Source organism: Triticum aestivum, chromosome 5B (genome assembly GCF_018294505.1).
Source record: "Triticum aestivum cultivar Chinese Spring chromosome 5B, IWGSC CS RefSeq v2.1, whole genome shotgun sequence".
Taxonomy (NCBI): Eukaryota; Viridiplantae; Streptophyta; class Magnoliopsida; order Poales; family Poaceae; genus Triticum; species Triticum aestivum.
The window spans coordinates 490,650,319-490,722,407 of NC_057807.1; the positions used below are offsets into that span (position 1 = coordinate 490,650,319).

The window sequence follows — 72,089 nt, forward strand, 5'->3', positions numbered from 1 at the left end:
GTTTGAGGATCCCGAGTTCCCCAATCATGTGTACCAACTCGATAAGGCACTCTATGGCCTTAAACAAGCCCCACGTGCATGGTATGAGCACCTTACCGAGTTGTTGCAAGATCGTGAGTTTGAAATTGGGAAAATCGACCCCACTCTTTTTACCAAGAAGGTCAAAGGGGAGTTGTTTATATGCCAACTATGTTGATGATATTATCTTTGGTTCCCCTAACAAAGCTTTCAATGAGGAATTTGCCGCTCTCATGACCTCGAAGTTCAAGATGTCCATGATGGGAGAGTTGAAATTCTTTCACAGGTTCAAAATCAAGCAAAGAAAAGAGGAAACCTTCATCAACCAAGCCAAATAACTCAAGACATGCTCAAGAGATTCAAGCTAAGTGATGTCAAGCCGGCTTCCACTCCAATGGCCGTCAAATGCCAACTTGACATAGATCCCAATGGTAAAGCGGTGGATCAAAAGGTATATTGTTCCATGATTGGCTCCTTGCTTTACCTTCGTGCATCTAGACCGGATATCATGTTGAGTGTGGGAATTTTTGCATGATTCCAAGCCGCACCTAAGGAAAGCTACCATGTGGCGGTCAAGCAAATCTTTTGATATTTGGCTCATACCCCAAACTTTTGCTTATGGTACCCAAGAGGAGCCAACTTCAACCTTTTGGGCTATTCAGACTCAGATTGGGCGGAAGACAAAGTGGATAGGAAGTCAATCTCCGGAGGGTGCCAATTTCTTGGTTGCTCTTTGGTGAGTTGGTCTTCTAAGAAGAAAGTTGTGTGTCTCTCTCATCCACCGAAGCGGAGTATGTGGCTGCTGGTAGTTGTTGTGCTCAACTTCTATGGATGAGGCAAACTTTAAAGGATTACGGTGTCATTTGTGACGAAGTGCCTCTTTGGTGTGACAATGAAAGTGCCATCAAGAGCTCTCTCAACCCGGTGCAACACTTCAAGACGAAGCATATTGAGATTCGGTATCACTTCATCCGGGATCACATTAGGCGAGGGTAGATCAAGCTCAAATATGTCAACACTCATGATAACCTTGCAGATATTTTCACGAAGCCCTTGGATGAAACAAGATTTCGCGAGTTAAGGCATGAGCTAAATATCATTGATTCAAGCAATGTGTCTTGAACCCGTGTACACCCCACCATACTCATCTTGATCTCTTGTTTAGGTGTAGGCATGGACATAGGGGGAGTGTTGTTCTCTCAATGAACTCTCCCTCCCCCATTATGCATAAATTGATCAACTCTTTCACATTAGCCTTTTTATGGTACTTGTGCTTTAAAGAGGAGTTTTGGTCATGGGCCCAAGGTTAAAATCTTCGCGGTGCCATACCTTTACACTCAAACATAGGTGGCCTCGGCTACCGCCCTTCTTTTAGAAGGGGAGTTGGTTTCCTTGGGTCTTTTTCGCTCTTGCTTAGTCCTTTGTTAGGTCCTAGCTGTTGTGATCTCCAAGTTGGGGGTTTTCTTGTTGGTTGCTTCATGCTCTCTTGGAGATCATCACACCATATTCCAGTGTCTTGCTCCATCCCAAGTCTTCTCTACCTCTAAATCATCTAATCCAATTGCACACATCTTGTTCTTGGTATGAGAAATGGTGACTGGGCGGTACAACCGGTGTCCCTGGCAGTTCAACCACTGGTACACTCAGTTGTACCGTCCTAAGAGGACTCTCAGGGTGTCTGAGCGGTTCCACCGCTCGACCCCAGGTCGTGCTTCTGGCCGGTACTACCGCTGCCTTCCAGGCCAGGGAAGTACCCCCCGCAACCATTGGTGCGTATCAGGAAGTGGTACAATCACTCCTAGGAGCGATGCAACCGCTTCGCATCTGCGGGCATATATATAAGGGTCGGGGCCGAAGGGGTTTTATTTTCCCCTTATCCCCTTTTCCCTTGCCCTAGCCGCCGGTTGCCATTTTTCCTGCCCCGGAGTGCTCGTCATGCTCCGGATCCATGGGCTCTCCGTGGAGGCCCCCCTCCTTCCCGGTCTCTTCCCATGGATGCCGATAATGCCCCATTTCTTTTCTCTCTAGGGTTTCCTTCCCTTCTTCTAGGGCATTGTTTGTCATTCCGTGTTTGTTCAAACTGTTGGGTGGAAGAGATCTATTTGCCTCCTGCTTTGTTTGCATTGTCTTAGAAGTTAGAATATTGTTAGTTTGATTCAAATCTCGTGGGTACTCATTCTACTACTGGTAGTGCTGCTCTCCCAGCGGTTCTACCACCTCTAGGGGCGGTACAACCACTGGAGCGGTACTACCGGTTGTAGAACCGGTACAACCGCGATGTCTGAACCACATAGCATTGTTCCATCTTCTCTATTTCGCAAGCAATCTATTCCTCTGCTCTTGTGTGCAATCCTCTCATCTCTGATGGGTTTCTTGTGTTCTTCATGTTTGTGTGTGTACATGAGGCTCTGGTTCTCGCTCTGCTCCTTGTAGCAAGACCAAGAAGATGCAAGCGCCCCGTTGAGTCTAATGAAGAAGAAGAAGTTGTGATTCCCACCAAGCCTACTCGCCGTGAGAAGTCTGCCGCTGCCAAGCAACGTGTGGTCATGCCTCTGCACAAACGGAAAGCCAAAGATTGCGAAGCCTTCCAGAAAATGAATCCTTACTTGGTTTATCTTGTGCCTCGATGGACCAAAATGTTCAGTACCGGAATGAGATGCAAGTAAGGATTGTTCATGAGTTGTTTGAACACAACAAGAACCGGTATGCCAAGCAGTGGACCATTGATCTTAATCACTGGAGGAGCAACTTGGAGTACTTTGGGGAGGCATTGGCTCTTTGTGAAGAGTTTGACTTGATCAAGCTCATGTCTATCAACTGTGACTTTGATGTCCAGCTTATCCATCAGTTTTATGCCACTATTCATTTTGGAGAAGATGATGATACGTTATAATTTTTTATTATTCCATGCTATTATATTACCCGTTTTGGATGTTTATGGGCTTTACTTTACACTTCTATATCATTTTTGGGACTAACCTACTAACCAGAGGCCCAGCCCGAATTGCTGTTTTTTGCCTATTTCAGTGTTTCGAAGAAAAGGAATATCAAGCGGAGTCCAAACAGAATGAAACCTTCGGGAGCGATCTTTTTGGAACAAACGTGATCCAGGGGACTTGGAGTGGACGTTAAGCAACAAAGGAGGCGGCCACGAGGGTGCCCGACACGCCCCCTACAGGTGGGCGCGCCCCCCACCCTCGTGTGCCCCCCGAGCGTCCACTGACCTACTTCTTCCTCCCATATATACCCACGTACCATGAAACCATAGAGGAGCACCACGAAAAACTATTTCCACCGCCGTAACCTTCTGTATCCGCGAGATCCCATCAAGGAATTTAAATAAAGCTTTTACCAAACATATTGTTGATGCCTTGATGCAATCTTATGAGGAAAAACTTAATTTGGAAGTTTCTATACCTAGAAAACTTTATGATGAATGGGAACCTACTATAAAAATTAAAATTAAAGATCACGAGTGCTATGCTTTGTGTGATTTGGGTGCTAGTGTTTCCACGATTCCGAAAACTTTATGTGATATTCTAGGTTTCCATGATCTTGATGATTGCTCTTTAAATTTGCACCTTGCGGATTCCACTATTAAGAAGCCTATGGGAAGGATCAATGATGTTCTTATTGTTGCAGATAGGAATTATGTGCCCGTAGATTTTATCGTTCTTGACATAGATTGCAATCTTTCTTGTCCTATTATTCTTGGTAGACCTTTCCTTAGAACGATTGGTGCAATTATTGATATGAAGGAAGGGAATTTTAGATTCCAATTTCCATTAAGGAAGGACATGGAACACTTTTCAAGAAAGAAAATTAAATTATCTTATGAATCTATCATGCGAGCTACTTATGAATTTAGTGCCAAAGATGGCACTACTTAGATCTATCCTCGCTTTTATGCCTAGCTTGGGGTGTTAAACAATAGCGCTTGTTGGGAGGCAACCAAATTTTATCTTTGTTTTTTTGTTTTTGCTTCTATTTAGTAATAAATATTTTATCTAGCTTCTGTTTAGATGTGTTTTCATGTTTTAATTAGTGTTTGTGCCAAGTAGAACCTATAGGATAACCAACGGTGATAGCTAATTTGATTGTGCTGAAAAAGAGAAACTTTTGCACGCATGAAAATAATTTTAGTAATTCACAGAAATACGATTTTTCATTGATTCTTTTTTATGTAGATCAATAGACAAATTTCCCAGGACTTCCTATTTTGGTAGGATTTTTAGAGTTCCAGAAGTATTCGAGAGTTACAGATTTCTACAGACTGTTCTGTTTTTGACAGATTCTGTTTTTCGTGTGTTGTTTGCTTATTTTGATGCATCTATGGCTAGTATTAAGTGGTATGAACTACAGAGAAGTTGGAATAAAGTAGGTTTAACACCAATATATATAAAGAATGAGTTCATTACAATACCTTATGTGGTGGTTTTTCTTTCTTGCACTAACGGGGCTTATGAGATTTCCTGTTGAGTTTTGTGTTGTGAAGTTTTCAAGTTTTGGGTAAAGATTTGATGGACTATGGAATAAGGAGTGGCAAGAACCTAAGCTTGGGGATGCCCATGGCACCCCAAGATATTCAAGGATAACCAAAATCCTAAGCTTGGGGATGCCCCGGAAGGCATCCCCTCTTTCGTCTTCGTCTATTTGTAACTTTACTTGGAGCTATATTTTTATTCGCCACATGATATGTGTTTTGCTTGGAGTGTCTTGTATGATATTAGTCTTTGCTTTTTAGTTTACCACAATCATCTTTGCTGTACACACCTTTTTGGACAAACCCACTTGATTGGAATTTATTAGAATACTCTATGTGCTTCACTTATATCTTTTGAGCTAGATAGTTTTGCTCTAGCACTACACTTAAATCTTTTAGAGCATGGCGGTGGCTTAATTTTGTAGAAATTGTTAACCTCTCATGATTCACTTATATTATTTTGAGAGTCTCTTAGAACAGCATGGTATTTGCTATGGTTATAAAATTGGTCCTAGAATGATGGACATCCAAGTTGGGTATAATAAAAACTATCATAGGTAGTGAATTGGATGTTATGATCAATTTGATACTTGATAATTGTTTTGAGATATGGAGGTGGTGATATTAGAGTCATGCTAGTTGGGTAATTGTGAATTTAAAGAATGCTTGTGTTGAAGTTGGCAAGTACCGTAGCATGCACGTATGGTAAAAGTTGTGTAACAAATTTGAAACATGAGGTGTTCTTAGATTGTCATCCTTATGAGTGGCGGTCGGGGACGGGCGATGGTCTTTTCCTACCAATCTATCAACCTAGGAGCATGCGCGTAGTCCTTGGGTTTTGATGACTTGCAGATTTTTGCAATAAGTATATGAGTTCTTTATGACTAATGTTGAGTCCATGCATTATACGCGCTCTTACCCTTCCATCATTGCTAGCCTCTTCGGTACCATGCATTGCCCTTTCTCACCTTGAGAGTTGGTGCAAACTTCACCGGTGCATCCAAACCCCGTGATACGATACGCTCTATCACACATAAACCTCCTTATATCTTCCTCAAAACAGCCACCATACCTACCTATTATGGTATTTCCATAGCCATTCCGAGATATATTGCCATGCAACTTTCCACCGTTCCGTTCATCATCATGACACACATCATCATTGTCATATTGCCTTGCATGATCATGTAGTTGACATCGTATTTGTGGCAAAGCCACCATGCATAAATTTCATACATGTCACTCTTGATTCATTGCCCATCCCGGTACATTGTCGGAGGCATTCATATAGAGTCATATCTTGTTCTAGTTTTGAGTTGTAATTCATGAGTTGTAAATAAATAGAAGTGTGATGATCATCATTATTAGAGCATTGTCCCCAAATAAAAAAAGGCCAAAAAAAGAAAGGCCAAAGAAAAAAAGAAAAAAAAAGAAAGGCCAAAAGAAAAAAAAGGAAAAAAAGGGGGCAATGTTACTATCCTTTTCCACACGTGTGCTTCAAAGTAGCACCATGTTCTTCATATAGAAAGTCTTTTATGTTGTCACTTTCATATACTAGTGGGAATTTTTCATTATATAACTTGGCTTGTATATTCCTACGATGGGCTTCCTCAAAATGCCCTAGGTCTTCGTGAGAAAGCAAGTTGGATGCACACCCACTAGTTTCTTTTGTTGAGCTTTCATACATTTATAGCTCTAGTGCATCCGTTGCATGGCAATCCCTACTCCTCATGTTGACATCAATTGATGGGCATCTCCATAGCCCGTTGATTATCCTCGTCAATGTGAGACTTTCTCCTTTTTTTGTCTTCTCCACACAACCTCCATCATCATATTCTATTCCACCCATAGTGCTATATCCATGGCTCACGCTCATGTATTGCGAGAAAGTTGAAAAGTTTGAGATTACTAAAGTATGAAACAATTGCTTTGCTTGTCATCGGGGGTGTGCAAGATGAGAGAATTTTTGTGTGACAAAAATGAAGCATGACCAAACTATATGATTTTGTAGGGATGGACTTTCTTTAGCCATGTTATTTTGAGAAGACATGATTACTTTGATTAGTATGCTTGAAGTATTACTATTTCTTATGTCAATATGAACTTTTATTTGAATCATTTGGATCTGAACATTCATGCCACAATAAATAAAATTACATTGAGAATTATGCTAGGTAGCATTCCACATCAAAAATTCTCTTTTTATCATTTACCTACTCGAGGACGAGCAGGAATTAAGCTTGGGGATGCTTGATACGTCTCCAACGTATCTATAATTTTTGATTATTCCATGCTATTATATTACCCGTTTTGGATGTTTATGGCATTTACTTTACACTTTTATATCATTTTTTGGACTAACCTACTAACCGGAGGCCCAGCCCGAATTGTTGTTTTTTTGCCTATTTCAGTGCTTCGAAGAAAAGGAATATCAAACGGAGTCCAAATAAAATGAAACCTTCGGGATCGATCTTTTTGGAACAAACGTGATCCAGGGGACTTGGAGTGGACGTCAAGCAACAGAGGAGACGGCCACGAGGGTGCCCGGCACGCCCCCTACAGGTGGGTGCACCCCCACCCTCGTGGGCCCCTCGAGCGTCCACCGACCTACTTCTTCCTCCTATATACACCCACATACCCTGAAACCATCGAGGAGCACCACGAAAAATTATTTCCACCGCCATAACCTTCTGTATCCGCGAGATCCCATCTTGGAGCCTTCGCTGGCGCTCTGCCGGAGGGGGAATCGACTGAGGGAGTCCAGGATTAGGGGGTCCTCGGATAGCCGAACTATATGCTTATGCCGGACTGTTGGACTATGAAGACACAAGATTGAAGACTTCGTCTCGTGTCCGGGTGGGACTCTCCTTTGCTTGGAAGGCAAGCTTGGCAATTCGGATATGTAGATTTCCTTCTCTGTAACCAACTTTGTGTAACCCTAGCCCCCTCTGGTGTCTATATAAACCAAAGGGTTTAGTCCGTAGGACAAGAACCAATCATAATCATAGGCTAGCTTCTAGGGTTTAGCCTCTACGATCTCGTGGTAGATCAACTCTTGTAATACTCATATCATCAAGATCAAATCAAGCAGGAAGTAGGGTATTACCTCCATAGAGAGGGCCCAAACCTGGGTAAACATTGTGTCCCCCGCCTCCTGTTACCATTAGCCTTAGACGCACAGTTCGGGACCCCCTACCCGAGATCCGCCGGTTTTGACACCGACATTGGTGCTTTCATTGAGAGTTCCACTTTGTCGTCACCATAAGGCTTGATGGCTCCTTCACTCATCTGCAACGATGCGGTCCAGGGTGAGGTTTTCCTCCCCGGACAGATCTTCGTATTCGGCGGCTTCGCACTGCAGGTCAATTAGCTTGGCCATCTGGAGCAGATCGATAGCTATGCCCCTGGCCATCAGGTCAGGTTTGGAAGCCTGAACTACATTGCCGATATCCGCGGAGACTTGATCTTCGACGGATTCGAGCCCATGACAGGTGCGCTCTATAGTCGCGATGAGCATGACTTAGATCTGCCATCAGACGGTGTTTAGGAGATCACACCTGCAGCTGCCCCGACTTTAAATCCAGAGCAGATCGTGCCATCCGAGGACGGGTGGATGGACCCCGCCATGGAGTCCGCACACTCAGCGGCGATAGAGCCGAACACGGATCTCACTTCCAAGGAGGTCTGTGTCATCGGACCCTCGGACTCGTCTCCGGCCATAGGCTCCGAACCGCGTGCATCCATGCCCATCGTACCTAACTGGGCACCGATCATGGAGTTTAGCTCTGCGGATATCTTTCAGCACTCGCCCTTGGGCAACGTGCTAAGCTCACTAAAATCTCTCACCCTGTCAGGAGACTCTTGGCCAAACTATGTCCGGCTTGAGTGAGAAGCGAACGAAGAAGGAATCCGTTACCCACCCACCACCCACTTAATATCCACTGTCCACGACTTAACCGACATGCTTGATTTTGATTCCGAAGACATCGACGGTATGGACGACGATGTCGGAGAAGAACAGGAACCACCGCCCACAGGGCGCTGGACAGCCACATCATCATATGATGTATATATATGGTGGACACACCCAAAGAAAATAATGGCGAGGATCAAAAGGAAGCAACGGAGGGTGATCCTCTTGAGAAGCAACCCAAGCACCGACGTCAGCGACGCCGCTCTAAATCCCTCCATAGCAAAAAGAGCGATACCGGCACCAGAACAATAGCACTCCGGATGATGCCGAAGACGAAAACAATCCCACCCAGCAAAGCCTCGAGCAGGCCGAACGGGAGGACGGGTAAGCTAGCCCTGATGAACAGGCAATGGATAAAGACTCGGAGGATGACAATTACATGCCCCTCTCCGAAGACGAGGTGAGCCTCAGTGACGAAGAATTTATCGTGCCTGAGGATCCCGTCGAGCAGGAGCACTTCAAGCGCTGGCTTATAGCCACTGCAAAAAGGCTGAAGAAAAAACAGCAGCAGCTTCAAGCTGATCAAGATCTGGTCACTGACAGATGGACTAAGGTCCTGGCGGCCGAGAAATACGGACTCGAGCGCCCAACCAAAAGCTACCCGAGGTGCAGGTTGTTACCTCAATTCGAGGACGAGGCACTAGAGCCTACACTACCAGTGGAGGATGTGGCTGACCGACCACCTCGTGGCCGAGACAAAGCGGCATATCAGCCCGAATACCAGCCCGCACCCCATCACCAAACAAACAAAAACACGAAGGCTCGGGGCTACACGCATGACCTGCGAGACGAATTGAAAAACAAAGCAGGATAGTCAAGATCGATCTACGGATCACTAGGGCGCGCCCCGACGCGTGACGATGACCGCCACGCCGGATATACTAAATACAAATCCGTCCGGGCTGAATACATCAGACCAGTCTCATCCGAACTGCGTCGCGACGTAGCCCGGCATAGAGGCGCCGCACACCCCCTATGCTTCACCGACGAAGTAATGGAGCATGAATTCCCAGAAGGGTTTAAGCCCGTGAACATCGAACCATATGATGGGACAACAGACCCCGTGGTATGGATTGAAGATTTCCTTCTCCACATTCACACGGCCCGCGGCGATGATCTACATGCCATCAAGTACCTCCCACTAAAACTCAAGGGACCAGCTCGGCACTGGCTGAATAGTCTGCCGGCAAACTCCATCGGCAGTTGGGAGAACCTGGAAGACGCATTCCTCGACAACTTCCAGGGCACTTATGTGCGACCACCGGACGCTGATGACTTAAGTCACATAACCCAACAGCCTGGAGGGTCAGCCAGGAAATTCTGTACTCGGTTCTTAACTAAAAAGAACCAAATTGTTGAATGTCCGGATGCCGAAGCCCTAGCGGCCTTTAAGCATAACATCCGCGACGAGTGGCTTGCCCGACACCTCGGCCAAGAGAAGCCGAAATCCATGGCAGCCCTTACGACACTCATGACCCGCTTTTGTGTAGGCGAGGACAACTGGTTGGCTCGTAGCAACAGCACATCAAGAAATCATGGCACTTCGAACGCTAGAGATAGCAATGGCAAGCCTCGGCGGAACAGACACAAGCATCGCAATAATAGCGACAACGCCGAAGACACGACTGTCAATGCCGGATTCAGTGGCTCTAAGCCCGGTCAACGGAAGAAGCCATTTAAAAGATACAATCCGGGCATGTCCAGTCTGGACCGCATACTCGATCGCTCATGTCAAATCCACGGCACCCCCGATAAACCAGCCAACCACACCAACAGATAATGTTGGGTATTTAAACAGGCCGGCAAGCTAAATGCCGAAAGCAAGGAAAAGGGCTCGCATAGTGATGACGACGAGGAGCCCCGGCCGTGGAACACAGGAGGACAGAAGAAATTTCCTCCCCAAGTGAAAACGGTAAACATGATATACGCCACCCACATTCCCAAGCGGGAGCGGAAGCGTGCACTAAGAGACGTCTACGCGATGGAGCCAGTCGCCCCAAAGTTCAACCCATGGTCTTCCTGTTCGATCACCTTTGATCACAGGGACCATCCGACCAGTATCCGTCATGGCGGCTCAGCCGCACTGGTCCTTGACCCTATCATTGACAGATTCCACCTCACACGAGTCCTTATGGACGGCGGCAGTAGCCTGAACCTACTCTATCAGGATACAGTGTGCAAAATGGGTATCGATCCCTCAAGGATCAAACCCACCAAAACCACCTTCAAGGGTGTCATACCAGGTGTAGAGGCCTGTTGTACAGGCTCAATCACACTGGAAGTGGTCTTCGGATCCCCGCACAACTTCCAAAGCGAGGAGTTAATCTTCGATATCGTCCCCTTCTCAGTTGTTATCACACACTGCTAGGACGGACCGCATTTGCTAGATTCAATGCGGTGCCACACTACGCCTACCTTAAGCTCAAGATGCCCGGACCTCGCGGTGTTATAACAGTCAGTGGAAAAACAGAGCGCTCCCTCCGTACGGAGGAGCACACTACGGCCCTTGCAGCAGAAGTACAGAGCAGCCTCCTTAGGCAAACCTTCAATTCGGCAATAAAGCCTCCGGACACCGTCAAGTGAGTCCGGAGTACTCTGCAACAGGATCGTCCGGCCCATCCAGAGCTCGCCTAGCAATTCGGCCTCCGTCCTTGTCCCAGTCAAACATTTGTGTCGCGCGTACATAATTACGCACTCAAAATACCATGGGCATAGACGGAGGCACAACCAGACCGCGGTCCACAATGCGGCTCAACTACCCCGGAATCCGCATACCTTCATCTTTTTCTTTCTTTCAGGTCCCTATCTTCTTGAGGCCCTTTCGATAACCTAATTATCGGACTCATCACGGGACGGAAACGCCAAGGAGGCAAGGAGCTTTGACGTACAAGGGAATCCCGAGGTGGTCTCTGATAACGATCGATATACCTGTTTTACATACCTGCATGCAGCTCGCCCTTGGTTAGGGCATGTCAAATAAGCCCTATTTTGCTTACCGCATTACTTGTATACATACGCCTTGACGTATCATTCAAATAACAAGGGAAATAATTTATAGCGTCATCTTATTACTTCATTTCCTTTTTTCCCTGACTGTTTATTTATTACAAGTCGCACTCGTATACTCTGGTACGTTCAGTTCGCCAGGGGCTTCAGTGTACCCCATAACACACAAGAAAGTCCGAACACCTTCGACAGTGCGGCACCCCGAACTTATATCATTATATGCATCAGCCCCGAATCATGTCTTGGGTCAATAGTTGGGTTGCCCGGCTCCTGTGCTTGCTACCCTATGTTTCGCTATATCGGCTAGGGTAGTAAAGGGAGAACTACTACGATTGTGTCCCGGTTCTTCCGGACGAGCACCTCAGTAGAGAAAGCCGAAAACTGATTGTCATGATGCGGCGAGAGCTGGTCGCTGTTCGAGAGGTTTCAAATCCTTAAAGATTTTTTCCACTTCAGGCGAGGAATCGGTCTTTGTCCGATTTAGGCGTGTATAGCGCCCCAAGTTCGACCTTCCGAATACCAGGGGCTACGTCAAAATTTAAAATTATAAAACTTCTATGGCTAAGTGAGGGTGATAAAGTTGTATAGTCCGATTGCCTTGTTCGTTGCGCTAAACACCTCCTTAAAGGACCAAAAATTTGGATAAAGAGTGTTTAGATTTATCCCGAACACCCCTGTACTAGTTACATGGGGGCAGAAGCCGACGACTGGCCAACTCTCAGATTTTATAAATGGTCGCACAGGAGGTAAAATTTTAAATTAGCAAGCGTTATATTGCGCAAATGAACTTGTTTCATATTACAGAATAAAATGAGTGCATTCACTCAAAGATTACATCCTTCGTGCATTGCTCCGCCACAAGGCGGGAGCCCTTCAGGACACTGTCATGGTAATTTTCGGGCCGGCGGTGCTCCTTGCCCTTTGGTGGCCCTTCGGTCATCAACTTTTTGGCATCCATCTTCGCCCAGTGCACTTTTGCGCGGGCGAAGGCCATGCGCGCACCTTCAATGCAAACTGACCGCTTTATGACTTCAAGCCACGGGCAGGCGCTCACAAGCCGCTTCACGAGACCGAAGTAGCTGCTGGGCATAGGCTCGGCAGGCCACAGCCGGACTATGGGGTCCTTCATGGCCAGTTCGACTGCCTTGTGCAGTTCGACCAGTTGCTTCAGCTGGACGCTCAAGGGCATCGAATGTTCTGTCCCAAGATACTGAGACTAGAACAACTTCTCTATCGAGCTCCCTTCTTCGGCTCGGTAAAACTCTACGGCATCAGATATGCTGCGCGGTAGATCTGCGAATGCTCCTAGAGAGCTCCAAATTCGGGTAAGTAAAAGGAACTCTCCTTCACATGCTTGCTTTGCATAATTAATGCCTTACCCGCCGCAATCTTCTTGGCCACCTGAATCTCCTGGAGGGCCTTCTGGGCTTTGGCTCTAGCGTCTTGCGTGCTTTGGAGGGCCTTAGTAAGCTCGGACTCTTGAGTCTTAGAGTCACACTCCAAGGACTCGTATTTCTGGACGAAATCCTGGAGTTCTTGCTGGACCTCATTGACCCGGGCCTCTTGCTTCTCACGCTCGGCGCGTTCCTTGTCCGCTTTGTCTTTGGCCTGGGTCAGCGCCTCCTTAAGGGCCGCCACTTCGGTCGTGGCCCCTAATAAAGTCCATGATGCTTCTATTAGCAGAAGCCATTTATCCTTTATCAATATATAGATGGGGTATTGCATACCTCGACTTTCCTCGAGCTGCCTCTTCACGAGGCCGAGCTCTCCCTCGGTCCGCTCTAGGTCCTGCTTTAGTCCAGAGACTACGAGCGGCAGCGGCCAGTAGCGACGCCTCCTTATTCACATAAGACATCTTCTGTTAGACTCCTGCGAACATTAATTGATCCTCACAATTTTATTACTTACCTCAAAGCCTGTTAGGAGGCTGGCGCAAGCTTCGGTCAATCCGCTTTTGGCAGACCGGACCTTCTCAATCGCCGTACTCATAATGGTACGGTTCTTCATCGATGGAAGCGCTGCGAAGCGCTTCCAACAAGTTGTCCAGTGCCTCTGGATGGATAGAGGTCATCGGTACAGGCGGCTCGCCCTAGTTAGAAAGAGGCTGCCTGCTTGAGTTTGGAACCACTTGGGGTTCCGGAGCCGTATTCGGCTGGAGGCCAAACTGGCTGTGGCCCCCATTATCAGAGTCCATGGGGGTCTTCCCCCATGTGCCCGGCGACTGGGATTTCGCTTGGGGGTGTCTCCGGAACTGTCTCCCCTGGGCCCGGTATCCTTTGAGACAACACCTTGGTGTCGTCCGCGGGCTTAGGGGAGGAGGTTGTCGGAAGCGAATCACTGTTCATCGCCGACGGGCCCAGAGACCCCTCCAACGAGGAGGATACCTTGATGTGGGATTTGGCCGGACTGCAGGTGCACATTCGGCATAATAAGAAGCGATAAAGCAAACATACTGGAAGTTCTATTGTGTCCGGATACTTACGACTTAGCCAGGGGCTTGTCCCTTGGCTCCCACTCCTCGCCGTTGTTGGTGGCTGTTGTGGAGTGGTCCGGAAGGAAGGTTTTTCCCTTCTTAGACACCTCGACCTCCCCATGCAGGGCGGCTTTTGATACGTCTCCAACGTATCTATAAGTTTTGATTGTTCCATGCTATTATATTACCCCTTTTGGATGTTTATGGGCTTTATTTTACACTTTTATATCATTTTTGGGACTAACCTACTAACCGGAGGCCCAGCCCGTATTGCTGTTTTTTGCCTATTTTAGTATTTTGAAGAAAAGGAATATCAAACGGAGTCCAAACGGAATGAAACCCTCGGGAGCGTGATTTTTTGAACGAACGTGATCCAGAGGACTTGGAGTGCAAGCCAAGAAGCAGCCGAGGCGGCCACGAGATAGGAGGGCGCCCCCCCCCTTGTAGGGCGCGCCCCCCTGTCTCGTGGGCCCCTCGGGCGGCCACCGACGTACTTCTTCCTCCTATATATACCTACGTACCCCGAAAACATCCAGGGAGCAATTGAAACACAATTTCCACCGCCGTAACCTTCTGTATCCGCGAGATCCCATCTTGGAGCCTTCACCGGTGTTCTACCGGAGGGGGAATGGACCACGGAGGGCCTCTACATCAACATCCTTGCCCCTCCGATGAGTTGTGAGTAGTTTACCATAGACCTACAGGTCCATAGTTATTAGCTAGATGGCTTCTTCTCTCTTTTTGGATCTCAATACAATGTTCTCCCCCTCTCTTGTGGAGATCTATTCATGTAATCTCTTTTTGCGGTGTGTTTGTCGAGATCCGATGAATTGTGGGTTTATGATCAAGTTTATCTATGGATAATAATTGAATCTTCTCTGAATTCTTTTATATGATTGAGTTATCTTTGCAAGTCTCTTCGAATTATCGGTTTGGTTTGGCCTACTAGATTGATCTTTTTGCCATGGGAGAAGTGCTTAGCTTTGGGTTCAATCTTGCGGTGTTCTTACCCTGTGACAGAAAAGGTTGCAAGACATGTATTGTATTGTTGCCATCGAGGATAAAAAGATGGGGTTTATATCATATTGCATGAGTTTATCCCTCTACATCATGTCATCTTGTTTAAGGCGTTACTCTGTTCTTTGTGAACTTAATACTCTAGATGCAGGCAGGAGTCGGTCGATGTGTGGAGTAATAGTAGTAGATGCAGGCAGGAGTTGGTCTACTTGTTATGGACGTCATGCCTATATACATGATCATGCCTAGATAATCTCATAATTATTCGCTTTTCTATCAATTGCTCGAGAGTAATTTGTTCACCCACCGTAATACTTATGCTATCTCGAGAGAAGCCTCTAGTGAAACCTATGGCCCCCGGGTCTATCTCTTATCATATTTGCTTCTAATTTACTTTTATTTGCATCTTTACTTTTTGCATCTATATTATAAAATACCAAAAATATATTTATCTTATCATACTATCTCTATCAGATCTCACTTTCGCAAGTGGCCGTGAAGGGATTGACAACCCCTTTATCGCGTTGGTTGCGAGTTCTCAGTTTGTTTGTGTAGGTGCGTGGGACTTTTGAGGAGCCTCCTACTGGATTGATACCTTGGTTCTCAAAACTGAGGGAAATACTTACGCTACACTTGCTGCATCACCCTCTCCTCTTCGGGGAAAACCAACGCAAGCTCAAGACGTAGCAGCTTTCCTCTTCTCCCCCCCCCCCCCCGCTGGGGAGGTGGATTTCCTCCTCCTCCTCGCCTTCGGTGGAGGAGTGCGTCTCGGTGTCTTCGGACGTCATGTCCGATGCAACCTTGCGCCGGAGACCTTTCCTGGTCCCCGTGGCCGTCTTCTTGGCCTTCTTCTTCGGCACCTCATAGGGCGCCAGAAACAACATCTTCGTTAGAAGAGACGATTCTGGATCTTCAGGTAGCGGAGCCGGATAGTCAATCCACTCCTTTGTCGCTACCCAGTCCTGTTAAATCGTCATGGAAGCTTAGACTCCTCCCGTGAATGTGCTGGTAAAAGGCACATCTCGCAAAATATAAAAACTCATCGGATTGGCTGGGTGTTTCGTGCTGAGTCCGCAATCTTCGGTTATGGGAGGTGGTACCTCGTTGGCCTTGAACAACACCTTCCAGATGTCTTCGTGCGTCATGCCGAAGAGCTCTCGCAGTGTCTAGTGTTCGGCCGGGTCGAACTCCCACAGATTGCAAACCCATCTCTCACACGGAAGGATCCGACGAAGGAGCATAACCTGGACCACGTTAACAAGCTTGATTTTCTTGCCTATCATATTTTGGACGCAGGTCTGAAGTCCTGTCAGCTCCACTGTTGAGCCCCAGGCTAAGACCTTCTCTTTCCAGGAGGTGAGCTGCATGGGGACGCCAGATAGAAATGTCGGGTGCGCCGCCTAGTTAGCGTCGCGCGACTCGGTGATGTAGAACCACCCCGATTGCCACCCCTTCACAGTCTCCACGAAGGAGCCTTCGGGCCAAGTGACATTGGGCATCTTGCCCACCATGGCGCCCCGCACTCCGCTTGTTGGCCGCCCACCACCTTTGGCTTCACGTTGAAGGTCTTCATCCATAGGCCTAAGTGGGGCGTGATGCGGAGGAAGGCCTCGCAGACGACGATGAATGCCGAGATGTTGAGGATGAAGTTGGGGGGGCAGATCATGGAAGTCCAGCCCGTAGTAGAACATTAGTCCGCGGACGAACGGGTGGAGGGGAAATCCTAGCCCACGGATGAAGTGAGAGAGGAATACTACCCTTTCTTGGGGTTTTGGGGTATGGATGATCTGCCTTCGGCCGGAAGCCGATGCGCGACATCTGCAGACAGGTATCCGGCCTCCCGAAGCTTCTTGATGTCCTCCTTCGTGACGGAGGAGGCCATCCACTTGCCTCCCGCTCCGGACATGTTCGGAATGGCTTTGCGGAGAAGGCGAATGCTTGGGCGCTGGAGCTCGAGCAAGAGAGAATGGATGAGCAGAGGAAGAAGAAGGCGTGGGTGAAAAAGGGGAATCCTTATCTCCTTATAAAGGCAACAGGGATCATGCGCCTCCCCACTTGCCCCGGAAACTCGCTTATTCCCCAAGCATCGTGTTGATGGCGCAGTTGGGTTACCCACACCGGTATTGATGAGAATCCCGTGATAAGGGGACACGATCTTTGCTTCGACAAGACGTGCCAATAAAACCGCCTCGCAAGATGTGCAATAGCAGGTTGAGAAAAACGGTTTGTATAATGACCAGGCCACGGCGTGATGTCACGCTATGGGAAGGTTGTCAGCAGATTAGATTTGTGGAATATTGTGCTCTCTACGGTGGTATGTGGAATTTGTTTTGCAGAGCCGGACACGATTCTTGTGTTCAAGATCTTCTTTGGAGTTGACGGAGAAGGAATCCGCCTTGCAATGCCGAAGACAATTTGTGCGCCGGACTCATCGTCATTGAAGCCTGGTTCAGGGGCTACTGAGGGAGTCCAGGATTAGGGGGTCCTCGAACAGCCGGACTATATGCTTATGTCAGACTGTTGGACTATGAAGATACAAGATTGAAGACTTCGTCCCGTGTCCGGGTGGGACTCTCCTTTGCGTGGAAGGCAAGCTTGGCAATTTGGATATGTAGATTTCCTTCTCTGTAATCGACTCTATGTAACCCTAGCCCCCTCCGTTGTCTATATAAACTGGAGGGTTTAGTCCGTAGGACAAGAACCAATCATAATCATAGGCTAGCTTCTAGGGTTTAGCCTCTATGATCTCGTGGTAGATCAACTCTTGTAATACTCATATCATCAAGATCAATCAAGCAGGAAGTAGGGTATTACCTCCATAGAGAGGGCCTGAACCTGGGTAAACATTGTGTCCCCCGCCTCCTGTTACCATTAGCCTTAGACGCACAGTTTGGGACCCCCTACCCGAGATCCGCCGGTTTTGACACCTACGTCGACCACGGAGGGCCTATACATCATCTCCAAGGCCCTTCCGATGAGTTGTGAGTAGTTTACCACAGACCTTCAGGTCCATAGTTATTAGCTAGATGGCTTCTTCTCTCTCTTTGAATCTCAATACAAAGTTCTCCTCGATCTTCTTGGAGATCTATTCGATGTAACTCTTTTTGCGGTGTGTTTGTCGAGATCCGATGAATTGTAGGTTTATGATCAAGTTTATCTATGAGAAATATTTGAATCTCCTATGAATTCTTTTATGTGTGATTAAGTTATCTTTGCAAGTCTCTTCGAATTATCAGTTTGGTTTGGCCTACTAGATTGATCTTTCTTGCAATGGGAGAAGTGCTTAGCTTTGGGTTCAATCTTACGGTGTCCTTTCCCAGTGACAGCAGGGGCAGCAAGGCATGTATTGTATTGTTGCCATCGAGGATAAAAAGATGGGGTTTATATCATATTGCATGAGTTTATCCCTCTACATCATGTCATTTTTCTTAATGCATTACTCTGTTCTTTATGAACTTAATACTCTAGATGTATGCTGGATAGCAGTCGATGTGTGGAGTAATAGTAGTAGATGCAGGCAGGAGTCGGTCTACTTGTCACGGACGTGATGCCTATATACATGATCATGCCTAGATAATCTCATAACTATTCACTTTTCTATCAATTGCTCGACAGTAATTTGTTCACCCATCGTAATACTTATGCTATCTTGAGAGAAGCCACTAGTGAAACCTATGGCCCTCGGGTCTATCTTTTATCATATAAGTTTACCATCTACTTTTATTTGCATCTTTACTTTTCCAATCTATATCATAAAAATACCAAAAATATTTATCTTATCATATTATCTCTATCAGATCTCACTTTCGCAAGTGGTCGTGAAGGGATTGACAACCCCTTTATCACGTTGGTTGCGAGATTCTTGTTTGTTTGTGTAGGTGCGTGGGACTTCTGAGGAGCCTCCTACTAGATTGATACCTTGGTTCTCAAAAACTGAGGGAAAACTTATGCTACTTTGCTGCATCACCCTTTCCTCTTCAAGGAAAACCAACGCAAGCTCAAGACATAGCAGATGACGCTCGCACTCTCTCGTTCATGTGCCGTGATGAGTTCTTTCAGATTCCCTGGAGGGCTTTCTGCAATGCCATTGGATATGAGGATACCGATCTTGAAGGGATGGTGGCATTCGTCCTCACGACCATCCCCATTCTATGCCCAAGTAAAACCTTGCTCCTCTATACATTCAGGGACGAGGCATTATTGGAGAATCCAGGGATCTAAATAAGGTCTATGATATCATGCATCGTGTGTTTCGCAATGTGCTTCTGCCCAAGGTTGGAAATCAGGATGAGGTCTATGGGTACCTGGTTGACTTGCTTGTTGCTATGAAGACCAAGGTGGGTTCTGGTGCTACCTTTGATCTGTCCAACTAGCTGTGGCACGAGATGTACAACATGATCATCTACAGAAAGGTCCCCATTTATGCTCCATTGTCATGTGCTTTCCGAACTCTGTTTGGGATGTTTGCCTCCTAGGAGAGCTTCTCACTTCTCCATATAACCTCACCGTGCATGAGGTCAAGCAACTCAAGAAGAAGAAGCATACCGAGCCTCGCTTTCCTGCTAACGATCCCAAGGATGTCTATGCCACCTCAGATGATGAGGACTTTGAGATGGAACCAGGGGCCAAGCCGTCATGGGTGACCAAGCTCACTGCTAAAGTGAAGAAGACTTTCTGCCTTCAGGCTGACATTCAAAAGAAGATGTATGAGGCCCATGTCAATGAGAAGCTTGCCCGGCATCGTCTGATTGCTATGATGAAGCACCTCAACATGCCTGTAAAAGAGTGGATCTGAGAAGAGCATCACCCCTGAGGACCAGTGGATCTCTCGCATAGCACTTGGTCAGATGACGAGGCTCCTGGACAACCTTCTACCTCTTTTGCTGCTGATGATGATATCATGGAGGACGCTAATAAGGACGATGATGAGGAGTCTGATGATGAGGATACATATGCGATCGAGGAGTCAGAGGAGGACTACTGAGCTCTAGGGCGCTAGCTTCACTCTTTTCCTTTTTGGTGTCTTGATGCCAAAGGGGGAGAGAGTTCTATTAGGTTTCGGGATTTGCATGCGATTTGCTTGGGTTTGTGTTCTTTTGTTGTTCCTTTGTGCTTAGTGCTAGACTTTAGTTTGTGGACCTTGTTACTTATCTCGTCTTGCATGGTGTGATAACATGCGCTCCTCTATCTATCTTTAATGTCGGTTATCTATCATTAATGTTGTTATTCTTTAAATCTTTACTTTCTTATTATGCGCTTACTGCTTTTCTTCGCATGTCTAGTAGGAGTGATGGGTCTATAAAATCTAGGGGAGTCTTGCTCCATGTGTGTACCTTTGCATTCCTTTAGCAAATTCAAAATAGTGCACACAGGGGGAGTCCCGTCTACATTTTCTAGACCTCTTATGCAAATTGTGTTGTCGTCACCATCCACTAAAAAGGGGGGATTGTTAGGTCATTTCCCATCTTTGTGTTTTGGATGATGATGATAACTATTTGTTGGTCTAATTGTGTGATATGTACTTTAGGTTCTCGGTATTTAGGTATGCATCAATTAGTCATTCTCTCTGGAAGGAAAAGATCGAACGGTGTTTTTCTACGTGTTTATCCTGTTGGTCGTAGGAAACCCGTACTATTAAGAGGGAATCCACATCGGAAGGCTTTGGGTGAATCTTGTCACGTACACACTTCTCGAACCTACCCTCACCTTCCGTTTCTTGTTTGAGAGAGAGTTCTCCCTCTATTTTCAACTGTTGTTGTGAACTCTCAGCGGTTGTACCGCTCACTCGAGCGGTTGTATTGCTGACCTGTGGTACCGGCCTAACCACCGCCCCAGGGGTGATACCCAACGGTTGGACTGCCCAGTGTCGCCAGAGCGGTTGTACGCTGCCCTAGGGCGGTGGTACCGCCACCATACTCAACTGCACTAGGTGTTGCATCCCTGGCGGTTGTACTGGCCAGGTACCGCCCAACAACCGGACTAATTTCTATTTTGGTGCGATACTTGGGCGGTAGTAGCCCGGTTGGTCCGGTTATGCCTTGCACGCTGGTACTACCGGTGTCCTATGCGGTTCTACCGCCTAGGACTTGCCCGCTGCTGGTTCCAGGGGCAGGCTGTAGTTCCGTCCCACTACCGCTCAACCACCGCTCTCTAGGGTGTCTCCCTTCTGCTTTGTAGCGGTTGTTGGGCGGTATACTAGCAGTTTTTCCGGTTAATCTTGTTAACCGGAACAACCGCTTGGTTGTTCGGTTGTACCGCCTATTAGGGCTTCTGTAGTATACCCGTGAGTCCCGGTTGTACCGGGACAAGGAGCGGTTGTACCGCTGCAGTGTTGTTTTCGCAGTAACGGCTGGAATTTAGGGTTTCCTATATAAAGGAAATTATTCCACCTACCTCATTTACCTCTTGCCTTTCTCTCACCACCATTAATGCCCTTCAAGCTTTCTTGCCCGATCTCTCTCTCTAGGCACTCAAACTTGTTGATTTGGTAGGTATTGAAGGAGGAGACCTAGATCTACACTTCCACCAAAGGATATTTGATTCCCCCATACTTTCTTGTGTGGATTTTGTTACTCCTGGGTGTTTAAGCACCCTAGACGGTTGAGGTCACCTCGGAGCCACATTCCATTGTGGTGAAGCTCTGTGGTTTCGTTGGGAGCCTCTAATTTGGTTGTGGAGAGAGCCCCAACCTTGTTTGTAAAGGTTCAGCTGCCGCCTTCAAGGGCACCAACAGTGGAATCACGGCATCTCGCATTGTGTGCGGGCATGAGGAGAATACGGTGGCCCTAGTGGCTTCTTGGGTAGCATTGCGCCTCCACACTGCTCCAACGGATACGTACTTCCTCTCAAAGGGAAGGAACTTTCGTAACACATCCTCGTCTCCACCGACTCCACTCTTGGTTATCTCTCACCTTTACTTGTGCAAGCTTATTGTGTTGTATCCCTTGCTTGCTTGTGTGCTTATTGTTGTTGCATCATATAGGTTGCTCACCTAGTTGCATATCTAGACAACCTACTTTGATGTAAAGTTTAATTTGGTAAAGAAAAGCTAAAAATTGTTAGTTGCCTATTCACACCCCCCCCCCTCTAGTCAACTATATCGATCATTTCAAAGAGAGACACAAGCAATCAAGCAATCCAAAGATACCAATTGAAACAAGCAATCAAAAGATACCAATTGAGCTAACTAAACCAGCGATCCTACGAGCCACAAGGAAAAAGATATTATATAAGAGCAAAGGAGTGTTCTATAGAAACTGGAGAAGCTCCCTATGATTTGTGCATTATTTAGTTTTGTATTTGGATACAATGAGCGCAAAATAGGATCGTCACTCCCCCAAAATCAATAGAAACTCACAACAAGTGCAAGTGGGCTAAGATAAGAGACAAGGCATAGCTCTTGCAACAAGCACATGTTTGAGCAACATGTAAAAGAGGCAACTTACGAATGGGCTCAACCAAAAGAATGTGTGTGGGTCATGGCAAAGCACTCAATAAGACTAATGGATGAGCATTAAGCATCAACATAGTCTTAAAGAATGAGATACAAGGTGCAAGACAAGTCCTTCCCACACACACTCTCAACAAGCAAATGGGTTCACAAGCTCACTAATAAGCAAATTAAAATATCGATGCTTGTGACAACCCATGGTGAAGATAGACAATTATAGCCTCGTCAAGAGGAGGGATACCAAACGAATGGCGAAAGCCTCGTCAAGACAAGCATGAGGAAAACAATCTTCACCACACATGAGTGCATCAACATGCAATGAGAAACGACCCGCACTCAAGATAAATCCTTTCACGAAACCACCAAGGGAAAAGGTGGACGTGAAAGAATAAGGATTCAACTAGAGATGTAACTTCTCTCAAGCGTATAAGATTCTAGGTAGATGAAAGATATCAATCCACAAAGAAGGATGCACACACGGAATAGTTACACAAAGGAAAGAACAAGATATCCACAGGGAAGTCATAAATATATCAATAAGATATTTGCTTGAAAGCATAGCACATGGCTAGATATGGTCTTATTGTATATAAATGAACTCCTACCACACTACCATCAAAGACATCACAACTAGCAACAAGAGATCATCGTTGGGATGCTTTGAGAAAGGAAACAAGTATCACAAGATGGAATGAATATCATGCCAAGATGCAACCTCCACAAGGTTGAATGCAAGAGAGGAATGCATGAGTAGATACTTGTTACCGAGATAGCATTGGAAGGATGTAGAAGATACCAATTGAAGGTATTAGATAGTAGTTCATTGAACATCCTAGCTTGACTCCAATAAGCACATGGTGCGCTTTTTGGCTTCAGCCTCAGCTTGCTTGGTCTTCTTCCTTTCGGAAGCAGTTGATGGAACATTTTGCTTTGAGCCAGTCATGCTTGGCGGGAAGAGAATGCTTGGCCGCTCTTGCCTTTCAGCTTCGGCTTTTGCTTCAGCTGGCTTCTTCTTCTTGGCAGCCATTCTTGGGTCAATGCCTGGGCGCCCAAGTGCCTTTCTCTTCAAGGCTTCATTGTGAGCCTGAACACATTTCTCAGCATAATATTTGAGGCGCTCATGGGAGCCCTTGGCTTCATCACGATGCTTATGTAACTCAACCTTGAGATCTGCCATCATCTTTGAAGTTCTGTACATCTGTGACACTAGGCTTGGCCGTGTGCTTCTTGAAGACAGCCTTTTCATGGCCAATCTTGTTTTTCTGCTCAATGACCTTTTGAGCAATGGCAAGCTCTTTAGCAATGCAACCTTGCAAGGTCACACTGATACCAATGGGCAGCTGCAGATCATCAATGGTGAGAGAGGTGTCTTCAAACCATACATCAATGAAGTTGTTCAGAATATCAACATCAAACAGAGGCAGATCATTGAATATTTCAGCCTCCTGTTTGCTCTTGATCAGCAACTCAAGGGCATCATCAGCAAGATCTTCATCGCTAGATAGATCGACTATATCTTCATCATTTCGTAGGATGCTTGCTAGAGTAAGGGTTTGCTCAGTGACTCTCTTCTTCTTTACAGAAGTACGAGACGGGTCTTCAGAATGCACACTGGATTCAGAAGGTGCAATTTTCAATGGCTTCACTCTTGAAACTTTTGGAGCAGAGGCAGACCTTGAAGCCTTTGACTTCTTCACTGGCTTCAGTGGTTCAGGGTCTTCAGACTGCGACTCATCTTTAGCAGCATCTACACTAGCTCTTTGCTCAGCTAAGTGTGTGAGAAACCCATTGAAGTTGTTGAAGAGACCAATCAGACTCGGTTCGCCTTCACGGCTGCCATCGAGCGTTGGTCCACGTGGACCTGGGTTGAAGTCAATCCCAAGGTTTTCTTGTTTTGAACTACAGAAGCCTTGGCGAACTTATAATTTTCTTCAAACATATCATCCTCACGACACCATCTGAGACTAGACAGGGGAGCTCTCCCTGTTATTCTAAAAAAATGACGAGAGATCACCATGCAAATTTCTAATTCTCCAAGATACTTCATTAACAAAGTGTAAGATTTTTATTTGCCCTAAAAATAATACCATTTCTACACTTCCAAATAGACCAAAACATAGCAGAGATGCCAACCAAATAAGTCTTTCATCTGTTTTCTGGAATGTTTTCAGCTCAAAGAAATGATCATCAGACGACACACTGGTATTTAAGCGCAAATCACTTTCCGGCCTCGGAAAATTAGAGAGGTCAGTCCAATCGAACGACATCCCTCGCAAATTAGATTCAAGCTATCCAATCAACATCAGCAATAAATACAAATCCAAGAGAAAGAAAAACATCAGTTATAAATACAAGTCAATTCGTCAAATCACCTTTTTTTCTTGAACGGAAAGAGAGAGGAAGAGGAGAAGAGTGTTAAAGGAACCAAAGCCCAACAAAAGCCCTACAAGCTACATTAGCAAACCAAGACCATTCTCCTTGGCCCAAACAAATCCAAAGCTGCGACGAGGCCCAATTGGGCCTCACAATCACCACGTCAATGCGTTGACCACGTCACGGGTCACGACTTCTTCCCGCTCGCCGGCGCCGGGGCCGGCGGGGCTGCCGCGCCGCCGAGCACCGCGGCAGCTGAGTCGACATTGGTGAGAAGGAACTCGTAGATCTTCTTCCTCAGCCGCTCGATCGTCTCCTCCGGCACGCCGCAGCCGTTGGCCGAAGTAGCAGCGACAGCGGTGGCCGCAGCCTCCTCGTCCCCGTCCTGCGCCGGCGGCGGCGGCGGTGGCGCCTCGCCGCGCGTCCCGATCTCGCCGAGCCAGTCGTTGACGCGCTTCAGCTGCGGGAGCATCCTGGCCGCGCGCTCGCGGTCCCACGGCGCCGCTGCCGACACGTCGGCGTCCAGGAACCGCTCCACGAACCCGAGGAACCACCCCCTGGACTCCTCCCCAAGCCGCCGAGCCAGCTGGCCCCTCTCCTCCGCGCCTACTCCCCTCTCCCACTCCGGCGGGGCGGGCGTCACCGCAGCTGCCGTAGCGCCCGGGCCCGTCCTCGGCTTCCCCTTCGCAGGGGACATCCGTGACTTCGCCGCCGGAGACAACGACTTCACGGCATTGGGGGGCGCCGCAACCGGCTTCGCCGACTCGTCAACGACGACCACCGCCAGCGGCGACGATACCGTGGCCGGGACCGGCTTGAGGTTGTAGAGCCCGAAGCCAGAGAGGTCAGTGGCGAGCGCGGCGTTAACCCAGGACTTGGCCCGGCGCTGCCGCTCCGCTGCGACTGCAGCAGCCGCCTCATCGTCCGTAGCAGAGGCCACCGTCCCGGCGTCGCTGGCCGCTGAGCATTCCGGCGGGGCTGCTGACTTGGTGAGGGTGTCAGTGATCACCGTGGCGCGGGAGAGCGAGCTGTGGAGGGCGAGGAACTGCTCAACGGTCGGCTGCGGGTTCTGCTCCTCAGCCGTCGAGCTCACCTCGGCGTACGAGCTGCTCCCACAAAAACAAGCAAGTCAAGTAAGAATCAATGTCGCCACATTACTCAAATTATGAAATACAGCTAAAATACAAGCAAAATCACAATAAACATGGCACTGTGCAAGTGTACGGCTCCCATGGTAACCGTGCAGTAAAACCCCGACGTTTTTTCTGCAGAGTCAGGAGCTAACACAGTTGTGTCACAAAAGACGGTAAAATTTTCCAGCATTTGAGTGAAATGCTGACATTTTCCAGCAGTGGTTTGGAAATGCTGTACATTAGCAATGATGAGATTGACAGTAGAGGACAGTGGAGCTGCCCAGTTGATGATGGTAGAAGGAAACAACACGCAGGTGCAAGTACAGTGCAATGATAGGTATAAACAGCAGGCCATCCACACACAGCATCAACAGACACAGTTCTGAAAATTGGTCGTCAATATGCAAACCAAAACATTGTGAGTGTCAAGGTTAATACCCTACGCGACACAGCATGAACATAGAGCAATACCCGCGCGTCTCGTTACTTGGGGCGTACCCTGTACCTGGATGCTAATACCTCCATTTGATTTGATCCGTTTGCCCTGTAGAGTTTTGTACTTTCTAACACAGCCTAATTGACAATTTTTGCACGCCGTTAAGATGGTTATGAACTTCAGCTGTGTTTCAGCTTTCACAATCTTTCAGTTTACGAGAGATGTACTTAAAGTTCTGGAAGTTAATTCTGGTTTGGGAAAACAATGCAGCTAGGTTCCACCAGCACTCAGATCTCTACACAAAGATGGCAGGGTCGGACCACGGCTGGGGTCTCAAAGGGCAGATCGAGCTGGGTTGATAGCAAGCATTATTACAGCATGCAGGACAGCTAGACCCGGGACATTTGGAGCATGATACCAACGGGGAATTAATGATCTCCGCCCTTGTGAGGTGCGAGGGCAAAGGAAGCATGTCACATGAACGGCAGCAGGCTTTGCTAAAAAACATTGCGGATACCAGTCTGTCCTGGTGTGCTGATAATGTCCTGTATCTAGCATGTTATGATAAGCACAGGAACATGCAGTCAAGGCTGTCCACGGCCACAGGCCATGTGGAGCTCTGGGGGTCTCATAAAGCTCATCAGACGGGACAAGTCTTTGATGAATAGTTGGGTTGAACTGTCGATGTGGTAGGATTTCAAAAACATTGGCATGTGGTACTAGCAGGTGAAGATGAATCCATCCCAAAATTTGCTAATTAGCGTATGTTGATAGAATCGTATTTGCTACGGTATCTGTGCATGCTTGGATAAAGCCAGCAAAAACATGCCAGGTTATGGTATGACCCAATCAGACCAAAATATTCTCTTCTACTATATCTTAATGGGCAAAGCATGTGATTCCATCAAAGTATTCAACATGCACACACTATTTTCTGGAAACTATGTCTGTTCTGTCCAAAATGAGTTGCAAACCATAGATTATAGACTGAAAAATTAATAAGAAAATGCCCATGGAAATCATAGCAACGAATGACAACATAATAAAACTTTTGTGATGATCACATCACAAGGCTAGTGTCTGGTAGAAAGGTACCTCAAACATCTCAGCAAGCTTTCTGCAGCTGAAGCTTCCTGCATGGCTTCAACAGCAGCCACCTGCGCCGATTCTCTATACTTCAGAAGCTCCTGTCACAGAATTATGCCACAAAACATACCATCAGGTACAAAAACCTTTTACAACAAATTTTCTCACAGGCAATGGACAGAATTTGTCAATACTCATAGACATTGGTGGTAGTGTATGGTTTCCACCATATTAATGTATGATAAAACACTATAGCTAAACTTCTAGTGTACAATAAAACCATACTGATCATGTCAATGAACTTAGTCATACCTTTCCTAATTTGGCAAGTGACGGAGGAAGTGATGCCCATGAATTGCCGACATCTGTCAGTTTTTTGCTGTTTGGTGGAATCTTAACCAAATTTGTAACATTTGGGTTGCTTAAACCCCCAGATGTCCTCTTTAGAGTAGGAGGATGCTTCTTCGGTACTTTGTCAGCATCGACTGGAGGAGCAGGAGCACTTGACGTGCTCTTTCTAGCAGGGTTATGAATCTTACTGTCGTCTTTATGTGACACCTTCTCATTCACTGGTGGCTTTCTTCTAGGAGTCTGCATACAAGAACAACAGGATTAGCGAAGTTACTTTGGAGCAAAATCTGTTTATAGAAAGAAACAGTGCCATCACATTCCGTTGCTTTACATAAATATCATGAATAGGTTTATAGCATATCACCATGTTCTCCAGAAAACACAAAAGGTAATACTATTCTAAAGAGAAGATGGTAATGACAGAAAATTAAAACATCAAATGCATCTATCAGTAGGGTAGTAGTAAAAATAGTACATACCGTTGGGCCCCTGTTCTCAGGTTTCCTGTCAGCTTTGGTCGTCTTTGAGTCTGAATTATTTTTCCCTTTTGTATCCACAGCTCCTTCCCAGCTTCTTCGCAATGCCTTTGGCCCTGATCCAATACCCAGCACAGAGCTACTGATTGAGTTAACCGCAGAGGACCTTCTCCCTGCAGTAGTGACCTTCAGAACTGAAGCTGCCCTTTCTAACAAGGAGAGCCTAGAAGATGATGCTTTCTCTGGTCCTTTTACCCCATGTCTCTGTCTTAGATCACTAGAAAATCTGTCAAATGTTGCAGGTAGAGAATAGACACTGGTTGGAGATGAAGGTGTTGATCTAACACGAGCAGGTCTTGCCTTTGGTTTCACTGTTTCCTTCTTCTCAGTAACCCCATTCAAAGCCTGTTTTGACAGTGAAGATTTTGATTTGGTCAGCACCGGTTTCTTATTTTCTGTCCCAAGGGTTTTGTGGGGAGCATTAATTTTCTCTAACTTGCTCTTTTCCTTCTCTAGCGACAAGACGCCAGCATCTTTTAATCCATTGGTTGGTTTCGATCCATTGGCCGATTGTGCTTTCTTGCTGCCGGCAACTTTGGAAGAGCTAGTTAACACAAGGTCCTCGGGGTTGCCAACGCAAGGATGGCGGCCAGGAACTGGCCGGACTCCCCAAAGGATGGGTACCGGAGTGGCCGCCTCAAGGCGATCGACATGGATGAACTGCCCTAACTGAATCTTGTCGCTCAAGATGAGATCATGCTGTTCCTCGGGAAGGGTTACATACGTGGCGTGCGAAGAATCGGACACCTTGAGGTAGAACCCTTGGTTGGTGAAAAGATCACTCCCTGAAAGTGCTGGCACAATGCTGACGACCTGAAGAAGGGACGACCGATGCTCTCCTGCGACTTTGACATCCGTGTTCATATGCTGAAGGAGCTTGACGAGGACACCGGGCACCAACGACGCCATTGATGTAGCTCCTTAAGCGCATTACTCTGCGATGTTCAAAGAGATTCAGCAGTTAGATAATCACACAAGTGTATGAAGAATCAGAACCAGCCTATGTGGTTGAGTTAGTTATCAATTCACTGCTGGACAACCTGGCCGCGGCTGCCCCTGTTCAAAAGTGAAAGAAATGAACCTGGTTACAATAATGGCTGCAACTTTTCATGAATGTATTTACAGGGAAACCTGGGTCACAAGGAACTTAAAGCAGGAACCTCACATTCACCGCATGTTCTCCACGGTAGTACCATCTTTCGGAGTTTAATCACTGGATATGGATTCACAATGCAAAGTGAAAAACCACACCCCTATCATCGCTGTCAAATTTTCAATAGTTATTAAAAAGGGACGGCTCCACAGAATCATTGGTGCCTGTGACCCAATAATTTCAGTGATAACAACGACAGCTAAGGAGGGGAGAAAATGATGCGGACACCTATCCAACAGTAGCAGTAACATGGCAAAACAGCACGTAATAATCACATAAACGATTATGTATGCAGGAACTACCGGTGCCAGGAACTGAATTATGCAGCGCAGGGAAGGGGAAAGCTGCCATGCCATTGCTTGCAAGGAAGTGGATTCGGTCCAAAGCAACAGGGGACCCGGCCATGAGGCGGAGGCGGAGGCGGGGCTGGAGGTGGGAGACAAGCTCAACAAACGCCACGGAACAAGCAGATACCACCAGAAAGTCGCATCATGGCATCAATGTGGGCGGTGGTCCTTGTCCTCGCTCCCCCAACCCAGCGGATTTTTCCTCGGCGAGGGAAAAAAATGCGGGGAGCAGAAGAAACAGGTGAGCACCGCCAGCGAGCCAGCCAAGCAACGGAAGGACCAACCAAATCTCGTGCGCGAAGTACCGCTAATCAATTCCGCCGAAACCTTAAACGGATGCCAATCGGGAGCGGAGGGCAGAGGACGCCCGGGCACCTCGAAGGCTCGAACGGCAACCGTGTAGCTCATGGCGCTCCTCCTCCGAGGTAGAGGAAGAGTGAGCGGCGAGCCGGCCGGCCGGAGCGCCCGTGCTCCGGCGCCGAGCCCTCCCGAACAAACTGTGAAATCAAAGGGGGACGGGGACGCAAAGCGGCGCGAACACAAGCAAAGCGGTCGAAGATGCTTATGCAGATATAAAAATAAACACAGATAAATTCAGGCAGCGGTGGGGAATCGAACCGACCTCCGGCGGAAATCAGTGGGCGCCGGCGGGAACCAATCTCCGCCCCACCGCTCGAATGCTCCCCTTCCACCCCCTTGCAGCGGCCGCGCGGGAGAGTGAGTGAAGGGATGAATCGGGGAGGCGGCCCCCGGGCACTGGAGCACCTTCCGCACGCTCGTGCGTGGCAGGCGTGCTTGCTCTGCTGTGCTGCCGCCGCTGCCGCAAGGCTCCAAGCCTATCGATGATCCTGCAGCGCAGTGCCCTGCCGCAGGGCAGGTCCAGTCAGTGAGGGGACGCGTCGTCGGGCGAGAAGATCCCTCGCCCGCTCTTTGGCAGGTTGTGGAGCGGCGCGCTGCGTTGGGCTGCGCACGGGGGAAAAGGGGAGAAGGAGCTCGAAGGGAGAGGACGGTGGACGGGGGGAAAGGAAAGGGAGGGGAGAGAGAGTGGAACGGAGACCAACCGGCTTCTCTCTCTCTTCTCTTGTTGGGCGGGGCGGAGGGAGGAGTGTGGTGGGGCCTGGGCGTAGGGGCTAGTAGTAACCGCCCGTAGCAGAGTAGAGAGCTGACAACACGCGACGCAAGCACCGGCGCTAGCAACCAGCGGCGGTCCACTGTGCGAAGCCTCCCCTGCTGCTGCTGCTTGCTCCTCGTGCTGCGCAGCGCGTGGGTGGGTGGTGCGTTGCTGTTGAGGTGGCCCGTTGCTTTCTCGGTTCCTCACTCTCGCTATACCCCATGGGGAGTGATAAAGTTGTAGGAGCCCGAGGGGGAGTAGTAGTGAACAAAAAAAAATACAAACTGTCACGTGAAACGCACGAATTTCAGACGAACTTTTAGCCCTCTACTCCCTCCGTTCCGAATTACTCATCCAATAAATAAATGTATCTACATGTATTTTAGTTGTAGATACATCATTTTTGTGACAAGTAATTTCGAACGGTGGGAGTATTATACTCCCTCCGTTCCAAAATATAGCGCGCCCACGCTTTTTGAGGTTCAACTTTGACCATAAATTTAACCCACGAGACCGACTGTGGCGGGATCAAAAATTATATAATTAAAAACTTTTTTTGAATACGAATTTATTGGTATAATTTTTTCGCCCGCCGCAGTCGGTCTTGTTGATTAAATTAATGGTCAAAGTTGAAGCACGAAAACCGAGGACACGCTATATTTTGGAACGGAGGGAGTATACAGGAGTTTGAGCGAAGAGATGCAAAGAGCTAAGGGGCTCTTTGGTTCCCAGCCACATATTGTCACGCTTTGTCACACCTCATCTTAGGTAAATTTGACCAAGTTAGATGGGTGTTTCGTTCTAGCCACACCTAAGGCAAGAATTTTTTTTATGAGCAGTGAACCCCACATGTCATCAAGCTTTTAAATAGCGGATAGCGGACTGGTTGCGGATTAGGGTTCACGTAGCGGAATGCTGATAGCGGACGATATTGCGGGTGCTATGTCCACATAGCCAATTTCAAAAAAACACTCATAAATTTGAGATTGTTGTGTATATTTCTAGGCCATTAACAAAAAATATGACACTTAATTTGAGAAATCATCATTTATATAAGAAAATAAACTATAATTGAACAATATTTGGTCATGCAACCATGCAAGCAAGACACATTTATCAAAATATATTACACAATAGAACAACAAGGACTTATATAGCGGGCGATATTGTGGATAGCGGACGATATAGCGGTCTAACAGGTGATATTGCGCCCGCATCATGACAACGCGCTATTTTCTAACGCAACCTTAAGCTAATAGCGGCAGGGTGACGCTACCGCTATTGCGGCCGCAATAGCGGAGGTAGCGGACGCTATTTAAAAGCTTGCATGTCATAAACACAAAAAGTGTGGCAAGATTTCCTTAGACAAGCCAAAGTGTGGCTAACAATTTGAGCAACTCAAGTTAGACAAGTGTGGCAAAAAATAATGTGGCAATGTATCTAAGTTCTCCGGCAATGTGTCTTCAACCAGCCTTCTCGGAGGCGTCGTTGTCAGCCCCCTTCCACCCCCTCTCCGAGACTGCGAAGAAACTCTCGCTCCAAATCCTCATGGAGCAGGCTACGGCGGCGCACATTTCGTCGATCGGCCCTTCTTGAAGGCATTGTCTTGGGGCCAGTTTCGTAGATAAGGTTGATGGTTGCTTGGCGTCGGGATATTGGTGGTGGTGGTTTTACGGTTGGCTTGGCGTCGACGACGGTATGGGTCATTATGGAGATACCAACAACAACACCTAGGTTGAGTCGGAGCTGCCTTTTGACGTTGTTCGGTGGCGGTGTTACTGTTGGAGGGGCGAGGGTCTACGATGGTGCCACGTGGCGCAAACAGAGTTGTTGTGTTTGCTGCCCCACGTGTTGGTCGTGTCGCCTTTGATGTCGGCTCTTTGTTCTGCCGCTTAGGTTTGACTTCGCTATGTGATGATGGCCGATGATAATGTGGCGAGTCTCTGCTCTTGGTGCGGTCTCGCTTGGTCGTTTCCCTTCAATGGCCAACCTTGATATGTAAAGTGCTCAGGGTTGTCCCTAATGCGAAGCTCGTGATAAGTTTGTGTTGTTTGGCGGAATCACCGTATTGCTAGGTCCTTCTACGGCATCACTACTAAAAGTACAATCATGCCCTTAGTTACATTTTGATGTTGATGACAATATACATATAGGGGACTAATTGTCATTGTTTTGTATATCACAGGTTTTAGTCCCCTGAAAATTGTATGTGTGTGGATCATTGACCCACTTGATATGATAGTGCTCAAGAAAGAAGAAACAAATATATGAAGCGTAGAGTTTTTGATTTGTTTTTTAGTATAGGGATTTGCACTATTAAGAGATTATTGGGGTTCGTGAAAGATTTGCTCAAACTCAATTCCTTGCAAATATTCTCCACTCACGTCTTACACATGTGCCATGCACATCCACCTACAAAATTGCCCCTAGAAAAATATTCACACCATACACATATAAGGCTGCTTTGAAAACACATTAGTTCTCACTACTTCACCGCATGTCATGTACCTACTGGATGTCTGGCGGGATGTCCGGTATCCACAAGACGTCTGGTAAACCGTCATGGAACCAAAACTGAGGTAAATTATCAGACTTCTGGTGGTTGCAAGATGTCTGGTGGCTCACCATGCCACCGGATGTCGGTAACCTCTGGATGTCTGGTACACCTATACAGAAGAGATTCAACCAAACATTATCAGACTTCTAGCATCTACAGGATGTCCCGTGCTCTTTGAGACACCGGATGTCCAGGATGCACTTAGACATTTGTTGTCTTTTCTACAGGTGTACTAGCTTCAGCCACTTGATGCCTTGTGAAATCACCGGATGTCTGGTACTTTAACACAACACAACTGGTCCAACAACCACTTTTTAGGGCTTGCTATATATATCCCTCTCCCACTCCGGGAGAGGGTTGACCACTTCATTTCAAACACCCAAAAACCCTGAAGTGCTTCCTCTCGCTCTCATCCACACAAGATCTTAGATCTTGAAGGCATTTGCGATAGTTCTTGAGAGATTTTCCAACCAGGTGATAGATCCACTCCTTCTCCCTCTTATGACCAAAGCAAATCGTAAGTCTTGAGCATTTCCCCTTTGATCTTGTTACTCTTGGAGGTTGGAGACTCCTAGGCGATGGAGTTCTTCAGAGTAGAATCCTTCATTGTGATTACCCTTGGAAAGCTTGTGAAGGTTTGGAGACCACCTCAAGGTCTACCACTAGTGGTTGAGAATTGCCTTCACGATGATATCTCAAGGGTTAATAGGATCCTAGTGCTCTATTCTTGTCAATTAACCGCCCTAGAGTGAGATGGCTCAAGACGGGACCCTGGTACTTCTGGTGTTTAACGCTCCCTATGAGCAAGTAGTCCAATCACCGGATGATGATAAGATGTTCTCCTCCAATGATTTAGCTAGAGCACTTGAGAAACAAAAACTCAAGCATGATGCCCAAATTGATGCTTTGGTACAAGCGAGGATAGTCGCATCTGTCCAATGTGATATACTTTATTCCTATCACATGAAATATGCCCTTAGTGGCAAATGCTTCTGCTCCTCCTTCTATCGAACAACCCACCTTGGGCACTAATGCTCCCAGTATTCCATGGCTTTACCCGAAAGCTAGAGTTGAGAAATATAAGTATAACTTTCTGGATATCCCCCCTATGCTTGATAAGAAGGCATTTTTTCTCTTTGGAAGGTTGCTATGCAGGATCATCGTAGGGACGAGATGTGGGGCATTGTTGGAGACCAGCTAATACCCTATCAACACAAATGATCATCATAGCGGCGGGCGAGGGTGTTTAGGATTCCTTTGTCCTGGCAGTTAAACCAAAAGGCTTCAATTATTTCTTTGTTGTGGCAGTCTGTCATCTTGTTTTTGACCAAGAGAAATCTGGCCCAGTAATGATGGATCGTTTCTTCGGGCTGCTGCTTGACTTACATCAGGTCCCATACGTCCGGACGTCCCGCGTTCGGGGAATATTCGGTGTGGGAGGTGGGTGGAATTTTTTTAGCATTCCCGTCTACTGTGAGTCTAGAGCGTCGGCAGCGGCGAACCACGCTCGGGTTGTGTTCGGATCTAGCCGCATAATGTTCGGGCATGCGCTCGTATGTGGTTGGGCCGACTCGAGGTCGGACCCCGTATCGTAGGTTGAGTCCGAGCTCTTCTCTCGATGGATATCCGCCTCCGGGCTAGAGACCCGGGTATACACTGTTTTCAACTTTGGAGATCGTGATCCCTCCGCCGCTTCTTCTACGGTAGCGACAAGATGTGTGATCGACAGGGTGTGGATCTCTCTATTGTTAGTGTAAGGGCATATTTATCCCCTAGTAGTTTTGGTGATTGATGACAATGCTTTTGCGTACTAATCGTGTGCATTGAGCATTTCAAATATACCATGACTAAGCACAAGACGATTTGGTGCCCCTCAGAGCTTATGGAAGACGGCTTTTCTCTATGTTTCTTTTCGGTGGATTTGAGTTGTAGGGAAGTCGTACTATTAAGAGGGGGTCCGCGTTGGAAAGGTTTGGGTGGAATCATCATGTACACATATGTTCCTTTCTGCACCTCCTTTCCTTTGGCTCTTTGGAGCATCCTCCGCCTCTCCGTGTCTCTGCAAAATGAAGGACTCCTGGTGTTGTTTGAACTGAGGCAGGCGGTAGTACTGCTCTTCAGAGCAGTACTACCGCAGACCCTTGCGGTAGTACCGGCCACTAGCGCGGTAGTACCGTAGGTGCTCACGGTAGTACCGCTCCTTGGGAGCGGTAGTACCGTGGCCTCAGGCCAGGCGCAGCTGCTCGAGCGGTAGTAGGAGTAGATGTAATTTTCCGTGCCCTACGTGGTAGTACCGCTCCATGGGCGCGGTAGTACCGTGGGCTCTGGCCAGGCACATCAGCATGAGCGGAAGAAGGGGCGGATGTAATTATTTACATCCGTGCCCTACACGGTAGTACCGCTCCAGGCTTGTGGTAGTACCGTGTCGGATTTTTGCATAGATCAAGACTCAACGGAAGTTGTCATGGATGTATTTTTATATGTCTGTGCCTCCTCAGCCTAGACTATTCCTGCCTTGCGGTAGTACCACAAGGGGGCGCGGTAGTACCACGCCAGCAGTTCTATCGCTCCTTGCCTTAGCGCATCAGTACTGGTCTTAGCCCCTGTCGTGCCCGCCGTAGTACCGCAGGCCTTGTATAATGCGGTAGTACCACGTGTCGTAGGCTGAGTTGGTGGATAACGGTTGGATTTGTCCCTTGACTATAAAAGGGGAGTCTTCTTCTCCTAGTTGACTACCTCTTCCACCGCTAAGCTCCATTGATGCTCTAAGCTCCATTTTCACTCGATCTCTCTCCCTAGCCAATCAAACTTGTTGATTCTCTAGGGATTGGTTGAGAAGGCCTCGATCTACACTTCCACCAAGAGAAATTTGATTCCCCCCACTAATCCCTTGCGGATCTTGTTACTCTTGGGTGTTTGAGAACCATAGACGGTTGAGGTCACTGTGGAGCCATAGTCCTTTGTGGTGAAGCTTCGCGGTGTCGTTGGGAGCCTCCAATTCAGTTGTGGAGATTGCCCCAACCTTGTTTGTAAAGGTTCGGTCACCGCCTCCAAGGGCACCAATAGTGGAATCACGGCATCTCGCATTGTGTGAGGGCGTGAGGAGAATATGGTGGCCCTAGTGGCTTCTTGGGGAGCATTGTGCCTCCACACCGCTCCAACAGAGATGTACTTCCCCTCAAAAGGAAGGAACTTCGATAACACATCTTCGTCTCCATCGGTTCCGCTTTTGGTTATCTCTCACCGTTACTTGTGCAAGCTTTATTGTGTTATATCCTTTGCTTGCTTGTGTGCTTATTGTTGTTGCATCATATAGGTTGCTCACCTAGTTGCATATCTAGACAACCTACTTTGATGCAAACCTTAATTTGGTAAAGAAAAGCTAAAAATTGTTAGTTTCCTATTCACCCCCTCCCCCTCTAGTCAACTATATCAATCCTTTCAATTGGTATCAGAGCCTCGTCTCTTAATTAAGGGCTTTACCATCCTAAGAGTATGGTTGACACCATACACGATGAGGAGGAGCACCCCGGTGTGAATCCTTCTTCGTCTACGACCGATGGGGAATCCCCGGTCTCATGTGAGGAATTCAATGTGGCTTTGGACACATTGAAAACCTCCATGACGACCGAGGTCAAAGGCATGTTCAAAGAGTTCCTTGATGGTCTTAAATTATCCACCGCACCATTGGAAGTGGTCGCTCCCACTAACAAGGTGGCGGATGCCAACTCCGATAAGGGGGGAGCTTCTAGTGATAAAGTTCCTTTATCTAGTGGTAGAAATGGTACAATGTTGAACCTCCTCTTACTTATGGAGGACCGGTTCCCTCCACACATTTAAATCATGCAGGTTCTCCTCCTAAGATTGTGAAAAATAAAGATTTTGACTCTTGGGTCTATCGCTTTAAATGTCATTTAAACCATGTTAATACTAATCTTTGGAGAATTATTGAGCAAGGTTTCTATCCGCATGACCCAAGCAACTTTACCCCGAGAGAAGCCGCGGATTATCAATTCAATGAGAATGCCCTCTTCATCATCCAAGATGCAATTCCATCCGAAGACATTGCACATCTCTGACCATTCACCGTGGCTAGGGAAGCATGGCACCATGTGGTTTCTCTTTACAAGGGAAGCACAAGCATTCAACGCTCCAACTATGAAGTGGTGCAAGATGAAGCCGATGAGTTTGCAATGGATGAAGATGAAGAACCTCGTGAGCTTTACCGGAGATTGACCACTCTCGTGGTCTCTATCCGAGATCATGGGAACAAGGAACAAGGATACGGATGCTAATTGGATCAAGCGCAAATTCCTCAAGGCCATGATGCCTTACCACAAGGCCATGTCCTCCGTCATCCGTCAAAGGCCGAACTTCCCCACCTTGTCCTCAAGTGAAGTGTTGGATGAGTTTGTGGTGATGAGGATCTTGGACAAGACCGCCGACAATGCGCTATTGCGTTCTCAAAGAGCAAATAAGCCCAACCTTGCCTTGAAGGCCAAGGCTAGTGCAGAAGAAGAGGATGAAGAGGAAGATGAGGAGAGCAACCCTGAAAATACGAAATATGATTATCATGAGCACATGGCTCTTGCCTCAAGGCAATTTTGGAGCAAGAAGAACTCAAGGCCCAAATTCAACAAGAACAACTCAAGTGGCTTCAAGGGCAAGCACGTGTGAGAACATGTTACAATTGTGGCAATGTGAGCCATTTTGTTGCAGAGTGCCCTTACGAGAAGCGAGAAGGCAATGGTGGCAAGCTCATCCGAAAAGACAAAGCCAAGTCCTTCCCTAACAAGAACAACTTCACCAAGAAGACTCTAACTAAAGGGTTGGTGGCACGAGAAGAATACAATGAGGATGATGATGATGATGAAGATAGTGAAGCCATGGACATGGCCTCCGTTGCCATTGCCACAACTCCACGGGTGTCTCTCTCTGATTCACCCAACGAGAACATCACCGTCAAGTACCTCATGGCCAAAACCACCAACAAGGTAACCCCCAACATCAAAACTACCATCATTACAAATCCTTCCTTGACAGATTTCATTGATGAAAGTGAGGGGTCTAATGAGGATGTAAATGAATTTAAGTTTTTTATGAGTAATCTCAAGGGCAAATCCAAGAAGCACTTCGTTGTTCTCTTGGAACAACTTGGTGAAGCCCATGACATGATCGAGGCTCATGAAGAAACCATCTCTAAGATGGAAGGTCATAGTCGTGACTATGCCGATGAGATATCGGATCTCTCCAATGCTCTTGAGGAAGAGCGTGTTCATCGTTTGACTCTTGAGGAGTCACACAATGACGGCCATGCTAAATTAAAGAAAGATCTCGATCATGCTCTAGTTGTATCTCGTGTGCTTGATTCCGAGAAGGCTAAACTTGGGGTTGACCATGCTAGACTCAAGGAGGAGTTTGATATACTTGACAAGGCTCACAAGGCCTTGAAGGGTGCTCATGCTAGCCTCAAGGAGTCTCATGATCAACTCCAAGTGAAGCTAACCATGGAGAAAGCCACTTTTCCTCATATGGTCTTAATTAAGAATGCAAATGCTACTAACCCGTGTTGTGAGCATGTGCATCTTGTGGAGGAGAATGCCAAGTTGAAGGAGCAACTTGAGAAAGGCCTTGTGTCTTGCATACAAGGTGAGAAGAATCTCAATGACCTTTTGAGCAATCAAAAGGAAGTTGTGTCCAAGGAGGGAGTTGGGTTCGCACCCAAGTCCAAGAACAAGAAGAAGAATGACAAGGCCAAACGACCTCCTCCTATCAAGCAAACTTTTGTGAAGGAGGGAGATGGTGCTTCTAAGGAGAAGAAGAACAATGTGAATGGTGGTGATGTCAAAAAGGGAAATGCCACCCCTTCCAACAAAGCCGGCTACTTTAACCCTTCTTATGTGTTGTGCCGTGCTAGTGATGGGCATGTTTATGCTAAATTTGTTGGTTCTCCTTATGAGTACATTGAATGGTCTATTTTGGTTCCTAAGACCCTTTTTACTAACATAAAAGGACCCATTACAAAATGGGTACCTAAAAGTAAATAGGTGTTTGCTTCTGGTGGGGGATCATGGTTGCTCGATAGTGGAGCCACAAATCATATGACCGGAAGCAAGGACTTGGTGGTGGACGTACACAAGATCCCATCTATGCCCACCAATGTCGAGTGGGGTGATGCCTCATCTTCTAAGGTATTGGGTCTTGGCAAGGTAGTCATTTCTCATGATCTCACAATCGAGAAAGTCATGCTTGTTGAGTCCCTTGCATACAATTTACTTTTCGTTCGTCAACTTGCACTCATGGGTTTTGCCACATTCTTTGATATTGATGTTGTGGCCCTCTTGTGGAGCAAGACTCTTAAAGTAGACTTTGTTGGGCATGTCGAGAATAGTCTTTATGTGATTAACTTTTCGGAGCGATCCACTAAGACCGCAACATGCCTAATGGCTAAAGTTGATGTGGAGTGGCTTTGGCATCGCCGTTTAGCCCATGTCAATATGAGATCTTTGCAAAGTCTTCTCAAGGGGGACCATGTCCGTGGACTAACAAATGTTAGCTTTGCCAAAGATCGTGCTTGCAGTGCCTGTATTGAAGGAAAGTTACATAAGAAGGCTCACCCTCCCATGACTATCATCTACTCGAAGAGACCCTTGGAGCTCCTTCACATGGATCTCTTTGGGACTCCATCCTTTGATAGTCTTGGGGGTAGAAAATATTGCTTGGTGATTGTCATGATTACTCAAGGTACACTTGGGTATAATTCTTCAAGAGGAAGAGTGAAACCCAACAAACTATCATCGACTTCGCAAATGAAGCTCAACGTCAACACGATGCAAAGATCTTGACAATAAGAAGTGACAATGGCACCGAGTTCAAGAACTACACCTTGGATGAGTTTCTTAGTGATGAGGGGAACAAGCATCAATATTCCGCACCATGCACCCCTCAACAAAATGGTGTAGCGGAGAGGAAGAACCGGACATTGATGGATGCGGCAAGGACCATGATGGTGGAGTTCAAGTCTCCTTACAACTTTTGGGCAGAATCCATCAACACCGCGTGTCATGCATCCAATCGGCTCTATCTCTGCAAAGGCTTGAACAAGACTCCATATGAAATACTCACCGGTAACAAGCCCAACCTCAAGTACTTCCGGGTGTTTGGTTGCAAGTGTTTCATTCTCAAGGAAGGTGTTCGTTTGTCTAAATTTGAGGATAGATCTCATGAGGGCATATTTGTTGGTTATGCTACAAACTCTCATGCTTACCGTGTCCTCAACAAGTCCACGGGACTCATTGAGGAGACGTGTAATGTGGAGTTTGACAAGAATAATGGCTCCCAAGTGGAGCAAAGTGGTACTTGTAATGTAGGTGATGAAATTCCTCCCCAAGCCATAAGAAGAATGGGTGTTGGTCATATCCTACCCATTGAGTAACCCCTTGTGGCCGAAGGAGAAGGACAATGCTCCACTTAAGTGGAGCCATCACCGACCCAAGACCCGCATGCTTCCGAAGAACAGAGTGAAGGCCCTCAACCAAGTGAACAAGATCAAGGGCAAGATCAACATCAAGATGGTGGTGACCCACCAAGTGATGCCCAAGGTCGAGTTCTCCCCTCCGAACAAGTTCAAGATCAAGAGCATCCTCAAGATCAAGAACAAGCTCAAGACGGCGCTCAAGGTGATCAAGTTTCCACTCCTCTTCTCACACCTGAGGAGGAATTGGAGCGTCGTGCCGCTAAGATTGCATCCAAGCTCACAACCAAAGGTTATCTCATGAAGAATGTGCTTGGAAGCATAAGAAAGGGGGTAAGCACTCATAGACAATTAGCAAACTATTGTGAACATCACGCATTTGTTTCTTGTGTCGAACCCCAAAAGGTCTATGAGGCGCTCGAGGATCTGGATTGGCTCAATGCCATGCATGAAGAACTCAACAACTTCAAGCAGAACCAGGTGTGGACATTGGTGCCAAGGCCAACGGGGAATCGTAATGTCATTGGAACCAAGTGGATATTCAAGAACAAGCAAGGTGCTCATAGGATCATTGGTCACAACAAGGATCATTTTGTAGCACAAGGCTACTCTCAAGTCGATGGTATCGACTACTTTGAAACATTTGCTCCCATTGCTCGCCTTGAATCTATTCGTTTGTTGATTGCTCATGCTTCTCATCATAACTTCAAGTTGCGACAAATGGATGTGAAGAGTGCTTTTCTTAATGGTCCTATTAATGAGTTGGTGTATGTCAAACAACCCCCAGGGTTCGAGGATCCCTATTTTATCAAACAAATGGATGTGAAGCGTGCTTTTCTTAATGGTCCTATCATGTGTACCAACTCGACAAGGCACTCTTTGGCCTTAAACAAGCCCCACGTGCATGGTACGAGCATCTTACCGAGTTGTTGCAAGATCGTGGGTTTGAAATTGGGAAAATTGACCCCACTCTTTTTACTAAGAAGGTCAAAGGGGAGTTGTTTGTATGCCAACTATATGTTGATGATATTATCTTTGGTTCCCCTAACAAAGCTTTCAATGAGGAATTTGCCTCTCTCATGACCTCAATGTTCAAGATGTCTATGATGGGAGAGTTGAAGTTCTTTCTCGGGATCAAAATCAAGCAAAGAAGAGAAGGAACCTTCATCAACCAAGCCAAATACACTCAATACATGCTCAAGAGATTCAAGCTAAGTGATGTCGAGCCGGCCTCCACTCCAATGCCCGTCAAATGCCAACTTGACATAGACCCCAATGGTAAAGCAGTGGATCAAAAGGTATATCGCTCCATGATTGGCTCCTTGCTTTACCTTTGTGCATCTAGACCGGATATCATGTTGAGTGTGGGAATTTGTGCACGGTTTCAAGCCGCACCTAAGGAAAGCCACTTTGTGGCGGTCAAGCGAATCTTTCGATATTTGGATCATACCCCAAATTTGGCTTATGGTACCCAAAGGAGCCAACTTTGATCTTTTGAGCTATTCAGACTGAAATTGGGCGGGACACAAAGTGGATAGGAAGTCCACCTCCGGAGGGTGCCAATTTCTTGGTTGCTCTTCGGTGAGTTGGTCTTCTAAGAAGCAAAGTTGTGTGTCTCTCTCGTCCACAGAAGCGGAGTATGTGGCTGCCGGTAGTTGTTGTGCTCAACTTCTATGGATGAGCCAAACTTTGAAGGATTACGGTGTCATTTGTGATGAAGTGCCTCTTTGGTGTGACAATGAAAGTGCCATCAAGATCTCTCTCAACCCGGTGCAACACTTCAAGACGAAGCATATTGAGATTCGGTATCACTTCATTCGGGATCACATTAGGCGAGGGGAGATCAAGCTCAAGTATGTCAACACTCATGAAGCCCTTGGATGAAACAAGATTTCGCGAGTAAAGGCATGAGCTAAATATCATTGATTCGAGAAATGTAGCTTGAACCCTTGCACACCCCACCATACTCAACTTGATATCTTATTTAGGTGTAGGCATGGACATAGGGGGGTGTTGTTCTCTCAATGAACTCTCCCTCCCCCCATTATGCATAAATTGATCAACTCTTTCACATTAGCCATTGTTGATGGTACTTGTGCTTCAAAGACGAGTTTTGGTCATGGGCCCAAGGATAATTCTTCGCGATACCATACCAGTTGACTCATAGATAGGTGACTCCAGCCATCACCGTCTCTTCTTGAGAGTTTTGTTTCATGTTTGGTCTTCGTTGTCTTTTGCCTTCTTTTGAGTCGTGTTGTGTTTGTGTTGCCGGTGGGCTAGCTCTTTGGTGTGTTCGTTTGCGTGAAGGTTGCGTTGCAAAGGTTGTTTTCCTCTCTTGTTTGTGAAACTTGCATTTTCTTGGGTCTACGGTACTACCGTGGCTTGCCACGGTACTACTGCAAGAGTTGTGCACGCTACTACCGCAACCAGCACGGTAGTAATTTTTTACTGCCGTTGGACGAGCGGTACCACCGCCCAGCATGCGGTACTTCCGCCCGGGCTGTACTACCGCAATGACCCGCGGTACTACCACGCAGTCATGAGCGCATGGGGGTTAAGAGCGGGCAGGGGAGTTCTAACTCCCCCATACCCATTCAACTCCTTTTCCCCATGTTGTCTCTCTCTCTCTCTCTCCTGCCCAACAACGGCGCTGGAGGACCTCGCCGGATCTCCATCTCCGGCCGCTCTCCTTGCATTCTGACCGGTGGGATTGTTCCCCACCTCTCCCTCTTGCCATGGAACAAGGTTTCTCCCCAAATCCCTCGATCTTTGCTTCATTGTTTTGTCTCTAGGTTTTTGTGGAGATGCATGTTGTTCTTGAGATTTTAGGCCAAATCTTTGCAAGAGTAGGATGGAGGAGAGTAGTGGTGTTGTAGAGATGCTATTTGGTATGTTGCCACACGGAATTTTTGATCAACCATAGTACCGCTCCGCTGTTGTGGCTGTGCCCAGATCTGATTCACCCCGAATCTGACCCCGAGCGGTACTACCGCACCTCCCGTGCGGTACTACCTCTCTGGCCGTTGTCGCTTCCTACGTTACTACCGCTCCTTAGGAGCGGTACTACCGCGCATGGCGCAGAAGTAAAATTTTACTTTCACTCCAGGCGCGGGACTACCGTTCCATCCTGGCACGGGACTACCGCGGCTGGAGCAGCAGTAAAATTTTAGTTCCGCACAACTGTGCGGTACTACCGTTGTAGTCGAACCTTCCCTGTGGTAACTACCCAATGTTATTTCTACTTGTTTCATTTGTTTTGTTGTGGTCTTTGCATTGATCCTTCTCGCTTCTCTTGCGTGTTCTTGTGTTGTGTGTCATAGGTGGTGGCTCCGGTTCCAATGTCCGTCGATTGAATCCTGTCTGCGACACAGGCTCGAAGCGCCTGCGCAACCAAGATGAAGCTCCAGAGGGCTCCAATGCCCCCCAACGTAGAACCAAGACCACCGCCACCAAGATCAAGGAGCCATCAATGGGCATGGATGAGATACCACTGGCTGAGTTTGTCACTCAAAGGAAGATCAACCCCTATGTGAATCCCCGTGCAAACTTCAGAGGTAATGATTTGTTCTGGACCAAGCAGCAGAATCTTATCTATCTGGATGTGATCAAGGCCAAGTAGAACATCTACGTGGACGTGCACTGGATTTACATGAATCATATGAGGCAGGATAAGCACCGTGACTATTTTGGTGAGGCTTTGGACCTGGTGGAGCAATTTGGCATTGAGCACCTGCTTACTTTCCACCTGGACTTTGACCCGGCGATTGTGGCCTGGTTCTTTGCTTCGGTCCACTTCCATACTGATGAGGAACGGACCATGACCTAGATGACCAATGGACAACGGATGAATGCTAAGTGGAAGGACTTCATGGATTTGCTTCAGGTTCCTGATGAGGGGCTCAACACGTCCGTTAGTGTTCGCCCTCATGCCAACCCCGAGTCAGCCAACAAGAACAAGCTTCAGCCTTTCTTTGTTGAGAAGACGCTTCCCAGTAAAAAGAAGGTGTGGGTGCTGAACTCTTTCCTTGACATAATGCATCGGATCTTCCGCAACTCCCTCTTTCCGTGCGTTGGTGACAAGGATAAGGTGCATGCCTATCTCATGGATATGATGCTCATATGTGAGGAGGCGCGTCGTTCTCAGACGCAACCACTTGATGTCTCTCATATCATGTGGTGTGAGCTACAGTTTGATGTGTTCAACCGTAAGGTCCCCATCTATGGACCTTACATGTTTCTCCTGATCACAAATACTTGGGAGAATCTCTATCCCGCTGATGAGTTTGTTGCCCCCGACTGGATTCATCATGAGCCCATCAAGCTCCGCATCAAGAGCCAATGGGCTAACACCACTACCCATGCCGAGGTAGAGGCTTCTCAGATGGATGTGGATGAGGATGAGATCGAGGAGGAGGAAGCGTATGAGGACAACTCTGATGGATACATTCCTCCCTTTACTAAGCCCACTTGGGCTAAGAAGCTGAAGGCCAAGATGAAGACTCTATTTTGTATGCAACCAAGGGGCAGTACAGGACCCATGTTGCTTCCAAGGAGAGTCGCCAGCGCGATAAGAAGATCTTGAGGACCTTTGGAGAGATTGTGGAGAGTGGGTCAAAGGTGAACATCACCCCGGAGGCTGCCTGGATAGTCAAGCGGGAATATTAGTGGATGGACTTAGAGGAGGAGCCTATTCCCGCTGCCGAGACCGGTGAGGAGCATGAGGAGTGATCACTGCAATTTGAGCTACCACATGTGTCGTAGGTGTCCTCTCTGCCTTTTTGGTGTCTTGATGCCAAAGGGGGAGAGAGTGCAGGATTTGCGAGTCTTGTGTCGTGTTGTTTCGCTTTGTTGCTCTGCTTTCATCCGTTGAACCTCGTTTGCTTTGCTTTGGTTTGTGCTTGTTAGACCAAGTTCTTTATCATATGGTGTAAGACATATGCTCTCTAGTGTATTCTATTGTCTTTAATGCTCAGTAGCCCGTGAGCCTATGCTATCGTGTGCCCTTTTCGTTATGCTCATAGCTCTAGCTTGCCTACTTGCTTAGTGTTGGTTTTATTGTTGCAAGATATGCCTTGTCTACAAAATATAGGGGGAGTGTTAATCCTAGTATGTGTGTCGTGCAGTCGAAAGCACTTCTCTAGGGTGCACACATCTAGGGGGATCCCGTCTATATTTCATAGATGGTGGGTTTGCCTATGTTTCATTTTATATCCCTATGTGCAAATCCCGTATTGTCATCAATCCACAAAAAGGGGGGATTGTAAGGGCATATTTATCCCCTAGTAGTTTTGGTGATTGATGACAATGCTTTTGCGGACTAATCATGTGCATTGAGCATTTCAGATATATCATGACTACGCAGAAGACGATTTCGTGCCCCTCGGAGCATATTGAAGACGACTTTTCTCTATGTTTCTTTTTGGTGGATTTGAGTCGTAGGAAAGCCATACTATTAAGAGGGGGTCCGCGTTGGAAAGGTTTGGGTGGAATGATCATGTACACATCTGTTCCTTTCTGCACCTCCTTTCCTTTGGCCTTTGGAACGTCCTCCGTCTCTCCGTGTCTCTGCAAAATGAAGGACTCCTAGTGTTGCTGAACTGAGGCAGGCAGTAGTACTGCTCCTACCGCAGGCCCATGCGGTAGTACCGTAGGTGCTCACGGTAGTACCGCTCCTTGGGAGCAGTAGTACCGTGGCCTCAGGCCAGGTGCAGCTGCTCGAGTGGTAGTAGGGGCGGATGTAATTTTTTTACATCCGCGTCCTATGCGGTAGTACCGCTCCATGGGCGCGGTAGTACCGTGGGCTCTGGCCAGGCACAGCAGCATGAGCGAAAGTAGGGGCAGATGTAATTATTTACATCCGCGGCCTACACGGTAGTACCGCTCCAAGCTTGCGGTAGTACCGTGTCGGATTTTTGCATAGATCAAAACTCAGCAGAAGTTGTCACAAATGTATTTTTATATGTCCATGCCTTCTCAGCCTAGACTATTCCTGCCCTGTGGTACATGCCAGCGGTTCTACCACTCCCTGCCTTAGCGCATCAGGACTAGTCTTAGCCCCTGCGTGCCAGTTGTAGTACTGTAGGCCCTTGCGGTAGTACTGCTTGTATGATGCGGTAGTACCGCGTGTCGCAGGCTGAGTTGGTGGATAACGGTTGGATTTGTCCCTTGACTATAAAAGGGGAGTCTTCTTCTCCTAGTTGAATACCTCTTCCACCACTAAGCTCCATTGATGCTCTAAGCTCCATTTTCACCCGATCTATCTCCCTAGCCAATCAAACTTGTTGATTCTCTAGGGATTGGTTGAGAAGGCCTCGATCTACACTTCCACCAAGAGAAATTTGATTCCCCTCACTAATCCCTTGCGGATCTTATTACTCTTGGGTGTTTGAGCACCCTAGATGGTTGAGGTCACTGTGGAGCCATAGTCCTTTGTGGTGAAGCTTCGCGGTGTCGTTGGGAGCCTCCAATTCAGTTGTGGAGATTGCCCCAACCTTGTTTGTAAAGGTTCGGTCGCCGCCTCCAAGGGCACCAATAGTGGAATCACGGCATCTCGCATTGTGTGAGGGCGTGAGGAGAATACGTTGGCCCTAGTGGCTTCTTGGGGAGCATTGTGCCTCCACACCGCTCCAACAGAGACGTACTTCCCCTCAAAAGGAAGGAACTTCGGTAACACATCCTCGTCTCCATCGGTTCCACTTTTGGTTATCTCTCACCTTTACTTGTGCAAGGTTTATTGTGTTATATCCTTTACTTGCTTGTGTGCTTATTGTTGTTGCATCATATAGGTTGCTCAACTAGTTGCATATCTAGACAACCTACTTTGATGCAAACGTTAATTTGGTAAAGAAAAGCTAAAAATTGTTAGTTGCCTATTCACCCCCCTCCAGTCAACTATATCGATCCTTTCAGTTAGGTTTAAGCCCGATCTGGCTGTAGGCCGTAGGCCTGCTGACGGAGATTCCCATGGCGAGGAATCGATCCAACAGGTTGTCTACCAAAGAGGTTCTCGTCGGGTCCATGCCTCCTGAAATTTCGGCGGGAAGTTCTTCGGATGGTTCAATGGGATCCGACTTTAAGGCCAGATCCCGGATAGTGTTTGCTCCCTATATGCCCACTAAATCCAGGGTCAAGGCGTCGAGTTCGGCGGGTTTTTTTGCTGGAGTAACGGATTCTACAGGAGTAGGGCTTTCCCGAGGGCCGACGCTGGACTCTAAGTTCCGGTGGTCGGCCCTGTGATCGGTGAGGTTCTCACCTTGGTCCACATGACCGGTGAGGTCGGCGCGTAAAGTAATGCTGCCAAACGTGAAGATCTGACCGGGGACGAAGATGTCCCTGGTGCGAGCGGGATTTCCAATGAATAGTTGGGCCATCGATCCTTTGGCAATCCGCAGTGGAACTCTCAATGGAAGCACCAATGTCGGTGTCAAAACAGGCGGATCTCGGGTAGGAGGTCCCGAGTTGTGGATCTAGAATCAGTGGGGAATAAGGGACGAAGAACACGGTGCTTACCCAGGTTCGGGCCCTCTCTAAGAGGTAAAAGCCTATGTCCTGCTTGACTGTATTGATGTGTATGGTATGGTTACAGAGTCGATCTACCTCGAGATTAGGTGAGCTAAACCCTAAGTTGGTGGGTAATGGATGTTGCTCTAACCCTAAAGATTAAAGCCCCCAGTTTATATAGACACTGGTAGGGTTAGGGTTACACATGATCGTTACAATAAAGGAAAGATCATGCTAAATCTTTGACTTGGAGGGCACCCCACGGCTCCAAAGATCTTCTATCCGGTCCTGGGTCCACGCCCTAGCTCGGCTCCATAGGAGCCCATCAGTCCGGCCCATAAGCAATGGGTCGGCGGCCCGAGGACCACTTAATCCAGGACTCCCTCACCTGTGCCCAGTGTCAATTCCTATTTTCTGCTTTTTGTCTTCTCAGAATAACATTGCCAAATGAAGTCCAAACATGATGAAATTTTACGATAAAATTTTTTGGACCAGAAGGGGCCCTGGAAGGTTCGGGAGGAGGCCAGAAGAGTTACAGGAGAGCGACGAGCTCACAAGGCACGCCCCCTGCGCTCGTGGGCCTCATCAACTCTGTTTGACCTAATTCCCAAACCAACAGAGAGCCACCTGAAGCACGTTTTCCGTTGCTGCAAACTTATGTTCTTCCGCGATCCCATCTAGAGGCCTTTTTCGGTACTCTATCAGAAGGGGAATCGATCACGGAGGACTTCTACATCATCCTTGCTGCCTTCCGATGATGCGTGAGTAGTTCACCACAAACCTACGGGTCCATAGCTAGTAGCTAGATGTCTTCTTATCTCTCTTTGATCTTCAATACCACGTTCTCCTCGATCTTCCAGGAGTTCTATCTGATGTAATCTCTTTTTGCAGTGTGTTTGTTGGGATCCAATGAATTGTGGGTTTATGATCAGATTACTCACTGAAAGTAATTCAGTCTTTTCTAAACTTTATTATGCATGATTGTTATAGCTTTGTATTTCTCTCCGATCTATCCATTTGGTTTGGCCAACTAGATTGATTTATCTTCGGTGGGAGAGGTGCTTTGTGATGGGTTCAACCTTGTGGTGTCCTCACCTCGTGACAGAAGGGGTAGTGAGGCATGTATTGCATTGTTGCCAATAAGGGTAAAATGATGGGGTTTATTCATATTGATTGGGTTTACTTTGTCTACATCATGTCATCTTGCTTAAAGCGTAACTCTGTTTTTTATGAACTTAATACCATAGATGCATGCTGGATAGCGGTCGATTGGTGGAGTAATAGTAGTAGATGCAGGCAGGAGTCGGTCTACTTGTCATGGGCATGGTGCCTATATACATGATCATTTCCATGAATAACGTCATAACTATGCGCATTTCTATCAGTTGTCCAACAGTAATTTGTTTACCCACCATATGCTATGTGTTCAAGAGAGAAGCCTCTAGTGAAAACTATGGCCCCCGGGTCTACCTTTATCATATTATTAAAATCAAAAATATTTTGCTGCAATTTACTTATTTTTATTTTCTTTTATCTATCTATCACTATCAGAATTAATCCTCACAAGTAACAAGTTCAAGAGGATTGACAACCCTCTTGCCCGTGCTGGGTGCAAGTATTTGCTTTTGTGTGTGTAGGTGCTGAAGTCGAGAGTTTGCGTCATTCGATAACATTGGTTCTCGCTGAGGGAAATATTTATCTCTGTTGTACTGCATCTCTCCTCCTCTTTGGGGAAATATCAATGTGGTTTACAAGTAGCAGTGTGCCGGGCTGATGTGGTGTACTTGTCCAGGCCTCCCCAAAACCGCCCCATATTTGGGGGTTTGAGGGGTGCCGGTCAGCCCGGACGTCCATTGCCTGTTTGGGGAGCCTGAATGGCTCACATTTTTATGATCGAACACTAACCGGGTCATCAGTTCGGTCAGGATGGGGAGCCCGGTGGTGGATGTTGTTAGTCCCTTAGAGCATCTACAGTCAGGCGCCTCAAACTCCACTCAAACGCCTGCGTGGATGGCTCGGTTAAAAAAAACCTGACCCAAACGGGCGTCAAACGCCCGGCTTGACCGGACCAGTCATATCCAACCAATATCTAGGACGAATGTGGGGAGGCCCAAGCGCGTTCACCACATTGGACTATGATAACCCACAAGTGTAGGGGATCGCAATAGCTTTCGAGGGTAAAGTATTCAACCCAAATTTATTGATTCGACACAAGGGGAGCCAAAGAATATTATTGAGTATTAGCAGTTGAGTTTTCAATTCAACCACACCTGGATAACTTAGTATCTGCAACAAAGTATTTAGTAGCAAAGTAGTATGATAATAAAGGTAACAGTGGCAAAAGTAAAGATAAGAGTTTTGTAGTAATTGTAATAGTAGGAACGGAAAGGTAAATAAGCGAAACACAAGATGTGAAAAGCTCGTAGGCATTTGATCAGTGATGGATAATTATGTCGGATGCGATTCCTCGTGTAATAGCTATAACATAGGGTGACACAGAACTAGCTCCAATTCATCAATGTAATGTAGGCATGTATTCCGAATATAGTCATACGTGCTTATGGAAAAGAACTTGCATGACATCTTTTGTCCTACCCTCCCATGGCAGCGGGGTCCTAGCGGAAACTAAGGGATATTAAGGCATCCTTTTAATAGAGAACCGGACCAAAGCATTAACACATAGTGAATACATGAACTCCTCAAACTACGGTCATCACCAAGAAGTATCCCGATTATTGTCACTTCGGGGTTGTCGGATCATAAAACATAATAGGTGACTATAGAATTGCAAGATAGGATCAAGAACACACATATATTCATGAAAACATAATAGGTTCAGATCTGAAATCATGGCACTCGGGCCCTAGTGACAAGCATTAAGCATAGCAAAGTCATAGCAACATCAATCTCAGAACATAGTGGATACTAGGGATCAAACCCTAACAAAACTAACTTGATTACATGGTAAATCTCATCCAACCCATCACCATCCAGCAAGCCTACGATAGAATTACTCACGCACGGCGGTGAGCATCATGAAATTGGTGATGGAGGATGGTTGATGATGACGACGGCGACGAATCCCCCTCTCTGGAGCCCCGAACGGACTCCAGATCAGCCCTCCCGAGAGAGATTAGGGCTTGGCGGCGGCTCCATATCGTAAAACGTGATGGAACTTTCTCTCTGATTTTTTTCTCTGCAAAATGGAATATATGGAGTTGGAGTTGAGGTCGGTGGAGCCTCAGGGGGCCCACGAGACAGGGGGCGCGCCCCGCACCCTTGTGGACAGGGTGTGGGCCCCCTAGTCTTGATTTTTTTGCCAGTATTTTTTATATTTTTCAAAACTTGCCTCCGTGGATTTTCAGGTCATTCCGAGAACTTTTGTTTTCTACACATAAAACAACATCATTGCAGTTCTGCTGAAAACAGCGTCAGTCCGGGTTAGTTTCATTCGAATCATGCAAGTTAGAGTCCAAAACAAGGGCAAAAGTGTTTGGAAAAGTAGATACGTTGGAGACATATCAACTCCCCCAAGCTTAAACCTTTGCTTGTCCTCAAGCAATTCAGTTGATAAACTGAAAGTGATAAAGAAAAACTTTTACAAACTCTGTTTGCTCTTGTTGTTGTAAACATGCAAAGCCAGCATTTAGGTTTCAGCAAATATTATGAACAAACCATACTCACAATAACACCCAGGTCTCACAGTTACTCATATCAATGGCATAATCAGCTAGCGAGCCATAATAATAAAACTCGGATGACAACACTTTCTCAAAACAATCATAACATGATATAACAAAATGGTATCTCGCTAGCCCTTTCTGAGACCGCAAAACATAAATGCAGAGCACCTTTAAAGATCAAGGACTGACTAGACATTGTAATTCATGGTAAAAGAGATCCAGTCAAGTCATACCCAATATAAACCAATAGTAATGAATGCAAATGACAGTGTGCTCTCCAGCGGGTGCGTTTTAATAAGAGGGATGATGACTCAACATAAAAGTGAATAGATAGGCCCTTCGCAGAGGGAAGCAGGGATTTGTAGAGGTGCCAGAGCTCGATTTTAAAATAGAGATTGAATAACATTTTGAGTGGCATACTTTCACTGTCAATGCAACAACTATGAGATGGCTGTATCTTCCATACTACATGCATTATAGGCAGTTCCCAAACAGAAAGGTAAAAGTTTATACTTCCCCACCACCAACAAGCATCAATACATGGCTTGCTCGAAACAACGAGTGCCTCCAACTAACAACAGCCCTGGGGGAGTTTTGCTTAATTATATTGATTTGCTTTGATCTTTTTGGATCATGGGACTGGGCATCCCGGTTACCAGCCCTTTCTCGTGAATGAGGAGCGGAGTCCACTCCTCTTGAGAATAACCCACCTAGCAAGGAAGATATAGGCAGCCCTAGTCGAAACATGAGCTGCTCGAGCATACAAAACAGAATTTCATTTGAAGGTTTGGAGTTTGGCACATACTTGGAACGGCAGGTAAATACCGCATATAGGAAGGTATGGTGGACTCACTGGAATAACTTTGGGGTTTAAGGAGTTTGGATGCACAAGCAGTATTCCCGCTTAGTACAGGTGAAGGCTAGCAGAAGACTGGGAAGCGACCAACTGAGAGAGCGAGCAACTGAGAGAGCGACAACAGTCATAAACATGCATTAAAATTAATTCACACCGAGTACAAGTATGAGTAGGATATAATCTACCATGAACATAAATATCATGAAGGCTATGTTGATTTGTTTCAACTACATGCGTGAACATGTGCCAAGTTGAGTCTCTCAATTCATTCAAAGGAGTATACCATCCCATCATACCACATCATAATCGTTTTAATAGCATGTTGGCACGCAAGGTAAAACCATTATAACTCATAGCTAATCAAGCATGGCACAAGCAACTATAATCTCTAAATGTCATTGCAAATATGTTTACTTCATAATAAGCTGAACCAGGAACGTTGAACTCATCATATTTACAAAAACAAGAGAGGTCGAGTTCATACCAGCTTTTCTCATCTCAACCAGTCCATCATATATCGTCATTATTGCCTTTCACTTGCACGACCGAACGATGTGTATAATAATAATAGTGCACGTGCATTGGACTAAGCTGGAATCTGCAAGCATTCAACTCAAGAGAGAAGACAAGGTAATATGGGCTCTAAGTTAAATAAACAATCATGCATATGAGAGCCACTAAACATTTTCAATATGGTCTTCTACTCTTGACCCCCAAAGAAAAATAAAACTATTTACACGGGAAATCTCCCAACAAGTAAGAAGAAGAACGAGAAATCTTTTTGGGGTTTTCAATTTAATTACTACTACAAGCATGGAAATTAAACTAACTAATTTTTTCGGTTTCTTCTCAAGGTTTAACAAACACACAAGAAAAAGGCAAGAAAAAGAAAATTAAACTAGCATGGATAATACAATGAAAGAGTATGAGCACCGACGACTAGAATGGTGTGTGAACATGAATGTAAAGTCGGTGAGAAATACGTACTCCCCCAAGCTTAGGCTTTTGGCCTTAGTTGGTCTAATGCCAAGGGTAGCCTGACTGATATCCGTAGTTGTAACTAGGGTCGTACTGAGATGCAGCAGCAAATGCCTCCTGAGCTGCGGCATGTTGGCGAGCCGCCTCCGCTCTCCCCTTGTGTTCAGCTGCTTCCTCCCTGGTAAAAACATATCTTCCTTTTGCCTGGTAATCAAAAAGGAAAGGAGCAGTAAGAGTAACATGGACAGAGCTATGTCTGTCAAAGATTAGTCGATACTGGAGGAATTGTTCATTCCTCTTAAGAAAATGATTTTGACCATAGCGTCATAATCTAAATAAGCGGGAGGCAACATCATATCACCCTCTCGAGGGGCTATACCAAGATAATTGGCCACACGGGTCACGTAAATTCCTCCAAATAAATCTCCAGCCCTACCATTATTATGCAACCTACGTGCAACTATTGCCCCCAAGTTATAATCTTTATAACCTAACACGACACTCTTGAGGACACAAAGATCATGGACACACATATGACATGCTTCATCTTTACCGTTAATGCATCTACCAATGAAAAGAGCAAAATAATGTATAGCAGGAAAATGAATGCTCCCTATGGTAGCTTGTGCTATGTCCCTAGATTCTCCCACAGTAATACTAGCAAGAAAATCTCTAAGCCCATGGTATAAGATGTATCATAGATAACAAATAGGATACTCGGAGAATTACGTATACATTTATATTTAAACCTTCGCACAAATGAATCAGTCAATTGATAGTATTAAGGACACTTATCTTGTAAGAAGTCCCCCAGATCGGCATTACGCACATACGCGTCAAATTCCTCCTTAAAGCCTGCTTCGACCATAAAATCATCGGATGGCCACTCACAAACTCGTACTTCTGCGTCCCTCGATAGTTCATCGTCTTGCTCACGTATAGTAATCCCGGGTCCTTTCTTTACTGAGGAACCACATTGGTACATTCTCCTGGACATATTTCTGAAATTTTCTGAAATTTTAGTAATTTCAAAATAAAAGTGAATAAAACTAAACAAGATTGGTAGCAACTACTCCTACAAATGCCTAGAACCTATATCATGCATTAGAATTACTTGGGACCTCATAAATTTGACATGCAAGCTCAAGAACAGGGTCACCTATGCAGTAAAAATTGCAATGAATTAAGCACTAGAACAAAAATTAATTGGACCAATGGAGGAGTCACATACCAAGCAACAATCTCCCAAATCAGTTTTGTGAATGGAGCTTTGAGCAAGGAGATCGAAAATCGCAGCAAAATGAGGTAGAACTCGTGCTTGAGCTGGATGGGGATTTTTTAGGAAGAAGATGGAGTGTGTGGGTGCTGGCATAAGTGGAGGGAGCCACCATAGGCCCACGAGGCAGGGGGGCATGCCCAGTGGGTGTGGGCGCGCCCTCCACCCTCGTGGCCAGGTGCTTGGCCCTCATGCAGTGTTTTCAGTGCCTAAAATCCTCAAATATTCCATAACAAATCATACTAAATTTGCAAGGCATTTGGAGCACTTTTATTTTCGGGCTATTTTTTAATGCACGGATAATTCAGAAAACAGACGGATAATACTATTTTTGCTTTATTTATTCTAAATAACAGAAAGTAAAAAGAGGGTACAGAAGGTTGTGCCTTCTAGTTTCATCCATCTCATGATCATCAAAATGAATCCACTAACAAGGTTGATCAAGTCTTGTTAACAAACTCATTCCGAATAACACGGAACCGGAGAAATTTCGAATAACACTAAGTTACCTCAACGGGGATATGAACATCCCCAACAATAAGAATATCATACTTTTTCTTGACAGTAGGGAGAGGAAATTCAAAACCTCCAATAATGATAGTTGGAACTTTTCTAATAGAATTGATGCTATGAACTTGAGATTGTTTCCTCGAAAAGTGTACCGTATGCTCATTACCATTAACATGAAAAGTGACATTGCCTTTGTTGCAATCAATAACAGCCCCTCCAGTATTCAAAAATGGTATACCAAGGATAATCGACATACTATCATCCTCGGTAATATCAAGAATAACAAAGTCCATTAAGATAGTGACATTTGCAAACCACAACAGGTACATCCTCACAAATACCGATAGGTATGGCAGTTGATTTATCAGCCATTTGCAAAGATATTGTTGACACCGGATTTTGGCAAGGTACAAAAGGCAAGTAAGATGGCCTCGAGTGAAAGAGTTTTCAGCATGAAAAGTTTCACATCACCGAGTGGAACAACTTTGATGTTTAGGTTATCATCATCCGACTCCATCTTAGGGGCCGAAATTGTATTCCGAGTGGCAGAATTCAATATTCCGAGTGGTTTTCGGCCAATCATGCCTTCAATACGACCTCGGATGAAGGAGCACTCTAAAGAAATTTTCTTCGTCTCGTCGAGGCAATCGATTTTGATATATAAATCATCTCAATCCGAGTTCATATGCAAAAGTTAGAGGCAATACACTGCAGACCGAAGCTGAATGATATGGCGCGAAGTACCAGACACCGTGTCAGATGGGTCGCGCGAGCGATTCGGCCCTTAAAGAAGCCTTGAATCGGAAAAACTTCAATACAAGAAAGTTTTGTGTCATCGAGCCGATCGATTTTCATATATAATTCATCTCAATCCGAGGTCGTATGAGACCTGGGGAGAGAAATCAAGATCAGGCTATGTTTTCGGTCGAGTGAAAAGCTTGCCATCCGAGTGAAAACTTACCGGTCGAGTGAAAGCTTAACTTTCGAGTAAAAACTTACTGATTGATTGAAAGCTTACCTTTCGATTCAAAACTTACCGGTCGAGTGAAAGTTTGCCATCTGAGTGAACTTATTATCGTTCGAGTGAAGATATTACCATCGGAATGAAAACTTGCCGATCGAGTAAGAGATTGCCTTCCGAGTGAAAATATAGTCATACGAGTGAAAGATTGTTTTCCGAATGAAAATATAGTCATCCGAGTGAAAGATTGTCTTCCGAGTGAAAGATTCTAACATCCGAGTGAAAAAGTCCAGTCCGACGATCCGAGTGAAAGACTAATATCCGAATGGATGAGCTCGAATCCGAGTGAAACTGAACATGTGCCCGAAAGTTTATCAAGATGACCTCGAATAGAGAAGTATTCAATACGGAAGTTGTGCATATCGTCAAAACGGTAAAATTTGGTTTTGGAGTCATCATCATCAGAGATATTATATAACCTGCAGATTCACTACGAGACTCGTATAATCCAGTCTGCTGCAAGACCGAGTCCGACTGGAAGGTAAAGATGACCTCAAAAGGTATTCAAGATGGCCTTATCTGAAAAAGTGATCAACATGAGAGTTGTTCGTCTCATCGAGGCGCACAGGTTTGATATTTGGGCCATCTTGTTCGGAGATCATATGCAAGCTCGAAGGCCCGCACAAGGAGGAAGACAGAAGTTGGGCCAGATTCAGACTGAATCCGAGTTGGAATAGAACTAGGACTCTAGGACGTGAATTGATGTAATTTTCTTGTAAGGAAATCCTAGATGAATCCTTTACTTGTACGGGAAGTCCAGCTGCCTCTTATATATGTTGGGGGTGACGGCCGATTGAACAACACCAATCGAACCAATCGATCTATTACACTTTTGTGTTCATCTATTTTTATCCCCTACCCGTGTATCTTTCTTTCTCGTTCTTCGTTTGTTCTTCGCGTTGGAGGGCAGCGATCCACGAGGCTCTAGGGGCGAGCGAATCAACCTAGGGCATCCCATAGCCGCCGCACTCCCTGACGGGATCCCTCCCGGGCGTGTGGGGTTTCGGGTCTTCAAAAGCGCCCGCCGACTGTCCTGCGTATCACGCTGTCGGTCGGGTCTCCTTCGACGTGAGCTGCGGTGCATCACCCCCGGCGTCGAGGGTACACGGTGACGTGTTTGTGTGTCAACACACTTTTTGGCGACTCCGCTGGGGACGAAGCTTTGAACAGTCTCCAGCCTGTTTTGCTACGAGGAGATCGTCATCAAGCGGCTGCAATCTACAATGGTAACATGTATCATCAATCTCCTTACGTAGACACAAATAGCCATTATGTTCACGTTGCTAGATCTTTCGATGGACATGTCATGTCGGCTAGCCCTAACGAGCAAAGGCCGACTAGTTATTCCGTTGGAGAAACTTGGAATTTACAGAATCGCGACATACAACTTATGAATCTAAACTTTCGTGCATCGGCAACATCTTTCAATATGCCGGTGAACAACATGATTTGTTCGAGTGATCAATATATGAAACCTCATGTACAAGAGGGAATCTCACAACTTTATCCATCGGCAGCCGACTCGCAATATGCGGGTCCCTCCCCAAACATGCCGATGGATGGGGGAATCGGCCATGCTTCCATTAGCTATTCGGCCGGTTATCCTCGATCATCATATGCTACACCTCATGAGATTAATTGTTCAGTGGCATATGAAACTAAAAATATTCATGACTCGGCTCGCCTACGCGGTTATGGCCGAGTGAATGGAGATTCCATAGGAGCAAATGTGTCTAATATTGCAGGAGATGAGGTGGCTCTGGCTGCATTAAAAAATTTAGCCCAAAATAAGAGGATTAGTGCTCTTTGCCTTGAGCAGCATGAAAAGGGGTTGGTTCCTGATTATGAGGCAATAAGAGCTAGGGTTTTGAAAGAATACGAAGTGTTGCCAGGTGACCAAATTAGCGAGAGAAAATATTCGACAACAATGCATACATATTCACGTATCATTGTAGCATGTTATACACCCCCTGTACAATTGCAAAATTTCGGCAACATCAGTTCATTGCCGAAAGATCCTAAGAGCATTGGGGGGCAAGCCGATCCAAGCAGGGCCGAGTTTAAAGAAAAATATGTGGCCCAAGTGGACAAGATCAAGCCAGAGCTCACAGGGAATAGCGTTAACAAATTTACTACACCTACCCTCGAGGAATTACTAGCAGAATATCGACGGGCTTATGAAGCACTCAAGAAGAAGCGTGGAGACAATGATTTGCAAGAGTAAGTCAAGTGCCTTCCTCCATGTAGCAACCATGTTGGCCCTTCTACACTTTTGAGGGAAGGTAAGAAAGAAGCTTTGCAAACAAATCGGCAAAAAATGATTCACTCGGGTAATACAGTAGATTCGGTTGAAACCGGGTTGAGCACTGAGACAGCTAAAGCCGAGTGCATCAAGCCAGTTATTATGCAGTGTACCAAAACAGAAGATGCATGCTTCATTGAGCAAAGGAATGGCAAACACAGCAAATTGACCGTGCTCGATTTTTCTGGATATAAGGGAGCTTACATGCTACCCTATGAGTTTCGTGCTAAAGATATTGATAATCATCAAGAACAAAATAATATGGTCGAACATAGTTCGGTTAACGATGGACATCAAGAACAAGAAAGTGCAGCCGAGCAAAGTTCAACTAATGAAGAGCGACCGAGTGAAAATTACTCGGGCAATCCGAGTGAAATTTACTCGGGCAATCCGAGTGAAATATATTCGGGCAATCCGAGTGAAATCTATTTAGGCAATCTGAGTGATGAGGCACGAGATCCGGAAAAAGAGGAAGAGGAGTTGGAGAATTATTCAGAAGTGGAGAAAGGTATTGTTCCGGTGGTGCAACCATCTTCTCCTTCCAACATCTTCACAAAGGTACACCTAGCAGATAGTTTTTCAATTTTCAATTCGGTCAAAATCGTATTGTTGATGCACCTGTTAGTAAGATTCTAATTAATTTTGAAAGACCAATCGAAATGAGTAATCTGTTTGTTAGGAATGATCTTGTCACTAATCATGATAGTCAACACATGTTATCATACATAGAGGCTAATAGTGACAACTTATCGCAATCAAAGTTGTTCTTGTCATGCCAACTGAAATTTATATTCATATGGACAACTTTCTTTGTTTCATGCCTGGCTAACATTTGGTCTCAGGTGAGACGTATATTCTGTGATTATTTTAGTTGCAGGAATATAAAGCCAGGTCCAAAGTCCTTCGAGATAACCGATTCAAAAGCATCAGGAAAGGACGACAAAAATCAATGCATAGCCGAGTCAGATGACACTAAGCTGGCACCACTCGGTTGTTTTGTTTCAGATCCGATATCACAATATCGGTTAATGGACCAGGAGTGTATGTCCAGTGCAGACATAGTTGATCACATCATCGGTGCATCACTGACTAATCCTATTATTATAATTGATCACGATGTCGAGCCGTGAAGACAAGAGCGAATGCAATGTTCGTTTGAGAAAAATGTCAAAGATTGGAACATGATCCATCAAGTCGAGCAATCGGACAAAATAGAATGATTGGAGTTTGTTGAGGCGCGATCATTTGGCCAGTCGGATCAAATTGGTTTTGACGGCAATCAAATGTTGACTCGGCTATCTCAAGTCGATTCATCTGAAGGTCAACAAGTACACACCAATTATGACGGGGTCAAGTCTTCGAGCAAAGATATGGTTAAAAGGTGCATCAACAAAAATCTTGAAGACGGGAATTCCATCAAAGCTACAATGGCGACATCTAGCACTGGGGGGCAACGAGAAAATTCAAAGACCGATACATGCACAATTAAAGAAAGCAAAGGCAATGGTAAGCAGAAAGGTAAAAAGCCGAAAGTCACTTTCACGCAGTTATTAGAAAAATATCAAAAGATAAGTGAGGCAAAGAGTGCTTATTGGCCGAGTGAAATAAAAGCATCAAAGTCACCCCCAAGGCATAAAACTGAAGACCGAGATTGGCGAAGGAAGAAGTTGAGAAAGTAGACTCCATATCCTCCTTTTGGGTCACCAACTCTGATGTCATGGACAGCTCCCCATGCTGACTATTATTCATATCAATCATGGAACAAGTATAAATCAAGGGCACACCATACATCATATTCTAAACCACCTCACCAAAATTATGCAGCTCCAAGAGGATCATCGTTTGTTCACAACCACATGTTAAAGACCGACTTAACCAAAAAGAATCGGTCCGGGGGTCAGCAAAGAAGATGGACGTGGTCAAGCAAGTGTACCGAGTGAAAAAGGATGGCCGCAGGTGTGCTATTTCAGATCCAATTCCAGATGACAAAAAGCCAACCGAGTCTATGTTGGCTACTAAGGACAAGAAAGTGAAGCAAGTAACTTTCAAAGATCCAATCACCGAGTTTGGTCAGGCCAAGCCGGAGATGCCCAAAGCCAGGAAGAACTTGCCAGTGCATGAACCAAAGTCCCAGCCAGGATGCCTACTCGGCTTGCCATATTCGCAACAGAAGAAGATGAATCGGCTTAGGTCCAAAGAGCTGGAGAAGAGGAACATGGCCTGGGTTCCTAAGGGAAATCTTTGAGTCAAGAGCGGCATCACATCTCCTGTTGCGAAGCCGGCAGGAGTAAAGGAGGACAAGTGTGAAGCCGACAAGCAGAGTCAGCGGTTTTCATCTCACTATAGGAGATTCCAAATGGTGCATCGTCCATGTTCTTCGACCGTTCCATCAAAGCTAGCATCCCGGAGCTTATCCCCAGCTGACACATCTGAATTATTTCGGCTATTCACACTTTGGTGGACAGGTTCTATAGGTCATATAAGATAAAGACATATGGCCAATATTTACATATCGCCCTAAGAGTACATTGTGTTGACAAAGCTAGCATTGGGCTAACTGTGTTCATTGTGGTATATCTCGTATTCCCAAAGCCAATTCTTAGTTTTGCCAACACTGGAAGGCCGACTAATTATTCGGCCACTAATCGAGGGTCGAGTGCAGCAAAAGTTGTCGACTCCTACAGTTGGTTTATTGCAGGATCCAGAGAAAGTGAATCATCGAGATGAATGAAGCTCTGACTTGCAGGAAGGAAAGATGTGTCACTTAACTCCTTCGAATAAAGGATGGCGCTAAGTTCACTCGGGGGGCAAGGCAATGTTGACTTAGGAGACCGAAGGACAGGGGTGTGACATCACATTTATCAGTCGGCGCTCACTGGATGCCAAGTCAAAGTCTTGTGGAGATTATTTTCATGATTCAGTTTAGCAGCGCCCAGAGTCGGTGTTATTGACATATTTCTTCACGGGATGGATTTGAAGACTTCCTGCCGGGTAGACCTTACACGACTAATAATCAAGCCGAATATGCTGTGTTATTCAGGCTAAAGGACTTCTAATCACTACAAGAGTTGTATGCATCAAGGTTCACAATGATTCGTTGCCAATTGTCCAACGGATGTAATCTTTATATGCATTGATGAAACACTCGAATGTTGACTTTGTTGACTCACCAAACGTCCAACTCTAGAGTTCACTCGACCGCTGACAGATCTAGTGCAAGTCATATGGCCGGCTGGGGAAAGTTTCTCTTATCTGCAGGATCCAAGTTAGGAGACAAATGTTGTTCGACTAAGGCTTGACGAAGTATTTTGATCAACAATGAGTTGAGTCACCGAATAGTTGATGGTTCCTTTGAGGAGCATGGACATAATCTTTTGGCATCATTATCTCCGAACGGTTCTAATATCCCCATGGAGTACTTGGATAAAGGTCAAGTCAAGGATTGACATGAGAGACTTACATGAAGGCATTCGTGGCATCCAATGGTTGTTCTCAGACGACTATTACCTGAAAATGCTCTACCCAAGCAGCAACAAGCCTAAGCATATGGCCGATAACAATTATCGTCTTCAGCATGCACAGCCGATGTAGTGTTCACATCGTGCTTAAAAGAAGTATTTTCTGGCACGCAGGCTTTGCCAGAAAACAGGGGGGCATGTGTTGACACCGGATTTTGGCAAGGTACAAAAGGCAAGTAAGATGGCCTCGAGTGAAAGAGTTTTTAGCATGAAAAGTTTCACATCACCAAGTGGAACAACTTTGATGTTTAGGTTATCATCATCCGACTCCACCTTAGGGGCCGAAATTGTATTCCGAGTGGCAGAATTCAATATTCCGAGTGGTTTTCGGCCGATAATGCCTTCAAGACAACCTCGGATGAAGGAGCACTCTAAAGAAATTATCTTCGTCTCGTCGAGGCAATTGATTTTGATATATAAATCATCTCAATCCGAGTTCATATGCAAAAGTTAGAGGCAATACACTGCAGACCGAAGCTGAATGATATGGCGCGAAGTACGAGACACCGTGTCTGATGGGTCGCGCGAGCGATTCGGCCCTTAAAGAAGCCTTGAATCGGAAAAACTTCAACACGAGAAAGTTTCATCTCGTTGAGCCGATCGATTTTTATATATAATTCATCTCAATCCGAGGTCGTATGAGACCTGGGGAGACAAATCAAGATCATGCTATGTTTTCAGTCGAGTGAAAAGCTTGCCATCCGAGTGAAAACTTACCGGTCGAGTGAAAGCTTAACTTTCGAGTAAAAACTTACTGATTGATTGAAAGCTTACCTTTCGAGTGAAAACTTACCGGTCGAGTGAAAGTTTGCCATCCGAGTGAACTTATTATCATTCGAGTGAAGATATTACCGTCGGAATGAAAACTTGCCGATCGAGTAAGAGATTGTCTTCCGAGTGAAAATATAGTCATACGAGTGAAAGATTGTTTTCCGAGTGAAAGATTCTAACATCCGAGTGAAAAAGTCCAATCGGATGATCCGAGTGAAAGACTAATATCCGAATGGATGAGCTCGAATCCGAGTGAAACTAAACATGTGCCCGAAAGTTTATCAACATGACCTCGGATAGAGAAGTGTTCAATACGGAAGTTGTGCGTATCTTCAAAATGGTTAACTTTGGTTTTGGAGTCATCATCATCAGAGATATTATATAACCTGCAGATTCACTACGAGACTCGGATAATCCAGTCTGCTGCAAGACCGAGTCCGACTGGAAGGTAAAGATGACCTCAAAAGGTATTCAAGATTGCCTTATTTGAAAAAGTAATCAACATGAGAGTTGTTCATCTCGTCGAGGCGCATAGGTTTAATATTTGGGTCATCTTGATCGGAGATCATATGCAAGCTCAAAGGCCCGTGCAAGGAGGAAGACAGAAGTTGGGCCAGATTCAGACTGAATCCGAGTTGGAATAGAACTAGGACTCTAGGACGTGAATTGATGTAATTTTCTTGTAAGGAAATCCTAGATGAATCCTTTACTTGTACGGGAAGTCCAGCCGCCTCTTATATATGTTGGGGGTGACGGTCGATTGAACAACACCAATCGAACCAATCAATCTATTACACTTTTGTGTTCATCTATTTTTATCCCCTACTCGTGTATCTTTCTTTCTCGTTCTTCGTTCGTTCTTCGCGTTGGAGGGCAGCGATCCACGAGGCTCTAGGAGCGAGCAAATCGACCTAGGGCAGCCCATAGCCGCCGCACTCCCTGACGGGGTCCCTCCCGGGCGTGTGGGGTTTCGGGTCTTCAAAAGCGCCCGCTGACTGTCCTGCGTATCGCGTTGTCGGTCGGGTCTCCTTCGACGTGAGCTGCGGTGCATCACCCCCGGCGTCGAGGGTACACGGTGACGTGTTCGTGTGTCAACAGATATTTCAGTAGGTGTCAACTTGCTCAATTCAAGTCTACGATATACAGAGAGAGGCATACCACTAACACTGGCTCCAAGATCACATAAAGCAGTTCTAACATAATTTCTTTTAATGGATCATGGTATAGTTGGTACCCCCGGATCTCCAAGTTTCTTTGGTATTCCACCCTTAAAAGTGTAATTAGCAAGCATGGTGGAAATTTCATCTTCTGGTATCTTTCTTTTGTTTGTAATGATATCCTTCATGTACTTAGCATAAGGATTTACTTTAAGCATATCAGTTAAGTGCATACGTAAGAAGATAGGTCTAATCATTTCAGCAAAGCGCTCAAAATCCTCATCATCCTTTGTCTTGGATGGTTTAGGAGGAAAGGGCATGGGTTTCTGAACCCATGGTTCTCTTTCTCTACCGTGCTTCCTAGCAACAAAATCTCTCTTATCATAACGTTGATTCTTTGATTGTGGGTTATCAAGATCAACAACAGGTTCAACTTCTACTTCATTATTTTTACTAGGTTGAGCATCAACATGAACATTATCATTAACATTATCACTAGGTTCATGTTCATCACCTAATTGTGTTTCAGCATCAGAAACAGAAATATCATTGGGATTCTCAGGTATGTCTACAATAGGTTCACTAGAAGCATGCAAAGTCCTATCGTTTTTCTTTTTCTTCTTTTTAGAAGAACTAGGTGCCTCTAAATTATTTCTCTGAGAATCACGATACAAAGGTTCCTGAGTCATTCTACCAGTTCTAGTAGCCACTCTAACAACAAAGTCAGGTTTATTATTTAATTCATCAAGTAAATCATTTTGAGCTTTAAGTACTTGCTCAGCTTGAGTAGCAACCATAGAAGCATATTTGCTAATGAGTTTAAGTTCACCTTTAACTCTAGCCATATAGTCACTCAAGCGTCCTATCTCGAAAGCATTGTTCTTTAATTCTCTACCAACATAAGCATTAAAACTTTCTTTTCTAGCCATAAAGTCATCAAATTCATCTAAGCATGGGCTATGAAATTTAGTAGAAGTGATTTCAACTTTATCATATCTATTGAGAGAATTTACCTTTACTACCTGTGTCGGGTTATCAAGACAATTTGGTTCTTCGACAAGTGGTATATTAAGACCATGTATTTCTTCAATAGGTGGTAAATTCTTTATATCTTCAGCTTTTATACCTTTTTCTTTCATTGATTTCTTTGCCTCTTGCATATCTTCGGGACTGAGAAATAGAACACCTCTCTTCTTAGGAGTGGGTTTAGGAATAGGCTCAGGAGTTGGCTCAATTGGTTCAGGAATTGCCTCGGGAATTGGCTCAGGGAGAGTCCAATTATTTTCATTAGTCAACATATTATTCAATAGTAATTCAGCTTCGTCGACTGTTCTTTTCCTGAAAACACAACCAGCACAACTATCCAAGTAGTCCTTGGAAGCATCAGTTAGTCCATTATAAAAGATATCCAGTATTTCATTTTTCTTAAGAGGATGATCAGGCAAAGCATTAAGTAATCGGAGACGTATCAACTCCCCCAAACTTGTGAGAGACTCTCTTCTTTGATTTGCACAAAATTATATATTTCCCGCAAGGCAGCTTGTTTCTTATGAGCAGGGAAATATTTAGCAGAGAAGTAATAAATCATATCCTGGGGACTACGCACACAACCAGGATCAGGAGAATTAAACCAAGTCTTAGCATCACCCTTTAATGAGAACGGAAATATCTTAAGGATATAATAATTGCGGGACTTCTCATCATTAGTAAACAGGGTGGCTATATCATTTAACTTGGTAAGATGTGCCACAACAGTTTCACATTCAAGGCCATAAAAAGGATCAGATTCAACCAAAGTAATAATGTCAGGATCAACAGAGAATTCATAATCCTTATCAGTAACACAGATAGGTGAAGTAGCAAAAGCAGGGTCAGGTTTCATTCTAGCATTAAGAGACTACTGCTTCCAGTTAGCTAATAACTTTTTAAGATCATATCTATCTTTACAAGCAAAGATAGCTCTAGCAGCTTCCTCTTCCATAACATAACCCTCAGGAACAACAGGTAATTCATAATCAGGGGGAGAACTTTCATCATCACTATCATCAATAATATCATCTTCAATAATTTCATTCTCTCTAATAGCAAGTTGTTCATCAAGAAATTCACCTAATGGCAAAGTGGTATCACGCATAGAAGTAGTTTCATCATAAGTATCATGCATAGCAGAAGCGGCATCATCAATAACATGCGACATATTAGAATTCATAGCAGTAGCAGGTTTAGGTGTCGCAAGCTTACTAATAACAGAAGGAGAATCTAGTGCAGAGCTAGATGACAGTTCCTTACCTCCCCTCGTAGTTGAGGGAAAAATCTTGGTTCTTTCGTCTTTCAAGTTCCTCATAGTGATCAACAGATATAATTCCCAAGTGACTCAAAGAATAGAGCTATGCTCCCCGGCAACGGCGCCAGAAATTAGTCTTGATAACCCACAAGTGTAGGGGATCGCAACAGCTTTCGAGGGTAAAGTATTCTACCCAAATTTATTGATTCGACACAAGGGGAGCCAAATAATATTATTGAGTATTACCAGTTGAGTTGTCAATTCAACCACACTTGGATAACTTAGTATCTGCAACAAAGTATTTAGTAGCAAAGTAGTATGATAATAAAGGTAACAGTGGCAAAAGTAAAGATAACAGTTTTGTAGTAATTGTAACAGTAGCAACGGAAAGGTAAATAAGCAAAACACAAGATGTGAAAAGCTCGTAGGCATTGGATCAGTGATGGATAATTATGTCGGATGCGATTCCTCATGTAATAGCTATAACATAGGGTGACACAGAACTAGCTCCAATTCATCAATGTAATGTAGGCATGTATTCCGAATATAGTCATACGTGCTTATGGAAAAGAACTTGCATGACATCTTTTGTCCTACCCTCCCGTGGCAATGGGGTCCTAGCGAAAACTAAGGGATATTAAGGCCTCCTTTTAATAGAGAACCGGACCAAAGCATTAACACATAGTGAATACATGAACTCCTCAAACTACGGTCATCACCGAGAAGTATCCCGATTATTGCCACTTCGGGATTGTCGGATCATAACACATAATAGGTGACTATAAACTTGCAAGATAGGATCAAGAACACACATATATTCATGAAAACATAATAGGTTCAGATCTGAAATCATGGCACTCGGGCCCTAGTGACAAGCATTAAGCATAGCAAAGTCATAGCAACATCAATCTCAGAACAGCGCTTGGAACCGTCACCTAGTGAGTGTTTGCGATAGGGGGTCCTTCCCACATGACCCAGAAACCGTCGGGGATAGGGAGACTTGATGCATACAGTTGCCCCTCTATAACGTTTCCGATTTCTCGCATATCCAAAACGATTCATCCTTGCTACTCGTTTGTGCTGGCATTGCCATCACAGTCGGAGTTTTGTGGTTTTTACCTAAACCTAGGCAGATTCCAGGCGCGGGAGTTTTCTAGGCACTGCTCTATGTTTACGATGCCTGGCACATCACAAATAGTTCATGATTATAAACCGTGTACGATAGGTAGACATTCACACACATTTAGTTATCCCGCACCATATGTGACAGTGTCTGACATCACACACGCTTTGCAAAAAGCAACTGTGTGTATTGTTACACACGTTTCCACTCTGAGAACCGTGTCAGACTATGATGTATATCGCACACGCTGTGCTTTATTAACCGTGTGCGCCGTAATGACCCGCACACCATAATTTCGCCCTAATTTAATTGCTGCTATTTAAAATTGTACCTAATTTAAACTTGAAAGTAGGCTATAGCTTTATTCATATCCATCAGGTTCAAACAACCAATGCATTATTCAATTCACAGGTACATATGTTTAAGAATTACATAAGCACCAAATAAAGAATGATGAACCAGGGTTCTATACTTGTACTATTACAAATGGTAAAGAAGGAGGCGACAGACATTCTGGTTGCTGAACAAGGTGAAGCGGAATGGCCCTATTGTGCTCTCCTGGATGCAGAAGGCATGCACGACTCTAGTCCAACCCCTTGTGATGGCCGGCCGCCAATCATGTAGTTTGAGAGGTAATCTTGAGTAACTGCTTCAGGATCCACTGTAAAGGAAAAAAGATTCAGACATTGTCATCTAACACAACTCATTACGGGCAGTAAAAAGAAGTCTGCAGGGTTCTTACTTACCATCCTGTAGTTCATTGTTGTCTTGCATAAAGTGTAAACATATAATTCGATTGACATCTTTTGACCCATTTTAATAACAATCTTTATCAGTTTCCTCACTTGATGCTGATTCATGAATATCTCATTGCCACATACGCAGAAAGGGTCAAAGTGTGGATCTTTGGCAATGACATGTGTACCTAAAAGCACCAAGTTAATATTAGAAGCTAAACAACAATTGCAAAATGATGTAGTACAACACTCCCTCCATCCCATTATATAAGATTTTATACATGTATATCTAGACATCATCAGAGCATTAAGGTAACACGAACGTTATGGTAATACCTTCCTTGTTGCTATGTAGCCTGGGATTGCATATTTAGTCATTCATTACAATGCATGTTGCTATGTAGCCTCAGATATATTATATATGGCCTAGTTAACCTACTAATAAATTAGTTACAGATATATTCAGTGAAATGTCTGATTTGACGATTAATCCCTTATCATCCCCTAGCCTATATGGTACCAGCTACCGAGATCCTGAACATTGAGTACATATAAGCAATGCGATGAAACTAACCTCGATGGAAAAAAACAACATTGTTCTCAATATTGTCCTGTATGAGTACATATAAAGGCATGCTAAGCACAACAGGCTAAACATCAACCAAATATATCCATGGTAGACAAATTAATCTGCAAATGATAGCTTCAGTGTGCAGGCTTAAGCACGCTAGTTAAGCAAAACAAGAAGTGGAAAGGTGTGTTAACTGCATCAGGCATAACATTTATAAACAAGCAAATAGTCATTCAAACTGGTATTATGCAGGTCTAAAGTACACTAGTTATTGTTAAAAACGAAAAGGCATGTTAACTACAATATCCTTAACAGCAACCAAATATCGTAATTCATAGTGGTATTGTTGAAACTGTTATTGATGAAATTGAATTGCACGGCAAATAGTTGCACATATAGAGTATCACATTGTGAAGAACTGAAATAAACAAGGCATAAGGCCATCTCTAGCTGATCCTTTAAAAGTTAAAGGACTAAAATAATTAGTGGATATATATTATACTCCAGCATTTTTGGCCGTTTCTAGTCAATCGCCTAAACTTAATGTTGTAAACTTCAATTTGATCAAGTTCAAAGCAGGTTCAACCGAAAGTAGCATGCATTCAAACATAAACATACATAGTTTTGCATAACTGAACATAAAACATAAATTTAAACTAAGCTAAACTACTTTCGGTTGAAGTAGAGGTTGAGCCAATCCTTCCTCGTCAGGTATGGTGTGCCACGAGCCGGGTCCGGCCGGTGCCGTCATCCGGGTCATTGGGGAAGGCACTCCTCCACTCGTCAACGTCGATCTCCTCGTCCTCGCTGCCCACCTGGACGCCCTCCACGCCGCCATCCTCGCCGCCTTCGACCTCGTCGAAGGAGGAGAGCGCGATAACCCCGCCGCCCTCCGCGCCGCTGTCCTTGCCGCCTTTGACCTCGTCATCAGAGGAGAGCGCGATAATCTTGCCATCATCCGTGTCGCCGTCCTCGCCACCTTCGACCTCATCATCGGAGGAGATCGCGATAACCACGCTGCCCTCTGTGCGGGCAAAGATCACCCGCTCCGCCTCCACAAGCTCCGGGTGCTGCCGGCGGAGCTCTTCCATGTAGGCCTCATCGGCGACCTCGGCCTCGAGGCACTCCCACGCCTCACGGTTATCCCGCGCCACAGCCGAGCTCACCACCCCTGGCTCCGATGGAACAAGGTGGACCGGACGTGTGCCGAAGGGAAAATTAAGCCTAGCTGTTGCGTCATGGTAGAGGACTTGGCAGCGGTCGTACTCCATGGCCACGAGCTCGGCCGTGTGGAAGCTACCGAGCCATCGGCGGGTGTTGGTCTCCCGATCTGTAACCTCGGTGACCCACGTCCCCCACTACCACTGCCGGACCCCGAGGTAGGACCTCGTCGGCTGCTGGGTCCGAGGGAGGACGGGGAAGTCCTCGAACTGGCGTAGGGGCGCGGTGTCTGGTGGATCGGGAGACCGGCGATGGTGGATCGATAAAGAGCCCGCAGAGGACGATGGGGACACCTCGGCGGCCACCTCGCCTGCATCGGGCAAAGTGGTCACGATAAACCTCTCTTGGGCCATTGGCTCCTTGAGCTCCCCGGCACAAAGGCAGAGGTTGAGGATGGAGGTGGCGGCGATGGCGGCTACCTACCAATGGTTACGGGGGTGGTGTGTGTCGGTGAGCACACGTTTTGTGGAGTGTGTGGTGTGTGTGTGTGGGGGGGGGTTAAGGTGGTGTTTGAGGAAATACCGCGGCAACTAAAAATTTTACTAGGCGGGAGTAACAAGGCGGGGTTACTGAAAATTTGGATAAGGGCGAGCAGATATTTTTGAGATTGTGTCGGCGTTCTGGGAATGGGGGTCCCCAGACTTGCCTGCCTGCGGCCTGCGGCGTGGCTCAAGCAATGGCCCAGTACGACCCATCTTCGTCAACTCAAGCTAAGACCCTCACGAGGGGCCAAGCCTCGCGGGGCAAACGACAGGAAGCGTCCTCAGGGCTAGCCTCGTCACGTTGGCTCGCGAGGAGGCGGAGAGATCAAGGCAGGGGTACCTTGTGAGGTGCCCATGACGCAAGCCATGACAATCGAGGCCAGGCGGGCGCCGGCCTGCGCAGTGTCCTTGTTTCCCCTTTGGTGCAAAGGGAGCAAGCACAGGCCAAGGCATCAGGCAAAGGCTACCTTTTCGGTGCAACAAGACCAAGACCAGCAGAACGGCAGGACGGAGGTCACCGTGGAGCCAGGACGGTGTCATTGTCAGAGTCTTTGGCAGGCGAGGACCAACTTTAGTCAGGATAAGTGTACTAGATGTTCCCCTTCAAAATGGCCAATTGTTGGCGCCCTTCCTGCTCAATATTTGGGAAGAGGACCAGGGCCTCTTACTCTATATATAGGACTAGCCACCATAGTATAGAGGCATCTCGAATCGACCCCTCCAAAGGGACAACACCACCACAAGAACATCCCTCGCGAGGCTGTTCTTCCCTTGTACTGTTCCTCATCAGCCCCAGAGGCAATCCACCACACCACAAACTAGAGTAGGGTATTACACCACAACGGTGGCCTGAACTAGTATAAACCTTGCGTCTCTTGTGTCGTTCATCGTGTAGCCTAGATCCTTCGGTGAGGCGACGAGACGCGAGTTGATAGAGGAGAGATCTTCGCGCGCACCCCAGAGTTCGAACCTCAAGGGTCTGCCGGAACCCACAATCCAACATTTGGCGCACCAGGTAGGGGTGCACTGGAATCGCGTCTTCCGCCGTCTTGCGTTTCGCCGTCCGTCGCATACATGTCTGACGCTCGTCGAGCCCGTGCCGAGCGCCGGGCTGCTCTCGCG

At 46.0% G+C, this 72,089-nt stretch overlaps 1 protein-coding gene across 1 annotated transcript; it reads right to left on the bottom strand.

Annotated features, from left to right (window-relative positions):
* Positions 1-24,653: 24,653 nt before the first annotated feature.
* Positions 24,654-30,912, bottom strand: LOC123112720 (uncharacterized). The gene is made up of 5 exons (XM_044533794.1): positions 30,458-30,912; positions 28,279-29,270; positions 27,761-28,039; positions 27,458-27,549; positions 24,654-25,899 (listed from the first exon to the last, which is right to left on the bottom strand). Exons 2-5 carry the CDS (start codon positions 29,242-29,244, stop codon positions 24,981-24,983), a joined length of 2,256 nt encoding a protein of 751 aa, XP_044389729.1. The 5' UTR covers positions 29,245-29,270; positions 30,458-30,912; the 3' UTR covers positions 24,654-24,980.
* Between the last annotated feature and the right edge of the window lie 41,177 nt (positions 30,913-72,089).

Coding starts and splice junctions, on each gene's coding strand:
- LOC123112720 (XM_044533794.1), bottom strand. CDS start 29,244: ATGGCGTCGTTGGTGCCCGGTGTCCTCGTCAAGCTCCTTCAGCATATG. Junction 27,550..27,760: donor CACTTGCCAAATTAGGAAAG/GTATGACTAAGT, acceptor ATTCTGTGACAG/GAGCTTCTGAAGTATAGAGA. Junction 25,900..27,457: donor AGCTTGCTGAGATGTTTGAG/GTACCTTTCTAC, acceptor TTGTGGGAGCAG/CTCGTACGCCGAGGTGAGCT.